General features: G+C 35.2%; 2 protein-coding genes and 1 pseudogene across 2 annotated transcripts; 2 read left to right on the forward strand and 1 right to left on the reverse strand.

Moving 5' to 3' along the window:
• Nucleotides 1-14,190: 14,190 nt before the first annotated feature.
• Nucleotides 14,191-47,840, reverse strand: LOC131035458 (bifunctional levopimaradiene synthase, chloroplastic-like; annotated as a pseudogene).
• Nucleotides 18,170-44,452, forward strand: LOC131035500 (uncharacterized). The gene is made up of 16 exons (XM_059213403.1): nucleotides 18,170-18,895; nucleotides 36,899-36,978; nucleotides 37,094-37,162; nucleotides 37,356-37,404; nucleotides 37,551-37,625; nucleotides 38,138-38,203; nucleotides 38,351-38,425; nucleotides 38,657-38,746; nucleotides 38,895-38,960; nucleotides 39,049-39,123; nucleotides 41,674-41,775; nucleotides 41,911-42,067; nucleotides 42,532-42,994; nucleotides 43,162-43,443; nucleotides 43,940-43,972; nucleotides 44,138-44,452. Exons 1-13 carry the CDS (start codon nucleotides 18,822-18,824, stop codon nucleotides 42,670-42,672), a joined length of 1,119 nt encoding a protein of 372 aa, XP_059069386.1. The 5' UTR covers nucleotides 18,170-18,821; the 3' UTR covers nucleotides 42,673-42,994; nucleotides 43,162-43,443; nucleotides 43,940-43,972; nucleotides 44,138-44,452.
• On the forward strand, nucleotides 39,685-41,224 carry LOC131035499 (uncharacterized). The gene is made up of 2 exons (XM_057967209.2): nucleotides 39,685-40,573; nucleotides 40,664-41,224. Exons 1-2 carry the CDS (start codon nucleotides 39,839-39,841, stop codon nucleotides 40,934-40,936), a joined length of 1,008 nt encoding a protein of 335 aa, XP_057823192.2. The 5' UTR covers nucleotides 39,685-39,838; the 3' UTR covers nucleotides 40,937-41,224.
• Nucleotides 47,841-72,089: the final 24,249 nt, after the last annotated feature.

Consider the following 72,089-nt stretch of genomic DNA (forward strand, 5'->3'; position numbering starts at 1 on the left):
GACTAAAACAATTTAATATTTAATAATCTAAAAGGACTAAAGAGAGATAAAAAGACTAAAGTGAGAGAAAAAGAGAGATTGTTAAAGGGAGAGAGATAATAATCACCTAAGAAAGCTAAAAGGGAGGGAGACAGAGAGAAAGAGAGAGAAAGTACTTTTTTTTTAAATTTCATTAATTTAAGTGGGTTGTTAGGACCCTGAAGGCAACTGAGAGGGGGGGGGTAAATTAGTTGTCAATTAATTTCTACCCAAATATAACTTACTTCAACTTAATACTTAATAATAGTAAACCAAATTTAATGTCGGTTAACAAATTAACAGTTAATATCAATACCAGTGAAACTTAATGCATGAAACAGAAACAAAAACAACATCCACAATACATAACACAAATATTTTGACGTGGAAACCCTATAAGGGGAAAAAACATGGTGGGAAAGCTTACCCACAATTAGATGATACTACTGCAGATAGTATGTGTATACAAATGGGGTCTGTACATGCAGAAAGGCCAACCGCCTAGAGCACACTGATTAAATGGGAGTCACAATGACTACAGTAGGATATTTAAATCCTAGAATAATGTACTTCTCAAGATAGCAACTCCAATGTTGGATTCAGTATCGGTTAATCTCTGACAAACACCTTCAAACCTTCCTTGAATCTTCTCTTATGGTCTTCTCTATGATCTTCAATATTTGCACATACCACATTGTTACATTACTATACCATAGCCTTACATATCATATCCTCTTCTATCTCATCTCAAATGAGATCTTACATATATACAAAACCTAAGACCAAATGTGTATGTCGGCTTACTAAGAATATTACAATAAGATCAATTACATATAAGACTAGATGTGATGCATCATGTCAGCTCAATACATTTCAACAATATCCAATCAAGAAATCATGTCTCCTAATATAGCATTTGCTTCCAAATATTCTGAATCATTTAAGAGTAGGAGTATTACCAAACCATAGTTCATAAGGGGTCTTACCGCTTTCACCTTTGATGTGAACTCTGTTGAAAGTGTAAACCGTTGTATTCCATTCTGCTGAGGTGTAAACTGTTGTATTCCATTCTGTTGAGGTGTATGGGGTGCTGATAGTTGTCTTTTGATTCAATTCACTTCACAGAATGTATTAAATTCCTTAGATTTAAATTCTCCTCCTTGATCAGATCTCAAAAATTTTATTTTCTTACCGGTTTCATCCTCTACCATTTCCTTGTATAACTTGAATTTTCCAAAAGCCTCTAATTTCTCCTTGAGAAAAGTATCCCTACAAATTCTAGAATAATCATCAATAATTAGCATAAAATATCTATCTCCCTGTAGACTTCTTGTTCTTGCCAGACCACACAATTCAGTATGAATTAAATCAAGAAAATTTTTGGATTTCTCATAAATACTCTTAAAAGTTGTTCTAACTTTCTTTCTCATTTGACATTCCTTACATACTGAATTATGAGGTTTCACAATCTTAGGTAAATCCCTTACTGCCTTAGTTGTACTGATGTTTACAATGCACTCAAAATTTACATGATAGAGTCTCTTATGCCATAACCAACTTTCATCAATATGTGCAATCAAACATGTCTTGTAACTAATATTCAAATGAAAGATATTACCTTTAGTCTGATTACTGGTTGCAATCTCCAATCCAGTTTTGTTTTTGATTTTGCATTTTCCATTCTTGAATTGTAACTGAAATCCCTTTTCAACTAATTGACCAACACTTAAAAGATTATGCTTCAAACCTTCAACATAATAAACATTGTCAGTATTGTGCTTACCATCCAAAGATATAGTACCTTTTCCTTTGATTAAACAAGCTTTATCGTCACTAAATCTTACTAGACCTCTATTATATTCTTAAAAAGATAAGAATTTACTTTTATCACCAGTCATATGATGTGAACATCTACTATCAATGATCCATTCATCTTTTTCCTCAATTTTAGCTGTCAGGGCCTACTCTACGGGTGGGACAATAGGTGTTCGTTGATATTATTTTATTGCAACAAATGCCCATCCATTGTCTGCCGGTTCTTCATCAGAATCATCTGTAACTCCTTCATCATAATAGTAACATGATTTATCTCTGTTCTTCTTAAATCTATATCTTTGATATTTAGGGTTAGGCTTATTTGTTCTCTTAGCTTCCTCTCTCAATCTTGCATGTCTATCATGACATCTAGATGCTATGTGACCAAATTTATTGCAATTAAAACATTTAAACGGTGCTTTACCTTCATACTTACTTCCAACTAGACCTTTAGGCATCTTCCTTGCAAATAGTGCTTCAAGTTCTTCCAGTTCTTCATTTTCCCTTCTGATATCTTCAAGTTCTTTTGCATAAAGTGCTTTCCAATTAGATGATGATGATGATGATATTGCAGATGATGATGCTTTGAAGGCTAAATTTGTCTTAATTGTAGCAAGAGGACCAAATTCCTCAAGCTCAAATGCTGAAAGTTTTCCAACCAAGGTATCTCTAGATACTGATGTATTAGGCATTGTTCTCAACTCATTAATAGCAGTTACTTTCATTTTGTAAGCCGGTGGAAAATGTCTCAAAACTTTAGAAACAATTTCATCTTCACTTAAGGATCCTCCACAACATTGTATTCCTAAAAAAATTTCATTAACTCTTTCCATAAAAGAAAAAATTCTTTCAACTTTTTCCATTTTCAAATTTTCATACCTGACCCGGAAACATTCCAATTTTGCAATTTTGACAGTGGTATCTCCTTCATTCAATCTCTCCAATTTATCCTAAATGGCTTTAGTAGTAGATCGGTCTGATAATCCCATGATTTGCTGATCTGATAATGCGCTCAAAGGTACTTCTCTTACTTTGCAATCATTCTCCTAATCCTTGCCCAATGTAGGTGGATTAGGTTGATTCTGAGTAGGACCAACATAGCCATTCTTTGTAACTTCCCATATGTCTCTTCCAATGCAATTCAAATGTGTCTCCATTCTGATCTTCCATATACCATAGTTAGTTCCATCAAGTTTCAGATTGTCCTTCCTAAAAATGTTGACTACCATAAGTTCTCCTCAAGCTGTTAGGCTTCTGCAAAAAGAGGACTTAGCTCTGATACCAATTGTTAGGACCCAGAAGGCAACTGAGAGGGGGGTGAATCAGCTGTCAATTAATTTCAACCTAGATATAACTTACTTCAACTTAATACTTAATATCGGTAAACCAAATTTAATGCCGGTTAACAGATTAACAATTAATATAAATACTAGTGAAACTTAATACATGAAACAGAAAGAGAAACAAAATCCACAACACATAACACAAATATTTTGACGTGGAAAACCTGTAAGGGGAAAAACCATGGTGGGAAACCTTACCCACAATTAGATGATAATACTGTAGATAGTATGTGTATACAAATGGGGTCTACACATGCAGAAAGGCCAACCGTCTAGAGTACACTGATTAAATGGGAGTCACAATGACTACAGTAGGATGGTTAAATCCTAGAATAATGTACTGCTCAAGATAACATCTCCAATGTTGGACTCAGTATTGGTTAAGCTCTAACAAATACCTTCAAACCTTCCTTGAACCTTCTCTTATGGTCTGCTCTATGATCTTCAATGTTTGCACATACCATGTTACATTACCATACCACAACCTTACATGTCATATCCTCTTCTATCTCATCTCAAATGAGATCTTACATATATACAAAACCTAAAACCAAATGTGTAGGTTGGCTTACTAAGAATATTACAATAAGATCAATTACATATAAGACTAGATGCAATGCATCATGTCAGCTCAATACATTTACAACAATATCCAATCAATAAATCATCTCCATAACATGTCATGTTGATCTGGAATAGATAATGCATACCGGTCCATAACCGAGACCAATCTGTTGGTAACAACAAATATGTCAACCCGATTAGACCATTAACCAAGTATCTAAACCATGTCTTTGACATAATCAAGTGATCTCTAGATGATAACAAATCATCATCAGTGTTGGTGAACAATATAACCGACCGATGGACAATATACCGGTGACTATGCATAAGTCACTGAACTTGTCGGTGAACACAATGTGCCAGTTCAACATAACCAAAGATCTCCAGAAGGATAAGTGTTGACATCAATGACAAAAGTAATGCAACACATCCATAATACCAACAGGTTGGTGAATTATAAATTGTAAAGATACATACCTCTTTTCTTCATATGATACCTTGCCAATTCTTGTTCAGGACGTTTTTGTTCCATTTTTCCGGTGAATACTTTCATGCAGCCTTATTTACCCTTGTCCTTTTATTTCCCATCTCCTTCCTTTCAAAAAATGCCTTTTAAAAATTCCATAATAAGAAAACTCACTCTAAAATGCCTTCTTTGTGAAAAATACGATGTAATCTTCGAATTTGATGTGTTAAAAATTAAAAAAAAGCATCGATATTTATATGAGATTGTTCATAACAAAAAAAAAATTAAAATTGGTCGACGGGGGTTTCTATCAAACATCGGCAGTTAAAAAAGGTCGCGTTTGATAGAAAGTGGTCGTTATAACAAAATTTGTGCCGCGGGGGGGGGGGGGGGTTAGATAGAAGGGGTGTTTGATTGAACTCTAGGGGATTAGATCGAACCCTCTTCGATAGAATATATGTTCTATCGAACGTGCTTGGTTTTGGACGCCTCCAAAGCCTCTCATGGTTTTTGCAGTTTTTTGGCCTTCAAAGATCAAATTGGGGGGTCAAATGGATGAATTTTGACAAACCCAAATACATGATAGTAGTACTCAAAGAAATATTTCTAATGAATAATATTTTAATATATAAAGAGTTTATGATGACTTTTTTTTAGATCAACTAAACATAGGTTTCATACCGAACATCAACTTCTGAGTTCAACGGTTATGGAAAAATAGTAAACAAGTGAAAAAAAATTCTGAAAAATATTTGCGCACTAGGTATTGAAGTCCTCTTTCCAACAAAAAAAAAAATTAATTTGGATACATACGCAACAAGTTATGATCAACCAAATGAACATATGTCAAAATTACCGTTAACTCGACTTCAAAACTTAATAAAATATTAAATATTAAAGATAATATTAAGAAACCAATTGGAAACATTAGATATGGATTTCAAATAAATAAATTAGAAATAATCACATTCATATTTATTTTAGAAAAAAATTTATGCCATACCAAATGAGTATCACTCTTTAAAAATGTTGTTTTTTGTAAAAAACTAGTTTTTGAGGGAGATAGAAAAATGAAAAATAAATTGATTCAAAAAAATTTCAATAAAATATATTTAGAATCTACACACAAAATATCACAAATCACTAGTTCACATCATCTGCAAATTCCTTGTGGTTTAACAGTAATAAGTGTCTGAATGTGAGGTTTTTTCGGAAAATGAAAATTGAAGTGTCAAAGTTGGCAAAAAAGTGTAACCCACTATTGTGGGTTCACCCTTTAAATATTATTTAATTAAAAAAATTATTTCTTACATATAATTCAATATTTATTAGCCTAATTATATCTCAAATGGATAATTCTATCTTATTTTTCCACTATTTCACCTTCCTTTCATTCACTAATACATTTGGCCTAAAATTCTGACAGAGAAGGTATATTGTGAACAAATTTGATTTTTTTTTGAAAAATTGCCCGCATTCGTCAGAATTCCGACGATAATTCAATATCTATTTTCGACAGAGAAGGAATTGGCAATGAAATTTGTGCTTTTTTGCAAAAATGCCCGCGTTCGTCGAAATTTTGATGACCGCGGGCATTACTTTAAAAAAAAGAAAAAAGACCAAGATATTTCAAACATCATTTTCACAACCTCTTCCCATTCTCACGTTGTCACCGCAGCAGCGTACTCCCACCCAGAGTAAGCGTACTCCAGGTTTTGGATGAGTCACGTGAACCGTTTTGATCGATTAATGCCAGCTGCAAGCAATGTCGGCTCATGAAATAGGCTTTACGAAAATGGGAGCAATGTCGGCTCATGGAATAGGGGCATTCTCTCGGGGGCTAAAGACCAATAGGCTTCATTCCCCTTCTTTCATTCATTAGTATTGGTCATGCATCTATTTTGCACCTATAGATAGTGATGTTTCTGATTCTCCATTGGTCTGGGTGCAAGTGTAAAGCTCTGTCAACATCCCCCAGCCTATGCAAAAATGGGAGCTTTGAAATGGCATGCCGACTGTTTGACAGATTGCCTCAGAGAAATTGGAAGTTTTAGAACAAGGTATGAACATCTATCATAGGATAAATAATAGAGGAATTTTGTCACATGTTGTAACTGCAATTGCTAGGGTACATGTTTTAAGGATATTTTAAATCATAGAATCAACATTCCAATGTCTATTTATTTTTTAAAAATTTGGATATCGTATTCCCAACTGATGTCTATTTTCATGAAACTATTCCTTTAGGAAAGCAAAAAAAGCCTGAAAAAACTACACAAGGCTTAAATCATTATTCATAGCCTCTAAAAAATCTCTTCATTACCAAAAAAACCTATTCATACATGAAAACATTATTCACACCTAAAACATTGTCCATGCCTAAGACATTAATCACAACATCAAATAATATTCATAGTGTAAATAAACACTATTCATAGTTCCAATGCAATAATAGTATCTATACATAGGTTGACTACCAAGAGATATGCTACTGATTTTCTGAAGACATTAGACAATCACTAACTGGAGCATATATCTCAAAATTACAATGAAAGAAGAGGTCTGAAGAACTTGATTAAGCTATGCCCAAGTCTGGCAATGTAAACACCAGCATTACTCATCCAAAATAAAGCCATGTTAGAGTTATGATCTTCAATACTTTCTCTTAGACAAGAGAGAAAATTTAAAAACCACATGATTACTACAATAAATCTATTTTCTTATTAAAAATATAAATGATTACATTAGATATATATTCCAGATAAAGAAAAGAAATGATAAAAATCATTTTTGTCTTAAATAATGAGATTAACAACTAAAAATGGGAAAACAATATCCTAATTACGACTCCCTAATTAGTATAAGGTACTATTTACAATATTATACTAAGGATAAATATTAAAAAAGTATAATAATTACACTAATACATATATCACGTTCATGCCTTCCTTAATTTGATATAAGGTCCCTCTATCCAAATATGAAGTCTCAAGGGAGTTGTATGTGTTAATTATTCAAGCTTCTTCTAAATCTATTCTAACCTCTTCTTCCAACACATGTCTTGATGATGGTTAAGGATCTTTAAACTTTGAAAATATGAATGAACGCACTCCTCTAGACATGATTTAACTACCACATTTAATTATAAACATGGATGCAATGGACATGATTTAGGATGTGTGCAATGAAGTGTGGAGGTTCATGAGAAATATACATTACATTTTTCTAAAGAAGATTTAGGTTTCTATCCTCCTCCTTTGTTGACATCCCCTCCCCCATTGTCTAATATATCTATGACTTTTCCAACAAATTTTAATCACAACAAGAGATAATTTTGTATGAGTTTCTTAAAGCCAACTTTATTACTCTCCCCTTGAAAAATTGAAGAACAAACCATAAACAAAATTAGGACAATCCTTTTTTCAAGCATCATCAACTATTCCACTAATGAATGTCATGATTTGGAGATTAAAATTCAACAACTTATTGTAGTTCTAGTAACATTTAAATAATAGGTGAAAATGAGTTAAACACTCATCATATCCCTTTTAAATGACATTTATAACCTATTAGGTTTTTATCTTGCTATATGACATCGGTAGCTTAATTACCTATTAGGGGCTCATTGTCATTCATGGTACTATGATTTCATGTGCAATCATACTTGGGAGGAAACATAATAGCCTAGTTCTTCTTGTCTCTACATTGTGGAGCAAGAATAATTGTTGTAAATTGTTCCTCTTTTTTAAGGATCCACTTTACCTTTGTTGATTTTTATCTTTTATAACTTGATATCCTTTCTTGCATAGAATTGTCCTCAATCCAAATTCTCGCCTTTCTTGGATGTGTGTGTTCTTTGATGAGGACCTCCTTCTTTCTTGAAATGGTATTTATTTTATGAACAATCTCTCCTTAGTGATAGAAAGTGTGCAATCCTTCATCAAGGATACCATTTCCTAGCAATATGGAAGGTTTGTATTCTTAATCTCTTGCCCATTTCTTAATTTAAAAGATAATATCTTTATTAAATATCTCCTCTATTTTTGGAGGTAGACATCGTTAGGAAAAGATCGCTTCCTCCCTCTTTAAAATGACCCCTTTACACTTGTTGAGAAATATCTCTTTTACAACTATCTCTTCCTTTCTTATAGCAATGAGGCATGTACAAGGATCTTTCTTCCTAACTTGGAATGCATGTATGTTTATTAAGGCTATCCTCTTGGTGTTGAAGGTGCTTATTCTTGATCACTATCTACCTTAAGATATCAACCTAGAGATATGTTGACATCTTAAGGGGAGGCATATGAGCTCTCCTTTTTTCTCGTGTTAATTCATTTATGTTATATCCTCAAACTAGAAGTGTTGTGTTACACAGCACCCCCTAGGGCATGGTTATCATTTTTTTTAGATTTGTTACTTGGAATAGCATGGATTAATGCTAGTGTGATCATTGTTATTGTTTACACCTTTGCAAGTGTTGGTTATTATTATTGTTTGTGTTTTATGTCACTACAACAACCATTTTGTAGTAGAGTTTTTGGATTGCCTTGCAAACAAATGGTTTTGTTTGTTAATCTTCTATATCATGGATTACCTAGCATAACACAACTTTATAGCCAATGAAATCCATGATGTAGCATGAATCACCCAGCATTACACAACTTGTTAGCTAGTAGTATTCACATTTCTTCTCTTTTGTCTTATCATATGACTAATAGTAAGCATCTCCTTAGTAGACCGAGAAGTCATCTCTTCTCATGTGATAGAGTGTTCAAGTAGAATTGTTTTGACTAGGAGGTGCGGATTGACCAAATCCTCCACCTGTCGGATGTAGACAGAATGAATGCTTTTTGGATTAGGATGGTACACAGAATATACTATCAAAAGGTTGTCAAAAATTCTTGGGACTAGGAGGTGTGAATTGGCCTAGTCTTCTTCTTTTCATGCCATCAAAATTTGAGTTTGATTGTCATCATTTACTTTGCCAAATTCTTCACACATAACTCCTGAATCAATTTCCTACACACAAAATGACAAAAATAGGTTTGTTGATGGGAGCTTTCCTAGGTCAAACCTCGGGTTGTGAATTAACCTTGAAGTATAATGTTTTCCTTTTGAGTGAAAGGATAGATCTGATCTAAAAATGCTTGAAATTGAACATGATACCTTGATGAATTTTTCTTGAATTCTCACACAAGGTTTTAGGATGTCATGCAGAATGTTGATCATGAATGTTGTGCTTCAACTTGAATTCTCCTTCAATGCTTGATGAATGCTTGATTGCTTGTTCACTTGGAATTGAATTGATTTTATAATTAAGAGATCACTTGAATTGTAGGTAGACCCCTTCAAATGACAGAGTGGGCTTTCTTTAATACCTAATCATACATAAAATGTTTGAATTTTTGGAGCCAACAAACATGAAGCTAATTTTTTTTCGCACACATGAGGCAAGAAATGAGGGGTCATATTTTGTGTCCCAATCATGAGTACTAGGGAACCTAAGGCATCCTAGTCTTGTCAATGAGGACTTAAAATTGAATAGAGGTTGAGGAAGGAGTTGAAAATGTAGATTTCAAGATGATGTGAGTAGAATCAAAGTGGGCATGAAAAAAAATATACCTAGGGGATATTTAGGATGGGACATGCTAAAGTGGGCATCATTGTCTCAAGATCAGAAGGACCTTAAGTGATTGTCTCCCTTGCATATGATTTTTTTGGGTGATATACTTCACCATTCTACTCACAAGAATTTTATTAAGTCTCAAATACAGGGCTCATAACTTATCAATGATGCAGTGAAAGTCCTTCATGAAGGACTTCTAGAAGTATTTTTGGATGAGTCTTTGTCAAGTGCAGAGAAAATATAATTGATGCTTAATGGATTTAAGGAACGTGCTTTCAAATTGGACGCCAAAGTTTTGAAGGATGTAGAAAATAAGGTGGAAGAGAAAAGACTAGAAATTTTGGTGATTAGATGTGCAACAACACATATCCAACTACAAGATAGCATAATTTTTTTTTTAGAAAAGTGTAAAGGATGTAGTGGCGACATACATGTTTTAAAAGAAATGGCCTAAATATACTAAGGATACTAAGGGTCAACTAGATATTATAGCGTCACAAATTGTACAACTATCCAATACTATAGACATGAAGAATGATGCAGATGGAAACATAAGGCTTCAAATAGAAAACTTGTACATGCAACTAAATCCATTGACTAATCAGAAGAAAAAAATTAAGAAATGGTTCGATCATCTGAGAGATTTTGTAGACTTGCAACTCACCAGCATGGTGAGACTGTTTGAAGACTCTTATAGAAGCTCGATTTGGTGGTGAAGGTTTCAGATAACTGTAGGGAGGTAGAGGACATTCTTTTGAATATTTAAAGTCAATACAATATTTTGGCCTCTACGTAAGAAGATTGGAAGACCTCTTGGTATCAACTCAAGTTTGTTTGCAAGGGCATCATGCTCCCTGCCATGCAAGCTACTTAATTTTTGAAGGTAAGAATTTTTTTGGGGGGGTTATGGTTGTGGTGTTTGTAGGGACACATTTACAAATTTATATCTATTTTCCCTATTTTAAGGTTTATGGGCTTTTAATGGTAATTTAATATTCTTTCATATTTTTGTATAGATACTTTATAATAGCCTATTATGGTGATTTGTTCTATTATGGATAATGTTGTGGGTCAGATGGCTTGGCCGTCAGTGCATGAAAGCATTGCATGAGTTCTAGTTTTAAAAATTACATGAAACATTTTTAATTTATTTGATTCAGTGTTATTTGAAAAAAAGATTATCAATGATGTTTCCTTTCTCCAAGAATTGGATCTAGGATCTTTCCGTCAGATAATATGTAACATCCAATGACTAAATTTTTTCTTTACAAATGCTTATTTATTTAATTATCATCTAAGCGTGAATTATAATTTATACCTGTGTGGAAGCAGAAGATACAAGCTGAAGACTCGTGTGCAAGTAAATTTCGTAAAAGAAAGCAAGCAGGCATTATCTTGAATGACATGGAAACAAGCTCATCAACTGCCTAGAAGAGAGCAATTGGAGAAAAGCAGAGGAAAGTGTTAAATGGTTATAAATACATAGAGAGTATGTAATACAAACAAACAATGTGTGGAGTGTATGATGTGACATCTCTAATTTATGTCTGGAGGGACTAACTGGTTTTGGAATTCCTGGGAAACCTATTAGGCCATGCTTGGAGGAAATCGATGTGTTCATGCAAGGGCCACCTTTTTTCTATTATGAGAATGATGCCTTTACACCGAAGGATATTTGGAAGACAATATCCAAAAATTTCTATAGTGTGGAACCAGAGTTGGTGGACTCAAAGTACTTTTCGGCTTCCAGAAGACCAAGAGGTTATGTACACAATCTCCCAATAGAAGGGCGATTTCAAGCATTACCTCTCCCCCCCCATGACTATTCAGGAAACACTTCCTCAGAAAAGGACTATTGGCCTCCATGGGATTAAAGAAAAAAATTGAATTGCATAGACTCTAGACGATGTGGTGGTATGCTTCATAAAGAACTTTGCACTATAATTGAAAATTCACGAGGCAAACTGCAAGATAGTAAATAGAAATACATTCTTGAAAAGTGCGAAGAATGGAACTTGGTTTGGGTGGGGCCAGGTTAGGTGGCTCTTGTAGAGGTTGACGAGATAGAAATTATATTAGGATTTGAAAAAGATCACACTCGTGGAACTTCGTGTGCAACTGATCAATTGTGTTGTTTGGGTAATGCATTCCAAATAGATACAGTTGCATACCATTTATTTGTCTTGAAAGCATTTTATCCTGATGGCATTAAATTAAAATACTTTCTCTATTTCCAAGATCATGTGGTGTATATTTGCTATGGGGTTATCCCACTTCTAGGCATGGAATTTTTTTTTGGCTAAATATTACACTCTCCTTGAAAAATATAAAATAGGATAAATATTAGAACTTTTTTTTAAACTGTGAGAATTGGGTAGGCCCCCTATAAACTAGATTGCGCTAGGTAAATTTTTTACCATGACTGGTGAGGATAATATTAGGGAATTGTTGATATGCAAATATATAGAGTCCTTGTAGGAAGGGTCTATTTGTAGAGTATAATGTGGTGAGATTTTAGGCATTTTCCTAAAATATTTATGCTAACTAACATATAGTGATTCCATGATAGTAAGTTGTAATATGCATATGGTTTGCCTATATTTAATTGTATTGTCATAGAAACCACAATTGATCTAGAAGGAGAGTTGGCAATTGCATATGTAAATAAATTTTGATGGAGGAATAAATAATAGTACAAAATCACTTGTTGTACAACTCTATTTCATGCAACTTAATCTAAGAGTGAGATAATATTCTAGAGAATGGAACAAGGTGCTATATGTAATTCATATTGATTCTATACTTGTATGTGCTACCACAAGTGAGGGGTTGGTAGTGGGGTGCACAATAGAAGTATGAATATATATTAATAATGTTAAGACTTAAAAATTATTTCATTGTACACAAAAATGAAAAATATATAAGGTGTCTATCCACATAGGGACATCATAACTAGTGGCAAGTGTGGTATGTTGATGCCATATGTTATAATAATATATATTCATCATTATTTTTATTTTATAAGTTAGTTAGGAAGTTAGTTGTATAATTATTTCATTATATGTATCCATATTTATCACTTCATGTGAATGCATCGATATTAGATAGTTGTGCATGCTTCGAGGATATCGCAAGATATGCTATTGTTGTTGCAGAATATTAGAGTGATTACAAAGGATGTATATTGTAGATTAAAACTTTGTTGAGAGCTTATTATATTTAATCTATTTTGATTTCAAATAATATAATTATGAATATTATTTTTCAATTGGTTCTCTTTTGATAGGGTTTCTTACATAAATCTTTAAGTTTTGTATAATATTGTGGATGCATAATGTTCCATTTACTTTAATATTGATTAATTTCATAATACATAATCTTATTTTTTCTCTTACCAATCTAATGATAATTTACAATAGAGATGAAAATTCCAAATGCAATTTCTACATATATCTTCTTAAAGATGCAATCCTACAATTCTATATTTTAAACCTCAAATATTCCAACAGTATATTAACAAACAAATTTATTAAAATTTTATAAATTTTATTAAATTTATTCATATTGAACTTTATATACATTATCTAAATAATAAAAATTCTATTATTGAAATTGTGAAGGATATGATAAGAACCCAATCAAAACCTTTGAAATTTTGCACTAGCTTAATGTTGTAAGGGCATCCAAAAAAAGTCACATCAATGTTTGGGTCTTCGCAAGCTTTATAACCTCAATTATTTTTAATGGATTATCTATTATTTTCACCTTATTAGGTCTTATTTTAAAACTTTGGTAAAAATATACAATCAATATATAACATCATCCAAGGGGTTGAGTTTAACTGGCTAAAACACTAGGTTCTCACTGTGGAGACCCAAGTTCAACTCCCAATAGGGACATCTGAAGTGAAATTCTAAGTTGTGACTCTTAGTCTTCCATAGGATGGGGAAGGTCTTGGGGTCAATCTAATGGAACTCTAAGCTGTGACTCTTGGCCTTCTATAGGATGAGAAGGTCTTGGGGTCAATCTAATCAAACATAATAATAATAATTCAAAGATATGTAATGGGGATGGGGGCCCCTACTGTGTCCCCACTGGTTCATAGCTCCAGTCAAAAGCTATTCAGACTTCGGCCAATTACCAATCAAATATATATATATATATATATATATATATATATATATATATATATATATATATATATATATATATATATCACAAAACCCACTCCTTACTTAACAACTGACATAAAATTGAAGTTTTATTAAGTTTGAACACCTTAATTATGAGCTCTTGTGCTCAGAAAACTGGAACGAACAACAAACAATACATTAGTAAGCTTTCAGGTTGGGACCATTTTAAACGACTGGTTCAACCAATTTTTTTTTAATGTTGTCTTGCATCTCATGGACAGACACTTCAAAGCCATCATTGCTCTTGAAAATGAATTGGGTTACTCTTGTAGTGTTGAAAAGAAGCTTTCTGTAGCATTTTGGTATCACCCCAGGCTTTAAAAACTCATAAGTCAATTCAATCAAACTTTCTTGGTTGAAATCAAATAGACGACTCAGAATATCTTCCTCTGTGACTTCAAGATGCTCTTGCCAGTAGCATTGTATGAAAGATACCAGTTCTCCATTATCTCTCTCAAGTTGCGTTGAATTAATTACAAAACGAAAACCCAGTTAGGCCTAACGAGAAGCCAATTTATTACTATGTACAAAACAAATAATATTGCATTGAAGTACAATACTCATCGTGAAAGTTCTAGCATCATTCATTAAACGTGTTGTCAAACATACGAGATGAAGAAAAGGTGCTCGAAAATCAAGTTGGCAAAGAAGTTCATCTGGAAGAGGCTCTCCCGTGTAAAATATACAGTTGAGGATGATTGTTGCCAACCCAATTGACACTTTTGCATTCTCCACATACTCCTTTAATGGCGGCACACACTTTGCATGTGCCCATTCGGCTTCTTCGGATGTAGATGACAACAGGTCCTCCCACTAAATGCCCCACCATAAGGATTAGGACAAGAGTGCTAAACTTTCAAGTTATCAATATACACAAAAAAAAGTAAAAAAAAAAAGATAAAATTTATTATCTAAAGTGTGACGCCTCGTGTCACTTCAGTTTGAATATTTTATCAGCAATTAATTGTTTATTTCATAAAAAATATATTCAAATAATTTTTAAAAATTTTAAAGAAATTTCAAACAATTTAAAAAGTTGAATGAACATTGACCATTTCCTTTAAGTATGAGAGAGCTTTGCACTTTTACCCATATATACCCATATATAGTAAATAGCTTCCATCAAATCTCGAAAGAACTCATAAAATTAAATGTATACTTACTACTGAGCGAAGCTAGGGAAGCACGTCACGTCTTTGAGCCTTGACTGCTTGTTGCCCCAATTAGTTTACAGTGTTATACAGACCCAGGTAGCAGATTTTCATGTCTGTCGTAAAGTGGTCTAAAAGAGATAAATCCCATCTAAAGCAAGCAGAGAAACTATATTAAACAAGGAATGAAATAATTTAACATGTATTTCGCCCATTATAGATTGGGAGATAGAGAGCCATACCCACCTTTTCACAGCTTCAGTAAATAGCTTTACTTGGTCAAAAGATACGTGGGCATCAAAGAGATCATCTAGAAATATCAGGAGAGAGGCAACTTTTGTGTAGGCAATTCTACAAGCAGAGTATTCTGGTTCAAACATCACCACTGCAGCGCTGAAGTGTATTTCCACTTGTCTATGACGACTGAATGTGAGCGCCGAGAAACCGCACTTCTTATACCATCTTTGCTACTTAAAAAGAATGCATTGTTGTTTCATTTTACAACAAATTTAACAATACCCGGTAATTTCTTCAATTTCCATTTGGTGTAAAGCCTGTGCTCTGTTGAAATCCAGTTTGGCGAGCTCTAAATATCTCTCGTCGCTCAAATTGGGCATATTCTGAAATACAAGTTATTTGGTTTAGTGCACTGAATACTCGATTCTAAAATTCTGAGAAAGTATATGAAACCCTTCTTACTGATACAGTATCTTCTCCATCCACAGCTGGTTAGATGAAAAGTGTTCGATGTGATATCTGACCATCAATCTTGGGAAATTCGTGTACCAGGGACAGTTCAGAGCATGTTCTATCTGCATAGACGAACAAATGAATAAAGTAACATTACAAGGTCTTTCCTGACAGCCAGTTGACGAGAAAAGCTGTTGCTTTGTATCCATTCGGATAGGTAAGCCTTGGCCATGAAATTCGCTTCTCTCATTAATGTTGCTAAGCCTGTACAAATTCGCTTCGGATACGGTGGGGGACCTTCCGAACATTTGTATAGGCTTAGCATATCGGAAGGTCCCCCACCGTAAAGTTCTCGCCTTTTATATTTTCCAGAACATCTGCAACATGAAAAGATTAGTAATCATTCTTTAAATAGAAAACTGGTTGTAGAGATAAATCCTTCATTCTTCTTTCTTACAATTGGCTTTTAATATCTTTCAAAACAATCATAGATTCTATATGATGTACCTGGTGAGACATTGTAGCCATGAAGTCTCAAAAGTCTGAGGCCAGTGGCGGTGCAATCAATGTCAGGAACCAGACTCACCCTTCCAAACCCAACGCCTCTTTTATCCCAATACCTGAGAATTCATGCATGCTTTTAACATAGATTTCTGTTAAAACTGTTGAGCTAGAATAACATATCTAACAGTCACCTGAAGACATAATCCAAGGCATGTTTGATCTCCGTTTGATCTCCGTTTGGAAATAACGGTCAATCCCTAAACTTTCAACATTATCAACGGCCCTCAGACGATCACAAATATCCACTGGATACACGCATGGAGCTGCAAAATCAATGTCCAAATCAGTTTACTTAAAGTTGCAGCAACCTTGTAGCAGCTCTATGCTCATATTAACTTCTACATTTCATAATTCTATAATGCTTTACCATGGTCTTTGAACTTAGAAAGAAGGGAGGTCAAGAATTCTAGGCATTTCTTGTCTCCAGTATCCAGAAAGACACAAGCTGTAGATGATGGCGAGCCAAGGAAAGACCCATCCTTGGATTGCAGGTTAAGTATGACTTTCCAATCCACTACATCTTGTACGCCCTCTAAGTAGTACAAAACGCGGGTGGGAACGAGATGGAGGCGTTCTACAGAAATCCTGCGTTAGACAAATTATTTCTTAAATAGATGTTTTGTGATATTCACAATCCATTCATTAATTGTTATTGGTTTTTTTATTAGATTGTGTTTAATTTTACTAACATTTTAAAGTAGATTTAATAAAAAGTTATTAAAGACTTAAAAAGATGATAATTCTAAATTCAAACACAATCTTATCCACAAACAACAACAGCAATTAGATACTTTCTTTCTAAATTTCTCTTTCCTGAAAGATATATGGATTGAATTCTACGTTTTCATGTTCGCCTCCCTCCTTTCACTGATTTGCTTGAAATAGTCCTGGTCCACATCGAGGCCAAGGCTTTTGGATTCGTTGAGCAATGCATGAATGACCATCTCAAACACTTTAGACGTTCCGTTGGCTGGCATCTCCTCCGTCATTCCTTTTGCATGTCTTCTGATGAACTCAAGGCCTGCAAATACAAAGCTATTTGAAACAAAACATTCTCATGGATTGTGAAAATCTAACATGCATTGCGTGTCTCGCTATTATTTAATAACACAGAACATAAGTACATATTATAGTGAACATAAAACCTCTCTGCACATGAATCTTGCCAGCGTTCCAGATATTAAGTGAGATGACACAGGCGAGAGTATTAAGGATTCTATCGCTTACAAGGAATCCGTTTTCCTGCCCCCACGAACCATCCCGTAACTGGTTATCAATTATCCAGTTAATGGTCTGGGGAAATTGGGCTTGGTGGGAGCCATCAATGGCGGGCACTCTTGCCAGCCAAGCAGTATCATATGCACTCGGACTTATCTCACCGTCCTCCATAGAATTAAACTTCTCCTTAATCTCACGGATCAAACACCTCTATGCGTTTGTCTTTGTTACCCATTGTTTCATCCACGGCTTCCTGAGATATGACAATGGTTAAAAACAATGGCAGGGCTCTTAAATCATGGGCCCATTAAAATCCAATAGGAAACCTACAAAAAACTTACGGCGTTTCTCGTTGCAACTGAACAGATAAAATCCCTTGCCCACATAGTTGAAGGATATGCCTTTGTCTTGCAGCTCTGGGTGGTCGATGGAGCTGCAATAGGATTCACTGAATATGACTTCAAATAACTCTAAGTAAACTAAAGAGTCGAAATTGCGATAGTTCCAAGGATAACATAGATACCAAATGCTTTGTGATTGATATCTCCATAGCGAATTTGTATCTTCGAAACCAGAGCTTGTAACATCTGCACCACAGAAGATATTGTTTTTTTATTTCGAGGATAGGAAGAAAACAATCGAACTCAATCATTATCCTTACGCACCTATTTTAGCCCTAATGGAGAGTAATCTTCTTTTGTTAGTTCCTGCCTCCCGCAAGGAACTATTGGCAGGGCTTCACATTAATTAGTTAATAATCGTATCTTTTGACAGCCAATAGGATGGCTTGTTTTGTTCTATGTCAAGACTATCCTAAGTCTAAATCCCAATTTCTTAAGTCTAAATCCCAATTTGGCAGAGATATGTGCTTGGGTTTTAACCATTGTTTGCAAGGTGGGAGCGTTGGCAGGCTATAGATGGTGTACGGATAGGCAATGCAAAGCCCAAGGCAAGAGAACGCCCGGATACAGAGGAAGGGGGCAAAAACTAGATCTCGGTTAGTGTCTGTTGCCCACAGTTGGCATTTACGGCTGCACCTGTGCGACGTGGATGTGCAGAGACAGATGGCTCTTAGGGTTTTCGTTTTGGGCATGCAGGGCAGAGGACCCGTTACTACACAGGTGGGAGATGACAATGAAACAATATTAATAAACGCATGATGCCTCATTTTTAATGTTTAGCTGTCCTGGAGCACGACGTGACCTTTTTACCTTCAGCTTTTCTTCAGCGAAATCTGCTCTGTTCTGGTATTTACGCAACCCCATTTAGCTAAATGTGCGTGTGGATTATTTTTCTTCTCTGTTCTAGTATTTGCAGGTTCAACAAGTTATCCCCCAATTGGATTGCAAGTATGGTTCTCATAAAATTTTAGGGGTGTGCAAGGAAAACTCCAATATGTCGGAACTTGATTCTTTATGCTTCATAAATTCTTGACATCACGTTTAGTTCTACCATTATGAACTCTTATATGAATTCTTTTATCCCTCAATGATGGAAATGGAGTTGGAATTCAGAAACTTCAGCGCTCATTATAGATTTTTTCCACTATATTTAAAGGGAAAGCATCCTAACTGCAATATTTGTGTGTGTTTTGTTAGCATGTCACTTAGGCAGTGCATTTTCCATAGACTGAGAGAAATTATAAAATCTTAGATCAATCTGTAGAAACTAGAATGGGATTTTGCAATTTTCATGGATGTATATCCAGCTAAGATTTTCAAAGTCCTAGCTATGCAACATTGATATCCTATTCCAAAGACCCCAGTTTGCATAAGCAGAAACTACAGAGGGGAGATTACCAAGTAATCACCTTAATTACCTTTTTTGAGGCATAGATATGTACCTGGGCATTGACAACTACAACATTTGACAACAATCCGCATTATGTTTTGAAGTATATCCATACCCTGTTTTGTTGGAATGATACTGAGAGGTGTAATCAACTCTGGCTTTACACCTACCTCTTGCATTTGTCTAAAAAAATTTAGGGCCTTTCAACAAATCCATACACCTTTGTTTCCTTTGGCATTTCTCTTCTCTGGTCTAAATGTCTATACACATTTGTTTCCTTTGTTTCTTTAATGCCATCCAAGTTTATTTACATATATACAAGCACTAAACAAATGTAAGAGTGTATCTTACCAAAGACTCTTGTTTAGTCTTTAAGGTTAATGATGTTCATCCCATGAATAGCTTGGCACATTTGAATCGTCTTGTATCTTAATTTGGTTGCCTCTTATTGGTTTCTATTGAAGGCTGCAGAATGTCAGAGAAAAATGTGAATTCCAACGGGAGAGAACGCACACGGTACAATGTGTCTGTCAGTGCGTTGCAGTGGTAGTTGCTCGCTTTACATTATTTTTTCTCCACGATCTTAGCACCTATTCATTGGAAAACAACACAAATTTGTCTTCGTTAATGCAAGTAACGATTTCCACTTCCCATCAAGTAATCCAAACACAATACAGAGGATTTCGTGTTTTTATTTTAAAATAAGAGAATAAAGAAAAGAGGGGAGCCTTCAGTTGTTTCCCAATACAACAATACAATACAATATAATAATCAAAATGTAAGTATTTGGCTGTATCTCTATGTCTTTTTATATGACAAATGTCCACTGCACTCTACACAAAATGCACACAAGCTGTGTTCACTAAATTCACATAAGCTGTTTTCACTTTGTTGTGGGTTTTGAGGGAAGCGGTCTTGCATGTAAATACAATGTGGCCACCAAAAATATGGACATGTGATTTCTTATAAATAAAGTGCGTACGTAGACTTCTTCAATGGCAATGGAGAAGGTTGGCCTAGAATCACTTCTTCCTGCTAAAACTGAAAACTCAAGTAGTGATACAAAACCATCCATAAACTGGTCATGGCACAAAGAACCTATTGGAATTAGTAGTGGTTAAAATTTCTCAACAGGTATACTGTCATATTCACTAATAGGCTGATAGAATGTAACTGATTTGATATTAACCAATAGTATGATCTGATTGCAAATGTCAATTGGCTACAAATTCACTTCATGGAGAATCTTTTGTTAGGAAATATTGATTGTGGTTGTCTGATTTTGTCGATTTTTTTGGAATTTGTCTTGTAAAAGATCTTTTGGTTTATGTGCTTCAATGTGTAATGTGTAAAATTCAGAGAGGCATGATTGTACAAGACAGATGGGAATAATTTTGATGCTTTGTTTTATTGTTATATTGTTTTATCAATAAAGTGTAATAAAGTGTCAATTGCCAAGACTTAACATGCAAATATACTTGATTCTTGCTCTTTAAAAAGGGTCCATCTTTTATGGACCATGATCAGAAAATGTTGTTGGACCTGCAATTATGCACCCATCAAAGACAACGCTGGATCACCCACCAAAGCAGAAACTTGCATGGATTCATGTCCTTCTAAACCAGGTAATGATTTTAATGATCTTATAGAACCTGCAGCTGAAGGGATGTGAGAGGCAGATCCAGCATAAAGAAAAACTCTCTTTAAACTTGCACTCTAATTTGATTCAAACTGTTGCAATTGATATGCCACTTGCCAACCACCTCCCAATCCCATGCTTTCAGGAAGAGAACCATTCATAGAAAATTTCATATGGCCACTGTTCTTACTAGAGTTTTTCACATTTCTAGCAGACTGCAAATTATTTAAAAATCCAGTACCCCAGTTCATTTTTCCTCTGGTTGATTTACGTTCAGCATAAGTTGAGTTATTTTGTAGGGATTTGATTGCAGAGACTCAAAACAAACAAGAAGCCCACAGTCAAGCTGATTCAGCAAAAGAAAATGCCACACTAAGCATAGTCATATGAAACTGCGAAATTTCCTCATATTCGTTCCTTTGTCAATTCTGCTTGAATTCTCCAAAAACATTAAATGTTTAAAAACTTTGAGAACCTTGTCTTCATTGTCATATTTTTGTTTCATTTTAATACAAATCTGGGTTGCACTTGGCACTTGCTCTTATTTATACTTCACTTTCTTTGCTTGATAGCTTTCAAACTTTATTCTCATTTCGATCTTTGACATTCTCTTGCAGTAATAAAATTGTGTGTGATTACCTATACTTCCTTTCTTTTATTAAGAAAAATATATCCTAAATTTGCATAAAATTGATGATTCAATGCAATTCTTTTTACTCTAGTCTCTATTATTATTTCATTTTCAATCCAAATTTCCAGAATTTTCTCCACATATAGTACAGATAGAAAATGCAAATTTCTCTTACTGTCTATTTCCACCCCCAAAAAAACTTTTCTAGATTCATAAAGGACCCTGTGTTAGTAAAATTGTTTTGTTTTACATCAGTTACGGACATTGGAGGATTGACAATTAGTGATGGAATTGAAGTTACCAGTCCATTTTAGATAGGTACATGAGCAAAAACTGGTGTAAAATATCACCTCCCAATCCCATACTTTCAGGAAGAGAGCCATTCATAGAAAATTTCATATGGCCACTGTTCTTACTAGAGTTTTTCACATTTCCAACAGACTGCAAATTATTTAAAAATCCAGTACCCCAGTTCATTTTTCCTTTGGTTGATTTACATTCAGCATAACTTGAGTTATTTTGTAGGGTTTTGATTGTAGAGACTCAAAACAAACAAGAAGCCCACAGTCAAGCTGATTCAGCAAAAGAAAATGCCACACTGAGCATAGACAAATGAAACTGCAAAATTTCCTCATATTCATTCCTTTGTCAATTCTGCTTGAATTCTCGAAAAACATTAAGTGTTTAAAAACTTTGAGAACCTTGTCTTCATTGTCACAGTTTCGTTTCATTTTAATACGAATCTGGGTTTCACTTGGTACTTGCTCTTATACATACTTCACTTTCTTTGCTTGATAGCTTTCAAACTTTATTCTTATTTTGATCTCTAACATTCTCTTGCAGTAATAAAATTGTGTGTGATTAGCTATACTTCCTTTCTTTTATGAAAAAAAAGATATCCTAAATTTGCATAAAATTGATGATTCAATGCAATTCTTTTTACTCTAGTCTGCATTATTATTTCATTTTCAATCCAAATTTCCAGAATTTTCTCCACATATAGTACAGATAGAAGATGCAAATGTCTCTTACTGTCTATTTCCACCCCCAAAAAACCTTTTCCAGATTCATAAAGGACACTGTGTTAGTAAAATTGTTTTGTTTTACATCAGTTACAGACATTGGAGGATTGACAATTAGTGATGGAATTGAAGTTACGAGTCCATTTTAGATAGGTACATGAGCAAAAAATGGTATAAAATATGTTGTGCTAATTGTGGAAGATTCTGTAGGAGCTGTTTTTGGAATTAAAATCAGATTTTATATACTTGATTTATCAAAAGGTGTTGGAGCTAAATCTCTTCCTTTCTTCATATTTTCTTTCCTAGGCATTTTGTCCTCATGGAAATTGCACACCGTGCATCGCAGCTCCCTCTGTATAGTCATGTCTACATTAGTAAAAATATAAAAAATAAATCGATTCCTGATGCCATTCGAACTGTGTAGCCGCCACAATATATGTGAATTGATAAAGTTGATCTACTATCGAATGCTTGATATATATGTTTTCTTCTTTTGGGCACCTCTTCTTTTATGACACACTACTCATTCATTGAATGTTTTCTTCCCTTGCTCTCTTTAATGTATCTGGTTTCTTTCCTATGTTGTGTGTTCAGCATATCTCATTTACAAGATTTCTGGATCGCAAAGCACATTGAGCATTGGTAGCATCTAATTACACAACACATAAAGGGTAAGATACTTTTGCGCTTCTGTTGTGCATTGTACAGTTGAAATAATACCCTCAAATCTGGTTAGTTGCCTTGGCTATTTGAATCTTTCTAGTTGTTTTAAAATTCTCTTTAATTTAGTTCACGTCCTTAGATTACTTTAAAAGAAACAACTTCAAGTTTCCATACCCACAACTATATATGCCAAACTACTTTGTTTCGCAGCAAAGATATTAATAAACTTTATGCAATATGCTTTGTTGATCATCAAACAACTTTATTCTTGCCTTTTTAAATCATGCCTCTCCTCCTGCAATGCAGACTGCACTTTTACATCTTTATGTATGCCTCATCTTAGCTAGATGCACTTTTCATTTTCCATGTCAATGATTACAAAATTGTTTTGCATGCTCCAGGATCGAGGGGCATGGCCATCGTTGAGACCTTGGAGTTCAAATAGTGGGCTAATTGGCATGAATTTTATGATTAGGATAATATTGTTGAACTTTTATTGTTACCCATTTGGCCATTGCTCGATAATGTGCAACATGGACAAAAAATTGCAGTCAACAAAATCATTAAATAATATTATAGATACGGAGAACTATAAACCTTGTAGTGTGGACTTGTCAAAACAAACAATTGACATGATATTGGAAAAAAATAAGATGTTTAGGGTGAAATCATTTGTATACAATGTAGGCGATTGTCTTTTTGACTCTTTCCAGTTCTTGTTACACATGCAATACACTTCTACAGAGCTACGCATTGGAACTATTGACCATTTTATAAATTGCCTAGAAATCAATGATCATGATGCTTTATATTCATACGACCATGAACTCGACCCCCAAGGATTGTATGAAATGCATGGAGTATGTGACATTGACACTTATCTACGACGCATGTGTCTCCCAGCAATTCCATTGCTAGGTTGTAATGAGAATGGCCTTTGGGGAGATGCATTTTGTATAGGATGGCTAGCCAAATGGCTAAAAATTGAAATATGTGTTTGGTCTTCAACAAGAAAATCAAAGTACTTGCACTTCAATAAGAACTTACAAAGCAATGCATATTCTATTCTATTCTATGACCAAAACCCTACTCGTGGACATTTTGAACCGCTAATTAACAAGAAAACGACTCTATACATGGTGCAAAATAGATTACTCCACAATTCAGAGACGACTCCTATAACGACTACTAGTTTTGTAAAAGACAAGTTTACAAATGCAGTGCCCAACTTGTGCAAAGATGCATTGTCAATGTCAGATTGTGGCGACAGCTTGTTCAATACAATAGCCACTCTAACAGACAATGAATACGATGGCCCATCTATTCGACGGTACATGGCTCAATCATTTTGCAATGCACTACTCTCCAAAGACAATGTAGCAATAGGTTGCATAGAAACATGTATCCGTTGTGACCTCACGATTAGTTGTGGCATGTCAAGTTGGCAAGCATATATTGCAAAAATTGGAGATCCATATGAGCAAAGAAAACTTGATGGTGCAGATTTCTGTTTTGAGTGGCTATCCTACATCTTGCAAGTAAGAGTTAAAGTATGGTCAAGAATGACCAACATGTGCATACAAGAATATTGCAAATCCTTGACACCTACCAAAGTATACAATATCATGAGTTACAAAGTCAATGAAATGCATACACACTATAACCCATCTAGAGTGGACAATCTAATAGCAACTCAGATTTTGAACAACCACCTATAATGACATTGGTTCAAGCAAGACCAACAACTAATTCGCACAGGCTTTCAACACAATCAAAACATGCTTTCAACACAGCTATGCATATATCAACGTCCATCGAACCCGAAAAACAATCTACAAAGTTGTTGAAAAGAATCACACATGACTCGCTTTGCAAAGTGAAACAACAAATACGTAAAGCAACTGCATAGCAGGGGATTCGAAACTCAACAAGAAGCTCACAAACAAAACTAGAACATTACATTGAAAAGATACAAGACACACCAAAACATGTCTGTACAATATGTGTCCGACTCCATTTTAAGAAGAACATGAGAAATTTAACACCAAAAATGATACAAGCATACCAACACCTACTACCAAACAAAAAACACACTTCTAGTCAAAGCATATGCAAATTTTGTAAACAACAACTAAACTAAAACATTAAACCATCATATGCAACTCCAGAACATATCAAAACATATAAGCCATTAGTACACATGTCTACACTTTTAGAACTTGAAGAAAGATTAGTATCACTCTGAATTGCATTTGCACAAATTTGGCAATTAGGACACAAAAGATCCCAACTTGGATTAACTGGAACAATTATTAATGTTCCAACAGATATTAATATTATACAAACAACATTGCCATGATCATGTGATGAAACATGGACAGTTGCTGTTGCATTGAAGAGATGTTTGCAATACAAAAATGCATATAAAAAAGGCAAAGTGCGCCCGAACACTGTTATGAACTCTTTGAACGAATTGTGTAAAACAACATTATACAAAATGCAAAATGTGAAACTAAACAAAAAATGGCATGACCATTTGTACCCTTCACAAGAAGAGGCACCTAGTAGCGACTCTTCATCAACTGACACTGACAATGAAATTGACAATTCCATGGAGGTCGAAACAGACACTGTGATACATGGGTTCATCGAGTCGCAAACTATACATTCTCTTCAAGACAAAATGATCGAAATCGCACCTACAGAAGGGAAACAACCTTTGGGAATATTCCAAGACAAGTATGCAGAAGAGATGAACTTTCTAACATTATTTTTTGGCGAACCACGTGATGAACAAATTTCAAAAAAAAATTCATATCATTGAATTGCTCAGAGGGAATTACAAAATTCAAATCAAACATTCGCATATCACACCACTAATTTTATTTTCAAAGCTATCAAAATACTGATTGCTCAAGTGTTTTCTTGCATTTGGATAAGAACTGCAAAGGAAAGTTAAAAGGAAGAACATTGAAAGCAAGAGATGTCAAGTACAAACCAAACCTCGAGAAAATTCTCCAATCCAATATTGGATATACAGATCTCAAGAAGATCAGAAATTCACCAGATTATTTACAACATCTCAAGAAGAATGTTTTTGCAATGATACGACAATTAGGCCCACCAACTTTTTTTTTGACATTCACTAGTGTAGAGCAAAATTGGGTACCATTGACACAAACATTAAGAGAACTCTACATGGCACATCACATGACCACAAGACAAATGCAACTTGATTCGTTGTTTGACATTGACATTTCATCTTTGATAAAAAAAGATCCCATCACTTGTGCTCGCTATTACAAACATAGAATTAATGCAATGAAACAATTATTTTGTTCAGATGAAACTTTTTTTGGAAATGTATTGGACTACTTCTCAGTTACAGAATTCCAAAGTCAAGGAAATGAACATGACCATTTCATGTTATGGGTTAAAGACGCGTCGATCTATGGAAAAGATAGCAATGCTACTATTGGAGGCTTTGTCGACAAATATATAACTTGCAACACAAACACTTTAGATGACCACATAGCTAGAGTGCATATGCACCATCACGCAAAGCAATGTGGGAAGTCAAGAATGAGAAAGTGCCGCTTTGGTTTCCCACAGCGTCCAATGAAGGAAACAACATTACTTGAACCATTCATTAACAAAGTCCATGACAATATGCACACTACTCCTAACGTTAGATCAATTTTAGAGACATCAAGCTATGAGCCATGCGTCTCCTTTGCAGATTTCTTAGCCAACATAAACATATCTAACCATGAATACATCATAGCCATACGGTCTACAGTGACCAGGCCAAAATTATTTCTCAAAAGAAAGCCAGCTCATATATGGAATAATTCATTTGCACCTCGCATTCCACATCTATGGCAAGCAAACACAGATGTACAATTTGTCCTCAATGCATATGCTGCAGCAATGTACTGTAGCTCTTACATGACAAAACCCAATAATTCAATGACAACTGCATTCAACAAAATATGAAGAGATCACAAGCAACATAACATTGATGCCATAAACATGGTAACAAAACTAGGAAATGCCTTGCTCAACCTGCAACAAATGTTTGCTCAACAAGCTGTACACATTGTCCTCTCTCTTCCCCTTAACTATAGTTCACGTACTTGTAAATTCATTGATACTTCCACCCCTCACAACCACACTTTTATTCTAAAGACTCGCAAGCTTCTTGACAATGAACCAAATGAGTCGCAAAATGTTGCTTGCAAAAGCTCTGTTGATCATTATATTGCACACCCAGAAGCATTAGCTAGTATTTGTCTTGCAGAATTTGTTGCAGAATATGCAATGACAAGAGGAAAATTAGCAAAGCACGGTTGACCTCAAATTATCAGATTTATCAAGTATGATAAGCATGTTGACACCGACAACTATTATAGAGAGAAACTTCTACTGTACGTTCCTTTTTCCACCAACAAAAAACACATTGAAGCAAGGCTTCGAAACTTGGCAAGATGCTTTTGCCAACAATGAAAAAATGATACACATTAATGAAGCAAAGTACACATACAATGTAAACAAATCATGGGGTGATATGGCCGATGCTATGAATGATGCAAAGCTCGAAGACGAATACTATAGAAATGTACACGATGTACGAAAGACAAATAAGGATGACAACAAAGAGTACAACTTGGAACCAGACATAGCCACACTAAGACACAATGTCTACGTCAAAAAAGTGTCAAGATCATTTGAAATAGTTGGACATCCCCACCTGAATGAAAATAAAAAATATTATGCTACTCGTAGAATGCTGAACAAAGAACAACAAGCTATAGTAAAAGACATATTAATGAAGAAACAACACAACCCAAATGAGCCATTGTACTTGTTCTTAACAGGAGGTGTTGGCACAGGGAAAACCTTCACTGCAAAGGCAATGTATCAAGGACTTCTTCGTCTATACAATAATACAATAGATAGTCACCCAGACAAAGTGAAGGGGTTGTTACTTGCATACATAGGAAAAGCAGCCTATAATATAGGAGGCATAACATTGCACTCTGCATTGTTCATACCATTTAACAAATCCACTTCTAATACTCTAAGTTCAGAAAGATTAGATGTATTGACAAAGGAATACCAGCAATTACGTCTTGTTCTCATTGATGAGATCTCTCTAGTTGGAGCTAGAATATTGCGTTGCATTGACAAAAGATTTCGTGAAATAATGCAAACCCCAACTAAACACTTCGATGGCTTGGACATTATATTCTGTGGTGACTTGTACCAGGCAGAACCTATACACGATTGTCTAGTGTTTCAACCACCAACAATAGACACTAACCTATTGCCATATGATTTTTGGCAACAATGTGTCAAATGTTTCAATCTGCAAACTACAATGAGGCAAACAGATCAGTTGTTTGTTGTTGTTCTCAACAGAATATGCACGGGCTCGCAAACCAAGGAAGACATAGCATATTTGAATAGCAAATGTTTACGCACACCACCTACAGACCCAACGTTTCCATTTCTTTTTTACAAAAGAAAAGATGTCGATACACACAACCAAAAGATATTATCTACTCTTCCTGGAGAACTACTCATAATTAATACAATTGATGAACATGACAACATTGTTCCTATAGAACAATTGTACAAACATAGTGCAAATCTCACAAATCAAATAATGTTAAAAGAAGACATATTGATCGAGATATATGGTGGTAACTATGATATACAAGATAGTCTTGTCAATGGCTCAGATGGACGATTCAAATCATATACACAAACCAACAATGTCGATGTCATTTGGCTTGAATTCAACGATCGGCGCATTGGAAGATCTCAAAATGCAAAACTACCATAGCCAAACCAAACAAATGCTAACAATGGATGGGTGCCAATTCTTCAAGTTGCAACACCACTCCCTAGACATAGTTCGACACAGAAGACTACTATTTGAAAACAATTTCCACTTCAGCTGGCATGTGCTCGAACAATACATAGAGCACAGGGACTCACCATGCATAGTCTTGCATTTGAACCTTTCGGTGTCCACCAACATGGTTTATCTTATACAGCTCTGAGTCGCACATCAATTATTGAAACATTGTTCTTGTTGAGCCCTCTAACACCATGAAACATCAAGATAAAGCCAATAGTCATAGATGAGATGGAATGACTCACCACAACTGGTAATTGGACTCTTCAAAATGACATGCACTATCAAAAAAATATAGCCCAAATAGTCATTTCTACATTAAACACTCGACATTTCCAAACGCATAGAGAAGACATCCTACGTGACACAGACCTAATGTCATCAAACATTATTTGCTTCCAGGAAACATACTTGTATTCACCAACAACGGACAATACACTTCCAGGCTACAATTGTTTTGCAGCATTCCATGTTCATGGCATAATGACTTGTATTAACAAAAACATACATGTGGTTAGCACAACAACTTTAACACTAGACAATGTTGAAGCACTATTCCTTTCATGTAGTGTTAATCAACACACACTCTCCATTTGTAATATTTATGCCAAACCAAGAACATTAGTTACCAACATCATTGCTATTATCAATGAAGCAATGGCAACTGCTCCTAGTGGCATCATTGTCTATATTGTAGGTGACTTCAACATTGACATATCAATACAGTAGAAAAACAATACAACTGTTTAAAAGACACATGCAACTACAAAACTTGCACTTGTTACATGAACAGAAAGATACTTTGCCAAGAAGCAACATTGATCACATTTGGACAAACAATAATGCACACATAGCTAGGACCAAGAGGTTGGAAGCATATTGGACTAACAATGATACTGTTCTCACACACATAGACAATATTGTCTAGCCATGCCATATGCTATGCATGTAGGTCTTGGAGACAACTAAGAGGGTGGGGGGGGGGTTGAATCAGTTGTCTGATAAATTCAAACCAAAAACTTATTAACCAACTTAATGCTTAATACTGGTAAATCAGTTAAGTATGCCGGCAGACAGTGTTAACAGTAAATTGCTATACCGGTAAGAATTGATGCATGAAACATAAGCACAAAGTCATCCACAACACATGACACCAATATTTGTACGTGGAAACCCTGTAAGGGAAAAGCCATGGTGGGAAACCTTACCCACAATCAGATGATACTACTGTAGATAGTAAGTGTACAAGAGGGGTCTGCACATGTAGAAAGGCCAACAGCCTAGAGCTCACTACTCAATCACAAATGGGAGTCACACTGACTACAATTGGATGGTTAAATCCAATAAGAATGTACTACACAAAATTGCATCTACATATGCTGAATTCAGTACCGGTGTAATGCTGATATGCTTTTACAAACACCTAACTTCACCTTCAAATGATGTCTTCGTGTATGCCTCTGCTTTATCTCGCATATACTTTCACTTGAATCTTTTTCGCATTCCACACTTGATCTTACAAATAAGATCTTACATTTATACCATACCCTAAGACCAATTTTAGTAGGTCGGCTCTACAAGATATTACAATAAAAACATTTTACAAACAATACAATATCCGATGCAATAACCGATTGAATATGTCGGCTTAATGCATTTACAACAATAATAAATCATCTCCATAGCGTACCATGCTGATCTGGAAAAGATAAACCTGCCGGTGTAACCCTAGATAACCTGGACCTATTTGCCAGTAAAAGCAAATATGTAAGTAAGAATATACCAATGATTAATTACTTCAAAATAAAGTGTCCACATGATGTCTTTGACATTACCAAGTGTCTTCCATGTCATTCTAGGTACCGGTGAACATTATATCCTGCCAGTTAATCATATATCGGTAACTGTTGCACAGTTTACTGTTTGCCGGTGAATATTGCTGGATCTCCAAAGTAGGTGTATTTAGTAGGTGTTGACATCAATGACAAAACCATACCAAAATACCAACAATCTCCCCCTTTGGCATTGATGGCAACACAAGATGGAAAAACCATCAAAGTGCCAAAACAGAAATGCCAAGTGTAAAACCAACAATCTCCTCATGGTGACAATCTCTCCCCCTGGAAGCAACATGAGTTATTTGATGTTATCCTGTACCAATTTTCACCATAGATATCTCTCCTCAATTGATAATGTGTTTTTCATATATCTCTCCCCCTTTGACATCAAATGCCAAAGCTACAAATTATAAGTCCATACAAAAATACCAACTACTCCCCCTGAGAAGTAGCTTCCTCATCAAATACCGGAATAAAAGATTTGTCCATTTAATTCTGCCAGTTGATGACAATCATCAACTGTCTAAGTCTCTACCGGTGGAGGTATGACTCCGGGCTGATCTCTAAGATACTCAAAAGTTTCCTTAGGCAAAGGTTTTGTGAAAATATCTACAAGTTGTTCTTTAGTATTCACATAAACCAGTTTTATCTCCTTTTCTTTAACTTTTTCCCTTAGAAAATTCAGTTTGATAGAAACATGTTTTGTTTTAGAATGTAATACTGGATTCTTAGATATATCAATTGTTGTAGTGTTATCACAATATATAGTAATAAGTTCCTTGCATTTTACCTTTATGTCTTTCAACATCTGCTTAAGCCAAAGTACTTGTGTACAGTTTGTTGCTGTTACAACATATTCTGATTCTGTTGTTGATAAAGATGTACAACTTTGTTTCTTACTTAACCAAGAAACTAATCTCTTTCCAAGAAAGAATGCTCCTCCAGTGGTGCTTTTTCTATCATCCACATCTCCTGCCCAATTTGCATCTGTGTATGCATATAGATCAAAATTTTCATCTTTAGGATACCATAATCCAAGATTTGTTGTGCCTTGTAAGTACCGAAAAATCCTTTTTACTGCTGATTCATGATTTTCCCTAGGATTACTCTGAAATCTAGAAACTATACATACTGCATTCATAATATCAGGTCTGGTTTGTCAAATATAGTAAACCTCCTATCATAGATTTGTATCTAGTTGGATTAACAGGTGTAGATTCATCCCTTTGAGATAATTTGTCGTTTGTAGTCATAGGTGTGCTTACTGGTTTAGAGTTCTCCATCCCAAATTTCTTAAGTAGTTCTTTCAAGTACTTAGATTGACTCAAAAATATGCCTTTATCAATTTGTAAAATCTGCAATCCTAAAAAGAATTTTATTTCTCCGATCATAGACATTTCAAATTCTTGCTGCATTTCAAGAGAAAATTCTTTGGATAATTCATCTTCTCCTCCAAATATTATATCATCAACAAATACTTCAATAATCAAGATGTCATCATTAGTTACTTTGTAATATAAATTGCTATCTCCATTTCCTTTAGTAAAACCAATCTTTAAAAGATACTTATCCAATCTTGCATACCAAGCTCTTCGAGCTTGTTTTAATCCATAGAGAGCTTTTCTTAATCTGCAAACCATATCATTATCATCTGTCAAGGAAAATCCATCAGGTTGTTCAATATAGACTTCCTTTTCAAGATCTCCATTCAAAAATGCACATTTAATATCCATTTGATAAACTTGTAATCCTTGTGAGCTACAAAAGCCAAGAATAATCTAACTACCTCAATTCTGGCTACCAGTGCAAAGGTTTCATTGTAATCAACTCCTTTCTGAGAATATCCCTTACACACTATTCTTGCTTTATTTTTGACAACCTTACCATCTTCATTGAGTTTGTTTCTAAATACCCATTTGGTTCCAATTACATTTTTATTTTTAGGCCGGGGAACTAATGTCCAAGTATTATTTTTCTCAATTTGTCCTAATTCTTCTTCCATAGCTTTAATCCAAAATTTATCTTCACATGCCTCATTGATAGATAATGGTTCAATTTGAGAAATAAGATATACCTCTTCATTTGCCAATCTTCCTCTTGTCATGACTCCTTTAAGTTTGCTTCCAATTATCTGATCTTCAGAATGATTCAGTCTTACATACCGGGGTGTCTTAGTCTGTTGTTGTTCTTCAATTACTGTGGATTCCTCTGATGATACCGGAGTAACTGGATCATCATTCTATACTGGTGGATTTATTGTAGGTCCATTTGTCATAATTTTTGTTCCCGGTTCAGAGTCTATATACCTTGAAGTTCCTCTGAATTGTTCATCAATCTTTACATTTGTACTCTCAACAATTTTCTATAATCTTTTATTAAAACATCTATATGCTTTACTCTTAGATGAATAACCAAGAAATATTCCTTCATCACTTCTAGGATCAAACTTGCCAATATACTCATCTCTTCTAATATAACATTTACTTCCAAAAATTCTGAAATACTTAAGAGTAGGAGTATTACCAAACCATAGTTCATGAGGGGTCTTACCGGTTTCACCTTTGATGTGAACTTTGTTAAATGTATAGACAGCAGTGCTTACTGTCTCTCTCCAGTACACATGTGGTAGATTTGCTTCTGATAACATACTTCTTGCTACATCCAAGATAGTTCTGTTTTTTCTTTCAACAACTCCATTCTGTTGTGGTGTCTGAGGTGCTGATAACTGTCTTTTGATTCCATTTACTTCACAGAATGTATTAAAATCTTTAGATGTGAATTCTCCTCCTTGATCTGACCTTAAACATTTAATTTTCTTACCGGTTTCATTTTCAACCATTGCTTTGAATAGTTTGAACTTCCCAAGTGCTTTTGATTTTTCTCTAAGAAAAGTAACCCAACACAATCTAGAATAATCATCAATAATTAGCATGAAATATCTATCACCTTGTAAGCTTTTAGTTTTAGCTGGACCACATAAATCAGTGTGAATTAAATCAAGGGCATTATTGGATTTTTCTGGAATACTTTTGAAACTAGCTCTAACTTGTTTTCCAAATTGACATTCCTTCAAATTGTATTATGAGGTTTCACAATTTTAGGTAGATCTCGAACTGCCTTAGAAGTACTGATTTTTACCATGCAATCAAAATTTACATGACATAGTCTTTTATGCCATAGCCAACTTTCATCTATATGTGCAGTTAAGCATGCCTTTTCACTATTATTCAAATGAAAGATATTACCTCTAGTCTGATTACCGGTTGAAATTTCCAAACCAGTTCTATTCATGATTTTGCATTTTCCATTTTTAAATTGTAACTGAAAACCTTTCTCAACTAATTGACCAACACTTAAAAGATTATGTTTTAATCCTTCAACATAGTAGACATTGTCAGTGTTATGTTTACCATCAAGAGATATTGAACCCTTACCTTTGATTGAATAGGCTTTGTCATCTCCGAATCTTACTAAACCTCCATTGTATTCTTGAAAGTTCAAGAATTTACCTTTGTCTCCAGTCATGTGATGTGAGCATCCTGAGTCAATAATCCATTCATCTTTTGATTCAACTTTAGCTGCTAGGGCTTGTTCTACCGGTTGAGCAATAGGTACTGGTTGATCTTCTGTTATAGCAACAAAGACCCATCCATTGTTTGCTGGATCCTCATCAGAATCATCAGTCACACCTTCATCAGCAATGTAACAAGATTTATCTTTGTTTTTCTCAAATCTGTATCTCTGATATTCAGGATTAGGTTTGTATATTCTTCTAGTTTCTTCTCTTAGCCTAGCAGTCTATCAAGGCATCTTGAAGCCATATGACCAATCTTATTGCAGTTAAAACATTTAAAGGGTGCTTTACCTTCATACTTACTTCCAATTGGTCCTTTTGGCATTTTTCTTGCAAATAGTGCTTCAAGTTCTTCAAGCTCTTCATTCTCCTTCCTAGTTTCTTCAAGTTCTCTTGCATAAAAGGCTCTCCAGTCTGATTTGTCAAAGGATGGAGCAGATGATGTTGATGCTTTGAAGGCCAAATCAGTTTTTATATTAGTAACAAGACCAAATTCCTCAATTTCAAAAGTTGAAAGTTTTCCAGTCAATGTATCCCTAGTTACTGATGTATTAGGCATTGTTCTCAACTCATTTTATATGCCGGTGGCAAACCTCTTAAGATTTTTGAAACAATCTCATCTTCACTCAAGGTTCCTCCACAACATTTGATACCCAAAACAATTGCATTTACTCTTTCCATAAAAGCAGAAATCCTTTCATCTTCATCCATTTTCAGATGTTCATACTTGACTCCGAAGCTTTCAATTTTTTCAATTTTGACTGTGGAATCCCCTTCATTCAGTGTTTCCAAATGATCCCAAATAGCTTTTGTAGTGGACCTATCTGATAATCCCATGATTTGTTGATCTAATAATGCGCTCAAGAGTGCTTCTCTTGCTTTGCAATCATTTTCTTCATCTTTAGCTAAAGTAGTGGGAGCAGTCTGACCAGCTACAGCAGCAGTATAACCATTCTTAGTAACTTCCCAGATGTCTTTACCAATGCAATTTAGATGTGTCTCCATTCTGATTTTCCATATCCCATAGTTGGTTCCATCAAGTTTAGGACTATCCTTTCTGAAATAATTAGTAGACATTGGATCTCCTCAAGTTGTTAAACTTCTACAAAAAGAGGACTAGGCTCTGATATAATTGTAGGTCCCGGAGACAACAGAGGGGGGGGGGGGGGGTGAATCAGTTGTCTGATAAAAACCATGGTGGGAAACCTTACCCACAATCAGATGATACTACTGCAGATAGTAAGTGTACAAGAGGGGTCTGCACATGTAGAAAGGCCAACAGCCTAGAGCTCATTGCTCAATCACAAATGGGAGTCACACTGACTACAGTTGGAAGGTTAAATCCAATAAGAATGTACTGCACAAAATTGCATCTACATATGTTGAATTCAGTACCGGTGTAATGCTGATATGCTTTTACAAACACCTAAATTCACCTTCAAATGATGTCTTCGTGTATGCCTCTACTTTATCTCGCATATACTTTCACTTGAATCTTTTTTGCATTCCACACTTGATCTTACAAATAAGATCTTACATTTATACCATACCCTAAGACCAATTTTAGTAGGTCGGCTCTACAAGATATTACAATAAAAACATTTTACAAACAATACAATATCCGATGCAATAACCGATTGAATATGTCGGCTTATGCATTTACAACAATAATAAATCATCTCCATAGCGTGCCATGCTGATCTGGAAAAGATAAACCTGTCGGTGTAACCCTAGATAACCTGGACCTATTTGTCGGTAAAAGCAAATATGTAAGTAAGAATATACCAATGATTTATTACTTCAAAATAAAGTGTCCACATGATGTCTTCGACATTACCAAGTGTCTTCCATGTCATTCCAGGTACCGGTGAACATTATATCCTACCGGTTAATCATATACCAGTAACTGTTGCACAGTTTACTGTTTGCCGGTGAATGTTGTTGGATCTCCAAAGTAGGTGTATTTAGTAGGTGTTGACATCAATGACAAAACCATACCAAAATACCAACAATGCAATGAGCAAACATTAATAGAAGATACCCCTTAGCCAACATGTAACTATCTACCTATAGCATTCCTTGTGCTAATACTATTGCAGAACATGCTTTATTCTTACATGCATAGCATAAGTTCCCCTCACAAAGTCTAATGTCACCACTCTTTTGCAGGTCACTTAACACATGGACCCCAGCCGAGCAATGTCATTTGGATCAATATCTTCCAAGGAACATCATTTGCCCCAAAAACAGTACAGTATTTAGACAATTTCAACAAATTGCTTACCTACATAGAATTAGCACAAACATTTTCACTGGACAAGCATTTTTATTGTCTCTTTAGCACTCACTGCTTTGCTTTTGCAGATCTTCCATACATGTCCATTGCAGCCAGCCAGATGCTCATAGCTTACAAGAGCACCTTGGAAAACAGTGGTAACTTTAAATAATATTGCAACAATTGCTTGATTAATAATTTTGCATTTTCTACACATGCCCTGACATTGGATGGTGATAACTTTAAAGAATATTGCAATAATTGCTTGATTAATAATTTTGTATTTTCTACAAATACCCTGACATTGGATGGTTCTAAATATTGTATTTTGTAAATATGTGCACAACAAAGAGACTTTGAAACAACTAGCACCTACTGCACAAATACCAACAACAAAGTGGTAAAACATGCCTACTGTACTAAATAAATGTAAACTTGTGTGTCAATAAAATTAGCATCACAATTTGCAACATTTGTTTGCTTTGCTATTTAACAATAAAATTAGCATCAAATCTTATGATGTTTGTTTGCTTTGCTGTGTTATAGCCATGTCGATCAGCTCAAAGGAAAAGACAACCCTTGCAGCACCCTCGCTACACAAGCAAGTCATACCAAACAAAGGTACCCCTCTCAATTCCTTCATTCCCACCCAAATTATTTGCTTTCACAAATTGCATTACTTCTCTCTTTCTAGTGCCCGTTGCACCTTGAATTTATTATTTGTTATAGTCCAGGCCTATATGTCGATTATGTATACAACATAGCACAATATGTCAATCAGTTATTGTCATGTAAATTAAAAAAGAAATTCATATCTAATTGACTTTGCACTCTGATTGCCTTCCTATGCTATGATTTCTTCCCTTTGCAGGAGCTCTACCAAGGTCGAATATAATAAGAAAAATAGCACTCCTTCACATGAGCACATATGGAAACGACAACCTATGTGCACTCTGCTAATGAACTTCACACCTCTTCCATATTGCATTGATTTCCTAGTGTTGTCAAACACTAATGACATTGAAGCTAAATATGCCTCTTTACTCCCCACTTTGTTAATGAATAACCTTATTTTCAACAACATTCCATAAATCTGCCACCATTGCATTGATCTCAATCTGTTGACTTTGTAGATGCCTCACCAACATGGAAGCCAGTGCACCGGATGCCACCTCTCCACAACAACACACAATAAAATGGTAAAGATGGTGTTCCTCCATAGATACATTTATCCTCATAGCACGTTTTCATTCATTCACTCTATAAGTTTCTCTTGTATACATTGATCCTTATACAATGTCTTCATTCACTCTCTAAGTTGCACTTTTTGCTTTGCTTTCTTGTAGGCAAATTAACAACATTGAACAACAAAACTTCGCCCCTATCAAAATGCAACCGCACAAAAGTGAACATAAAAAAGGGTATCGAAACCATCTATCTCATTTCTACTAACACTATTTATCTTTCAGCTTATTTCCTCCTTCAATTTCACTTCCACTCTATTTCTTGTCCATCAATAGATTACATTTCTGCTTGGTCACTAGTCTACTCAGTATTCATTTCCCTTTTGTGAGATGAGACATTTTTGACACAACCAGCCATGTACAGAAAGCACACTAATATTTTGTCTTCCCTTCCTGCTTTATCTATAGTCAACATATGGATTCTTTCAAGCAGCACAATCCCAATTCACATTCCACCAAACAACAAAACCCCAATCCACAGCCACATACAAGCAAGAGGTAATGTATGTCAATACTGATAACAAAAGTTCTACCTTCTGAAACTCACATTTACATTGGAGTTTGACTTGAATTATCTGACTTTGATTCCTTCATACCCTGTCAAACCCTTCAAGTCACTAAAACACTTTTTGCACTTTTCCTGCAGATCCATTGGCCACATGGAATGTGATCAGCAAGAGAGTGGTGCTGAAGCCATGCATATAAGCAAATGGTAAAAATGCCCAACGTAGTAAGAAGACTTACACTTACACAATGTTTCCTGAAGTCCTTTACTGATGTTTTCCTCTCATGTCTTGTAGCCAACTCCAACCTCTGAGACAACAAACAACACCATCTTCTAGACATGCTCCACAAACTAGCCATTCAAGCCATAGGTATCCCTCTCAAATTCTGCCATCTATTTCAATTTTTCTTTTCAATTGACTCTTATTTATACTTCACTTTCTTTGCTTGATAGCTTTCAAACTTTATTCTCATTTCAATCTCCGACATTCTCTTGCAGTAATAAAATTGTGTGATTACCTATACTTCCTTTCTTTTATTAAGAAAAAGATATCCTAAATTTGCATAAAATTGATGATTGAATGCAATTCTTTTTACTCTAGTCTCTATTATTATTTCATTTTCAATCCAAATTTCCACAATTTTCTCCACATATAGTACAGATAGAAGATGCAAATGTCTCTTACTGTCTATTTCCACCCCCAAGAAAACTTTTCCAGATTCATAAAGGACACTGTGTTAGTAAAATTGTTTTGTTTTACATCAGTTACAGACATTGGAGGATTGACAATTAGTGATGGAATTGAAGTTACGAGCCCATTTTAGATAGGTACACGAGCAAAAAATTGTGTAAAATATGTTGTGCTAATTGTGGAAGATTCTATAGGAGTTGTTTTTGGAATTAAAATCAGATTTTATATACTTGATTTATCAAAAGGTACTGGAGCTAAATCTCTTCCTTTCTTCATATTTTCTTTCCTAATTCTCTTTCATTAATTCCCTATTGACCCTTCCTTGTGCATCCTTTCTTCAACACCGCCAAAACCTAGCACAATACTGGACCTGTGTACACAACGAGTTGGTTGTATGTTTGAAGGTGACATTCTTGCTGTATATGGACCTACCAAGTACACCAACACACAAAACAAAACTGAGATATTGCATGTGGACCTGATAGATTCTAAAGGCCAGATGACAGTCACAATGAATATTAGCAACACATTGGTGGACACCTTTTTGCCACGCTTGACCATTGGATCAAGAATCCGCATTTCCAACTTTACAATTAAAAATAAATCACAGTACGAAAGAGGTGATGCCGATTGTTGCATTGCTCTCACTGCAAAAAGCACCTTTGAAACTATCCCATGCATTTGTACCAAACACAAACTAGCACCCGACTTTACAATCTCACAACTAAGCGAAGCTAAGTGCCACTATTCCGTTGGTTCATTCAGAGCAATTGGAACTAGTTACCATTTGACCAAAACACACCTTGAAGTACATATAAAGGATGGTGATCTGCAGGAAGATATGGCCACTATACATCTTGAACACTTTGAATTGCACCTTCTTTTTTTGTTCCTCCTGTCATGTCCGCTTTTGCCCTTGCTCATCTCCACCACATACACAGAATTGTGTGCAACTTTGCAACAATTCTTCTCAATAGTAGATATGCCTTTTATACTGTTCAAAAATATCGTGCGTAATGGTCCCCAAGGAACTCAGTCATTCCACCCATCGCAGTCTACTCTCATTGAAGAGCTTAATGACCAGTGCACAAAAGCACATTTGGAGACACTTGCCAAATGTAATATCCAGGTGATCACACGTACCTTTACAACTCTGCCCTAAGCTTTCTACTACATAGTATTTATAATTCTTTTCTTACCATACACAGTGCAATTGCAGGTTGTCGGTGTCCTCAAAGCAAAGAATGCCTACTTTCCACCCTATGAAATATCTTGCTCAACGTGCCACCACTCCCTACCATTTGATGCTGCAATTGACATGGACTTTGTCCCTTGCACGTATTGCAATGTCGACACACAAACCTCTTGCCACCATAACATACTTTGCACATTGAATACACAAGAAGGCAACATCGACTACTCCTTGCAAGGAGACATACTTCAACAAAATTACCCAGATATCACAGATATAACATACGAACAATACCAATAGGACATCTCGCCAATGGTCTTTATGTTGCGGAGGCTCCACGTCTATGGCACTTTCACATTAGCTGTGAACAACACGATTATTGATATTGTCAAGCAATAGGAATTTTGATGTAATTGGGTTTTAACACTGTCCATGTTAATGAATATTGCAAACTTGAAACAAACTTCGGCCTTTAAAGCTTGTAAATCTTATTACTTTTTTGGGTGGCAATGGCCCTACAAACTCTGATACTGTCTGACTATCACAAACTTTGCTACTGTGTTAATATAATGTGAATATAATGTGGCTTATGCTGTGAAAAAAATATGAATATAATGTTATCATCATGTTACCATCTGTACTTTTGTGACTGGGCATGACATATATACAACTTCGTGGGAATTTACTCTGAGCAGGTTGACATTTTAGATTCTATTAGGAATTGACATGAGCTTAATTGATATGAATGCACTGTCATGTTTTTTACTATGTATAAATAATAATAATTTGTGGACTGCTTATCAAACAGTTCATTTACCTTTCTTTCCTTCAGACTTCGCAAATAATCACTCCAACACAATTTAAAAATCTTGATTTCACTTCTTTTAATGCGTTGGGTGGTTATCCTACAACTGTCCAAAAGAAAACACACAATCAGGTGGTAATGGTGGATGCCAATTTATTTAATAGATCATGTAAAAGCAAGAGCCTTTACCAATGCCATGTTGTGCTATAACTGACATTTGTTGGTTCTGCAGCTTGTGGGTCGACTTCCATGGGAGGAACTTATGGCTCAGATACCTTCATTTTTGCCTGCATTATTTGATGCTTTTGGGAACCACAGTGCAGATGTTCGGAAGGTAGGCTTTTGTTTTTGGCTTCCAAATATATTTATTTGCTGCTAATAAATGCAGGTCACTGTAGATTTTCTGCCTTGTTAATATTTTCTTTGCTTAAGTTGTTTTATGTTCAAGCCTGAAAAATATGTTATTCAGAATGAAGAAAAAAGGAATATATCTGCTTGTACAGATGGTCGTTTCTTTTCCAGTAGACATATATATTGTCCTTGGAAAAGCACTTTTACCTTATCTTGGAAGCCTGAGCAGTACCCAACTGCGACTTGTAACAATTCATGCAAATAGAATTTCACAGGTGCACTATATAATCAGAAAATTTGTGCTGATAAATATATTCCCTATAAACGTTTTCCAACTATTTTTTGTACCTCTGAATCTGATTAACTCCTTTTGCAGGCAAGGTCAGGGTTCTCATCCTAACTGATCTGTAAAAATAACAGTATTTACAAATTTGTGTTTTTTTATAATAACCTTTTTAACAAATTTGTCTATTTTTTGGCTATATTACAATAGAATTTGGCATTTATTTCAGATCTTTAGGATTTGGAAACCAATTTTGACTCGCTATTTAAATAATAGATTATATGTAGGATATGCAGGATATGCGAACAAATTTTGTTTATACGTCTAAAATTTATAAGATCATTTCCAGATGTTTACTACTTTTTCATGACTTATTTAACTGTGGATATCACATATTTTACTTCAAGCCTTGGGAAATTTTATTTTAGTTTTTAATTTAAAACTTGTATTGTTTAGGCTATGAGGATGGCCATCTGCATCATGCTTGTTTTATGGTGGGAACAATTGAAACCTAATGTAAGCCTTCTTTTACAGATCAAGGCCACAAATGGTGATACTTTTTTGGGTGGTGAGGATTTTGACAATGCCTTTTTGTAGTATTTAGTTAACGAGTTCAAGGTGTTGTCATCTTTGGCTTTACACCTGCCATTTGCATTTGTTTAAAAATTTCCAGGGCCTTTCAACTAATCCATTTTCTGCATCCACATTTATGGTTTCATAAAGTGGCATTCTGCAATACACTTCACGTGCCTAGTCTTTGCTTCCACATTTTGCGTACATACCTAATAGCTTGCTTGGCCTGGATTTGTCATCTGGTCTTGCTGTGATGATTGAAATACTCTCAATTGGATATGTTTTCTGGAGCACATCTCAACCCCTCCCTCACCTTTTACTGCATTTCTCTCCTCGCCATTTTAAGGTAAACTAGCTCTAATTTGAGTCATATATGCGGTAAAAATGAATTATTTACGCGTTCCTTCATTCATGGCACAAAGTGATGGTTGTAATAATCTTTACTTCCTTTAGCTCCGTAGAAGTGTTAATAACCTCTTCCTGCACCAAAATGTCATGTGGTAATAATAACAGGAGTTGCAGAGTATGGCGGTGTGGCTGCTTAATCTTCAGGGTGTGCAACTTCTGTGGCAACACTATCTCCCTGTTTGGGTTATATCACTAGTAATATGTCCATCTCAACTCTATCATAGGGATATTGCACTTCCTTATATTCTGTAGCACAGAGCAGAAGAATGTGCATGTGCCAATTGTTCACTACCACCAATCTATTGGGCATTCCCATTAATCAAACAAGGGCTCCGGTTCTACCAGGAGCTTGCAAAATCACCACTTGAGCTCTTAGTTAATGCAATGGTAAATACACTTTAATGTTTTTTAAATTATTTATTCTTACTATTTCTGGATTCAATGTGTACTTGCATCAACGTTTCAGATCTCTCTCGATTTATCATTAGGATGTTAGAGAGTTCAAAGGGTGTTTCTGCATTCTCTAACATCCTAATGATGGATGAGTTTGATCCAAAACATTGATTCAAAAACATATACACAATTAAATCCAGAAACAATAAAGAGAAGTAATTATTCTATTCAATTTTAAAAAACTAGTAGTAATCAATAATTAATCTACTCTTTTTTTAAAAACTAGTTATAATTGGCTAACATCCTAATAATGGATGAGTGTGATCCAAAACATTTATTCAAAAACATATACACAATTAAATCAAGAAACATTATAAAGAAGTAATTATTCTATTCAGTTTTTAAAAACTAGTAGTAATCAGTAATTATTCTAATCAATTTAAAAAAACTAGTTGTAATTGATATGCTTCTTGTTTTTGTTTACCAATAGTTGTAGGAGCTCCAGCTGCTTTTCCATCTACAGGTATGTTTATATTTTCTTTCGGCTTGGCTTAAATGTCATATACATCTGTAGTTAAAGGGAAATTTTATGTAAAGAGAGTTGTGTTATTTCCTTTTTTCAACTAATATGAATAGAAATTTAATAACAAAAAGAGTATGTAACATATTTTAATGGTTGCACATCCAGACTCTAGTGCACCACCAGCAACATAGACTTCTCCTGCAACTCGAAATGCAGTGTCTCCCTCATCCAACTCACCATCTTTACTTCCTCCCACAACTTTTGTAGGAGATATTTCACCAACACCCAGCGAAAAGCCAACAGCTAAGCATGGAGCCCTTTACACACCATCGACCATTGTCAGTGCTTTAGCAGTAGCAATGGTAGCTATCACTATTTGGTGAACATCTTCCTTCTATATCGGTGTTGGATATTCTAACATGGACCTGAGTGTATTGTGGAGTGCATAGAGTCTTTCAGCAACTTCCTCTCATTTGGGTAGTTATGTATTCTTTCTGGGGTATATGTGTTGTGTGCACAATGTTAGTGATGTTTTATAGCTATTCATTTGTCCTTAACATAAATAAGGATGTATGCATTCACTGTAAATGTCCAGACTGTCGGACCTACCTGATGATATTTTTGTATGATGTAATGTATTTTATATTAATACACATTTAAGTATTATTTTTAAAATGTGTGTAAATGATCAGAGATGCATGGAACCAAATGTCCATTATCACTTTCACATTTATATGACCACCACTTTGTTCACTGCCTTAATATATTTTCATAATATTTGTTGGAGGTCTGTTTTTATTATTAAGAGAATGCCCTGCTTTGGGCACTGCCATTTTTCTGACTCATAGCTTCCTATTTGTTAATAGATAATTATTTGTATCAAGTTTAATAATTAATTAATTAATCAATTGATGCAGAAATTTATTGGTGTCTTCTATTTTGCTATGTTTATCAACCAATTTTTGTACTAATCCTAATAGTAACATTAGTTATGTTTGATTATTTATTGGCAGGCAGAATAATAGGTCAATATTAAAAATTATGTTCTAGATACAATACTCCAGACTCAGCTAGTAGTGTTTTGACTAACAAGGATGTGTTTTTGACTAGCAAGGATGTCTAATTTTATGTATACATAAACACATCATGCAACATCAATAACACAACACCAATACCAATAACACAACACTAATACCAGAACTCTATAGAGACTCGAAATATCAAAACCTCCAAAAATAAAGTCAGGTGCAAACTGAATAGAACTAATTCAAGATAATCCTAGGATTGTAGCCTTTTGAGGTGACACAAATGATTGATCTTGAGGTCTACAAAGAAGAGTGGAGTAACAGTTTGGTAGGGTGTTAGCTAGATCTGGGAAGAAAATGGTTACTAGAGCCCTAAAAACTGAAATGATTGGCCAACATCTTCCTTCAAAATTACTTCAAAGAGGATTTCAATACAATGATTAAGAGACTGAAACAGTCTACCAAGATCTTTCTTCAGAATGACTACAAAGAGGAGCTTAGCATACTTGTTGTTATAATCTCATCTTATAACTATGATGCGCATTTTCAAGCCAAAACTAGCAAAACTAGTACAATGATAATAAATTGTGTAATTTTATTTTCTTTTTTGCTTTTTTGAATCAGTAGGCTTCCTGCTATTTTGAGCTTTTCTCTGGACTTCCTGGCTGTTCCGAGTTGTTGCATTCAAAGATCTGCAAAATTAACAACATGAAGATTAGCTAAAATAGAATAAAATAGGAATCAGTTAACTTCCACAACATGGATATATCAAAGATGGACATGGCTGGTTTATTCCCAAAGCCAATACAGATTTCAAGATTTCTTTATTAGTTATATATCTGTATAAAAATCTTATCGGTTGTAACATAGCAACGACATTGAAAAAGGTAATCAAAATCATGACAAATTACAAGTTATTAGAAAAAACATATATAATGTGCAATTTTTTTCAGAAAAACGACGCTTATATTTTTTAATCTATCTTGAGAAAAGTTCAAAAAGTTGATTGGTACCATGACCATCTAAGTTTGATTCTCTAAACAACAGAAACTTTAATCAAGAATTTGACAAAAGGGTTGATACGATAAAACAAATCTACAGACAAATCTTGGAAAACTTCAATAACCAGACAATGAGGGGCCTGAAGAACCAGAGTCTATTGAAGAATGAAACACAAACTAATAACAAAGTAAGGAAATAGAAAGGCATTTACTGCCTCTCTGCAAAATAAGGAAATGATATAACTCGATGTTTTGAGTTGCTTCAGCATTGTGATGAGATTGTTAAAGTATATTGCTTATGAAGAAGGATCATAGAAGATCTAGCAAGGATTGATTAAAGGAGAAGAAATAGGAAAATATTGGTATTAGATCATGTTAATTCAATGAAGTTACTGAAGAAGAAAAAGGAACTTCTTAATATTCTTGAAAATATAGATTTTGCTAAAGGAAAAGGCAATAAAAAATACCTCTATCAATACCCTTGCTATGAGGAAAAACTGAAAATTATGGCCGTAGAATAGAACTTATGTTTACACTATTATAAAAGTCAACCATGAACAAACTGAAAATTATGGCCGTAGAATAGAATTTATGTTTACACTATTATAAAAGTCAACCATGAACAATGGAGCTGGTAAGAATACTCACATTTTTATAGGAACAAATGGGAAGGAAATCAATATAGATGAACTCAAAGCACTACTTGCATTGATAAGCCTGTATCTGTGAAAGTGAAGAATCCTTGGTTATTGCACAAGCTATCAGACTTTGAATCGTCTTGAAATTAAATTACATGGCCTCATTTTCACCTTCAGAGATTCTGCAAGAAAAAATGTTCTGTTCTGCTAGAGGCTTGTTTTCCTGTGTTTATGTCGGAACCCGTTGAGCATAATGTGTGTGGATCTTTTTTTATCTTTGCAAAGTGTCAGAAAATAGGGTTTTTTATCAACGCAAATTTCTCTCTGTATTGTCTATCATATTTTGTGTATACTTGCGAAACAAAGCACCATTATCATGTATACATTAACAAAACCGCATAAATTTTTTTATATTTTTGTATCAGATGGTGTATCAGCCCTGCAGAATACGCTCAATGCTATTTAGACTGAAACTGCACTTCAACTGTAAATTTAAACTACTTTCATTTGCAATATGACTAAAACATTCAAATCCAAAACTACTTTTAATTAGCATACAATTACAAATTTAGCTTGTCTGGTTTCTGATTACAACTGTTTGAAGCGTTTTGAACTTCTTGTCTAATAGTTTTAATTTATTCATTATAAACATTACCTTGTTTGATTTTTTATTACAGGTATTTGAAGCGTCTTGTCCAATAGTTTTAATTCATTCATTATAGACATTTGAATTTGTATATGTTTCAAGCCTCTTGACTAGTTCTGTAATAGTTCTTTTTCGTATGCTTTCAGATGTTATAGTAACATGAGTACCAAAAACTCAACCTTGTAAAATATTAGTTTTTTCATAAATATTCAAATTGAACAAAATCAATCCACACCCACCTTCGCAACACCCACCTTCGCAGAACTGGGCAGGAACTAAGCTGCCTTGCAGCCCTTGTTGGAATGAACGAGGCGTGTTTTAGTATTATATGATGTTCGCCATTGGAAATACTGAGTGGTATGGGATAGTCCCAAGGAAGAAGATACAATCAGGGCCATTTTAACAGCTTAGGGAGAATTTTGAAGATACCAACAGCTTTGCTAATTTGCGTATCCTCGGCAGCAAATAAGAAGAAGAAGAAAGTGCGCATTTTTAACGTTTTCGAAGTTATGACTTCACCAACCTCGTCGTGGTAGAAATCTAAGTTCATTTACTCATTTCGGTGTTTAGGATCAACAACTTCCAAGAAGGGGCTGAAATAAGCAATAAATATAATGGGGCAATAAATCCCTTCCCGTCGTTGTAGAAATCTAAGTTCATTTACATATATATGTATGTATATATATACATGTATATATATATATATATATATCTATACATATATATATCTATACATATATATCTACTTATATATATGTATATTATATATATCTACTTATATATATGTATATGTAGATATACATATGTATGTATATATATATACATACATATATATGTGTATGTATGTATCTATATATATATATAGATACATATGTACATACATATCTATGTATGTATGTATGTATGTATGTATATGTGTGTATATATATACATACATATGTATATCTACATATACATATATATGTATATGTATGCATATATATATGTATATGTATTTATATATATATATGTATATGTAGATATATGTATATGTATGCATATATATATGTATATGTATTTATATATATGTGTGTGTATGATATATATATATATATATATATATTTATATATTTATGTATGTATGTATGTATGCATGTATGTGTGCATATATGTGTGTGTATTTATATATATGTATGTGTGTGTATGTATATGTATGTATATATATATATATATATATATATATATATATATATATATATATATATATATATAAACACACACACACATATACACATATGCATAAATCTGTACCAAATCCACCAATTCCAACAAGACCGGGGTTTCCCTGAGAAGACCCATCCCTACTGATTTTCATAATGCCCTACGGAGGAGCACTCCACCTCCCCAACCTATTTATCTTCCAAAGAGGGTGTCGACATCTATTTCTCATGAGCTGGCCTTAAGAAGGAGGAAGATGGAGATAGTTGTAGCAAAGAACATCGCTAGGATCCACAACCTCCGTCAAGTCACATTTTTCCAAAATAGTTTCTCCCAAAGAGTGAAGAATTATTCACCACAAGTGGTGGGCCCCTATCAACACATCATGAAAGATCCGACAATTTCTCTCCAACAAGAGATGTCAAATAATAAAATAAGGGCCTTGAAGAGTCCAAACAACTTGAATAAAAGAGGTTTTGACAGGGGCCTTGCCGTATCCAACAAAAAACTCGACCAGAGAAGAGACATGCCAACAAGCTTGATTCCACACATCCCACCAAAAATGTCAAATATGTCTAGTGAAGGAACATTGGAAAAAGAGATGGGAGACACTCTCTTCACTATTGCAATACAACACACACATCGAGGGGCCTTGAAAACCACACTTGCATTAATTATCCCATGTAAGACACTGATTTTGGACCACCAACCACATGAAAAAATTGCACTTGGGCAATGAGAACTTGTACCAAACCTGCTTCCACCAAGGAACTTGAATGTCCCCAAAATTTTGCCGTCCCAGCTCAAGGTAACCTATAGAAGTAGAAAACTTGCTAGAATGTGCACTCGCGAGAATCCAAAATTTGTGTCATCTCTTTCCTATCTTCCTCAGATCATCCTGGAGGGCACTTAGAAGGATGTTTCCAATGAAAATGAACTACCAACCCACAATTATGAGTAGTCTTATATGATCAATAGTGTCCCAACAACAAAGGTAAAAATAACACAAAGGGGTTGAAGATGAGGATGAGTAGAAAGGATATAAGGATGACCATCCCAAGAATCCATCCAAAAGAGAGCTTGTGATCTCGAATGAAAAATTAAAAAAAGACCATTCTTAACCATCTGAGCCCCTAGTTTCAAAGTATTCCAAATCATAGGGCCTCTTCCCACCAAAGGAAGATAGGGAACATCAAACACATTAACATCATTAAGATACTTATGGGTAAGAATATGGGCCTGTAGATGATTCTAGTTGATACACCAATGGAAATTTAAATTACCAACAAGAACTTGCCCATTCAAAATAGTAGATCATAAGCCAAGGCCACCCTCATTCTTAGGTCTGCAAATAGTTTTCCACTTAACAAGGCTCCATTTAGCAGTCGATAAATTACCACTCCAAAGAAATTATTGAGAGAGAGCATCAAATTCCCTAAAAAAATACATGGGAGCAACTTGAACAAAACACCTATAGATAGGAAGAGCTTGAATAATAGACTTTAAAAGAGTCAACGAAGCAGCAATAGATAACCAACAGTGAGTCCAATGATTAACCTTTTGATGCAACTTGTCAAGCAAAATCTGCCATGAGGACTGGGGATGTCTACCAACAGAAAGATTAATCACCAAATAAACAAAGGGAATGGACTTAATTTAAAATTGCAGACTATAAACAATACACCTATAAATGGCCTAAGGAGTACAAAAGAAGAAAATAGAGGATTTATGCTCATTGACTTTCTGAACCGAAGAAACAAGGTAAATGTCCAAAGATTGCCTAAAAGAGTCAACTTCCTAAAGACGAGCCAATCCGATAAGAGTAGTGCCATCCATGAATTGGAATGGGAGAACTATGGAAACCATTGCCCCATCGCCACCCATGAATCATGCCCCAAGAGAAACTTGAAATTTTAGAAAATAACCTAGACCTACAACTGTAATAATAAACAGGTACGGAGAAAGAGGATCCCCTTGATGATGGCCACAAGAAGACCCAGAAGGATCTGAAGGTTCTCTATTCACAATAGCCAAGAAAGATGAAGAAGTGACACAACTCATAGTCCAACTCACCCATTCTGGACTAAAACCAAAGGCTAAGAGAACTTTTTGAAGAAAACTCCATTTAACTCTATCGTAAGCCTTGGCCATGTCCAATTTGATGAACATAGATATCTCCTTAGAAGTTTCCATAGAGTGAATAACTTCAGAAGCCACCACCACCCCATTTAGATTTTGTTTACTAGCGACAAAACCCCCTTGTTCCTCGAAGATTGCAATAGGAAGACAAGTTTTGAGCCTTTTTGCAATCAATTTAGTAATAATCTTATACACCACATTACAATGAGAAATAGGTTGAAAGAATTCACGCTTATCAACACCTTCCTTTTTAGGAATGAGAACCAAAAAGGTAGAATTCAAGGCTTGTAGTGTCTGCTTACTATGAAGAGACTCTCCAACAACCTCCAACAGATATAGATTACTGATATCCCAAAACTCTTGAAAAAATTCAATAGGGAAATCATGAGGGCCTGGAGAACCATATTAATGATATCCCAAGAATAATCTCTTCTAACTTAGGGAGTGAAATCAGATGAAGGAGAAAATCATTCATCGCATTGGTGACCAGAGAGGGAATGCAAGAAAGTATCAAATTCCCCACCTCAATACCAGGAGGGGAATCTTCAAAAAAAAGAGATAAATAAAACTAGCGAGCCACACAAGACATAGCCGATAGAGATAAAATCTATAGCCCTTCAAAGGTAACCAGAGAGGAAATGTACCCCTTATTATGATGATCCTGAACAAAATGGTGAAAGAAAGTCATATTCCTATCCCCTTCCTGAAGCCAATCAATTAGAGCCTTTTGTTTCCAATACATCTCCTCATGAAGCTCCCACTCCTCCACATTTTGCACAACATGGGATTCCTCTTTTCCTAGAGCATCCTAGAATCCAGTATCTCAAATTTGGTGAGTAATCACATCAAGCCATTTCAGAGCATTTCGTTTCATGTACTTATGGTTACTGAAACAAAATGTATTCTATCTCTTAAGATGATATAAATTGACATATTGAAGTTTCTTAACAAAGAAATACATGGTTGTGCCATAAGTAGGGCCTCCCTCTCTCCACCACTTAGCCACTAAATCATGCAATGAAGAGTCCTGAAGCCACATAAGATGGAATTTAAAAGGAGGACTCTTTGGGATAGCAAAAGAAGAAGCAAAAAAATGAATAGACCAGTGATCAGAACCTCACCAGTTAATAATTTTAGAACTAATAACCAAGTTGCCACCTACCAAAAAACATGAGACAATAAACCTATCCAACCATTCAAAGATAGCTTCCTCTCCCCTCCATCTATTATTCCAAATTAAAGTTCCATTAGAGGGTTTAACATCCACTAAAGCAATACAATCTACCTGAGCTTGAAAAATATCAGAAGTTGGGCCTAACCATGACAAACCCCCTATTTTTTCCTCTAGACTCCACATTGTTGGCAATAGATACTCATCTGGTAAGGTTCATGTCAACCAGAACCAGAAATCACTGGTAAGATAGCCCAATGCTCACAAAGTCAATGGCACATGATTTATTTGCAATAAATGTGGTCATATGGCTAGTCAGTGCAGAAATAGGAATAATCAGAACAATGCATTATTCACAGGTCTTGGAAATGTAAGATGTCATGCATGTAGTAGATTTGGACATATGGCTAACTAATGCAGATCAAAAGAAAATCAAGTAAATCAAGGATTTAACAAGGCAATAGAGAAAAATAATATTATTTGTTATGCATGCAACTAGATTGGGCACATTGCTAAATATTACAGAAGTAAGAAACCACCGACAACTAATGAAAATGCAAATGAGAAGGGAAAATAAAAAGTGGAAGACATCAGGAAACAACATGAGATGTGATGGGTGAGAAGATCTGATACACCACCGACAGAACAACCAACAGAGTCATCAGGTCTTACACCAGTAGCAAATTCAACCGGTAACTAAGGCACTCAGCCTTAGGGGTAGGTAAATCATTAAAAATCATGTAGATACCCTGGATTAGGTCTGTAGTCAAAAGATTCTGATTGCAGATGGATATTGAGGAGATTTCAATGGTTTATCAGAATCCACTTGCAGATCATGTGAACTGGTCAAGCCTAACCAATAGCATTTATTACAATGAAAATCAGGGTTAACAGTGATATAAGGGGAAATTTAAGTTATTTTCTTCACACAACGATTGAGTATTCAAGCAAGTAAATCTCCAGAGCATTTCAGAGTTCTAGAGAAAATTGAATAAGCACTTTATTTCGAGCAATTTGATCTCCTGACAACATTTTCAAGAGGAAGGGTTTCATGCAGTTTACGGATTTCCTGACTTTTGATGAGGTGGAATGGGTATGCTATGTTTTGAGCCATATTCATAGAGAATTCATTTGGTTGGACCGGTCATACAAGATTACTAAGGAAGTTATCAATAATGTCACATGTCTTCACAAAATCGGAGGCATTCTTGGTTTTAGATGTAAGTTATCTCACATTGAAATGAATAAGCTTACTGGCACAACTTTTGATGGAAGGTCTATGAGACTAGATGATGTCAAGGGCATAGATGTTAAATTTGCAGCAATGGTTATTGGTTATAAAGTTTATCAGTCAAATAAGTTAAACTTTGTAGCTGGCAACAACATTTTGGTTGCTTATCAGATGGTAAAGGAGGATGTCCATTATGATCTGTGTTGTGTAATGCTAAAGTAACTCATGACTAACCTGCAGAAGATCAAGCAAGACAAAAAGAATACTTTCTAGTATGATTTCTTCATCATTTATCTAGTATTTTACTTTTTGAGCATTGTTCCCACTTTTGGAAAGACTCAATGGGCTTTTGACCGCCCTGTAGCAACCCAGGTTGCTCAAATTTTGGATAGACAAGGTGATAAGGATAAGAAAGCCAATCTATGGGCATTTTTTAAAACACTTCAAGAGGAAATGAAGAATAGGTCTTGGATTCCTAAATCTATAGTTGAGAAATATAAGAACACAATCTGCTTTATGGTAGATAAAGATGAATGTATGATGGAAGTTGTACAACCCAAGACTATATGAATAATGCCTATGGGTTATGAGGTTGAGGAAGCTACTCTAGTTGCCTATCCACAACACCTCTTGCAGGCACCAGTAGATGAAAAGGAAGAGAAATTTGGAATTGCTAAGGAGAAAGGACTCAAAGTTAATCAGGAACAAGTAGCTCTGGCAATCTAAAAGAAGATGACCCAGCTAGCAGTAGAGTCACTGGTAAGTGAAGGTGCTGACAGATCTAAGGTTGAGTATCATGTTAAAATTTTAGAAGAGCAGAGGAAGAAATAATTAAAATAGAAGAGGAAAGAGGAAAGGGAAGCTTAGAAAGCAACTCAGGCCACACCCAATATGGTCCTGATTACATCAAAAACATCCAAACAACTGGAAGCTAAGCTTTCCAGTCAGACACTGGTAGAGCCACCTATGAAAAAACCTAAGGCGACCTGACAATATATGACTGTTTCTTCTTAAACAGAACCAGATACTGAGATCAAGAGGTTCCCAAGGGGAAAGGTGTTTTTGCTAGAGTGGTAAGGGAGAAGAAAGAACCAAAGGCTGAACCTATCAAGGAGACTCCTCGGAGGCCAAAGATCACAATTGTACATAAGAGAAAATCCAAATCAGATGAGCAAGCTAAACTAGAATCTAAATGGAGAACCGGTAAGAAAAAGATGAATGCACAAGATTTGATTGAACAAATTGTAAATGATGGTAATTTAGATAACATTTTTTCATTATTTGACAATTTTGGTGAGGAGGACAAGAAGCAAATAGAAGAGGCTATTCTTTTATATCTTGATTCGTTTAGTAGGGCATTGATAGAATTAGAGAAGGTTTTGCCTTAGGAGTTATTTGATAGATTAGAGGTCAAAAAGCTACACGCACAATCTTTGGATAGATGGATTAAGGAGACCAAATCAGTCAACCTTTGCGCTTCTATAAATCCTCAGGAAATGGATGATTTAATCAATAAAACCATATCATTAGAAGTCAATCCCAAGTTCAAAGTTAACAGTCTCATGTTAGAAAGACTTGAAGAAATCAAAAAGGAGACAATTGATATATGGGTGAGAGTTCTTTTAGGTCTTGGCTATGAGTTAAGTTCTAATTTTGTACAATTACAGAACATTCAGTTACCTAAGGATATGAAACCAACAGATAAACCAACTGTAAATACTGAGAAACCGGCAAGCACTCATCCAGATACCACTGTACTGGTTACTAAGTCCCATTTTGAAACAAAGGATATCCCAACATATAATGTACAGATAACAAAGGATGTAGAGGTAGATGTAAATAAGGACAAGTGCAGAGGATACTCAGGTTTTGGGTGAGGCACCAAGTGGCAAAGCCACCAGTGCACAAGAGCTAAAGGATACAAAGGTTATCTCTCCGATTGATAAGGGTAAGGAGACTGTGGTGGATCTCTCTTTCGGCTTGGAAATTAATACCTTTTCCATAGCTAAAGGGAATTCCCCACAACTTTCCATCAATTTTGACAAACCATATCATATGATGTCATCGGTAGAGAAGATTTTGGCAGCGGGAGCTCTTGAAGCAGGCACCGATGAGGAGGGACCTCAAGTAGATCAGTCTAGACCGGTCAACAAGAGTAAACACAATGGAAACACACAAATATGATGGAGGCAATGAAAATTAGATAGTTTTATTGTGTAAAATTTTATTACATTCAACCAGTAACAATCGAGTTACAACATATCGGCACACAGGCCTAGTAGAATAGGTCACAATCCGGACCTTGAATCGAAAGATCTATCTTCTAGGCATAGTCTATCTATCTGATACTCCGATTGATTCTCCTTGATTACATTTTAAAGCATGATTACAAATATATATATATATATATATATATATATATATATATATATATATATATATATATATATATATATATATATATATATATATATATATATATATATATATATATATATATATATATATATATATATATATATATATATATATATATTGATCCAAAGGATCCAGTCGACCCAAAAGGGATTAAAACCCAAAAAATAAGACCTAACATGCAAAATAAACAAGGTCGGCCTCCGCCAAGAGATTCCTCCAGAAAATCCAAAGGATGAAATGTAGAAGGTCGGCCATATGCCAAGAAACATCGAGATCAATGCTCAAGGCTCTGCAAGCTTCATAATTGGTTCTGGTAGATCACCATAATAGGTCTTAGGAAACCGGTAACAAAGGAACAACCGATAACAAGAAACTGTCATGGAAACTAGTAGCAATATCTTGTCAGAAAGTGATCCAAATGAGATACGGTTTGAAAGGAAGAAAGATGATCAAGTCTTCAAGTAGAACCCAACTCCATAGGATCCAATGATCCAAAACTGGGACACATAGAAAGAAAAAATAGCAAATAAAATAGAAAGGAAAATGTTTTTGGTTGATGTAAGATTGCTATGAACTAGGGATTCTCTTGCATCAAACATCTGGGGTTAATGAAAAAGTGAGTCTCTCACTTGGTTGGGGTTAGAGGGAAACCAAGGTAGTCTACCTTTTCCTGAGAAATCCAAGATGAATCTTCTACTGGTCTGCTCTTCCACTTCACAAGATATTGTTTGTACTGACTGTTCTGGGTACTACACCCAATCCTACTGTCCAAAATATCTTCAATCTGATTTGGTTCCTTCTGGGGAAATTGTTTCTCAAGGTATGCAACACTGTCCTCACTAAATTTTGGTTCATGGTACTCATGAAGATCTGCAATGTTTAATATAGGTCAAACACTTAGACTACCTGATAGCTCCACTTCATATGCATTTCCAGAACTGAACTTTCTCAAAATCTTACAGGGTCCAAACTTCTTCATCTACAACTTATTATAAGTTCCAACTGGGAATCCCTCTTTTCCCAAATATACCATCACTTCATCGACAACTTCAAATTACTTATGTCTCCTCTTCTCATCTGCCTTCTCTTTATATTTGTTGTTCATGTCTTCCAAATGTTGTTTAACTTGAATATGCAATGTTGTCATGTGATCTGCAAAATCTTCTTCTTTTGAACGTTTTCGCTCTTCACAGCTAATGTCTCTCAATTTTTCTATTCCTCTAGGATGCACTCCAGTAACAATCTCAAAAGGTGTTTTTCCGACACTTTTATTCACTCAATTGTTGTAGGAAAACTCTACTTGTGCAAGGATAAAATCCCAACTTTCGGTTTAGCCTCCCACTAAACATCTCAACAAGTTTCCCAAGCTCCAGTTAACAACTTTTTTCTATCCATCAATCTATGGATAAAAAGTAGAACTGAACTTCAAATTTGTCTTCATCTTCTTCCAAAGTATTCTCCAAAAATAACCAACAAACTTAGTGTCTCTGTTTGAAACCATGCTCTTAGGTAATCCATGCAATCTCACCACTTCCTTGAAAAATAGGTCTTCTACATGTAATGCATCTAATGTCTTCTTACAAGGTATGAAATGAGCCATCTTTCAAAATATATCCACTACCACAAATATAGAATCATTCCCTCTCAGTGTCTTAGGAAATCCAAGTACAAAATCCATGCTTATATCCTCCCAAGTTCTTACCGGTACTGTCAAAGGTTTATACAAACCCACATTATAACTACTACCTTTTGCAACTTGACAAACTCTACAACTCTGCACATGTCTCTTAACATCCTTATGAATCTGGGGCCAAAAGTACTGCTCACTCACCAAAGCAATTGTTTTATCAATGCCAAAATGTCCAACTATACCTCCACTATTTTTCTCTTTTATTAGGTTCTCTCTAATGGAACTCTTAGGTATGCACAAATGAACTCCCTTGGATAACATCCCATCTTGAATGAAATAATCCAACCATTTTCTCCTATCAACCATAATTGGTTCTCTACATGCTTTCCAAGGTTTTGTAAAATCTGGGTATTCATCATACAAGGTCTTCAAATATTCAAAACCTAATACTGTCACTCTCATTTCTGTCAGAAAATTCCTTCTCCTACTCAATACATCAACAACTTTGTTAGATTTTCTACTTCTATGCTTCAACACAAAGGTGTAACTCTGCAAGAATTCTACCCATCTCATATGTCTCTGATTCAACTTACTCTAATTGTTCAAATACTACAAAGCTTGATGATCTGTATACAACACAAACTCCTTAGGCAACAAGTAGTGTCTCCATTTCTTCAAGGCTTGAACTATTAAATAAAATTCCTGATCATACACTGAATATCTCTTCCAGGCATCATTCAATTTCTCACTAAAGTAGGCTACCAATCTCATTGTTGTTCCACTTGCATCACAATCCACTTGAAATACCTTATTGAAATCTGGTAAAGACAACACAGGTTGTTCAGTCACTTTCTGCTTTAATAATTCCAAAATTTTGTTTTCTCTGGTGGTCCACTTGAATTCCTTCTGATCTCCTCTCATGGTCTTAGCCATAGGGTTACAAATTGAACTGAAATTTCTGATAAACTTTCGGTAAAAACTAGCCAATCCATGAAATGATCTTACCTCTCCAATGCTTTCCAGTGTAGGCCACTCAACAATGGCTTTCACTTTCTTAGGGTCCATCTTCAAACCATCCTCAGATATCACAAATCCTAAATAGACTAACTCATCCTTCATGAAAGTACACTTCTTGATATTGATCAACAACTTCTCTTCTCTCAATCTCTATAAAAATTGTCTTAACTATAACAAATGCTCCTCTTTTGTTCTACTAAAAAATGATAATGTCATCCAAATACACAATAACAAAATTACCAAGAATTTCTTCAATACCTCATTCATCGACCTCATGAAATTACTCGATGCATTATTCAATCTAAAAGGAATCACCAACCATTCATATAGTCCTTCATTTGTCTTTAATATTGTCTTCCACTCATCACCTTCTCTGATCCTGATCTGATGATACCCACTCTTCAAATATATATTTGTAAAGTATTTTACTCCACTCAAACAATCCATTATGTCATCCATCCTAGGCAAATGAAACTGGTATTTCACTATGATCTTGTTTATTGCTCTTGAGTTGCTACACATCCTCCATTATCAATTCTTCTTAGGTGCTAATACTATTGGTATTGCACAAGGGCTCAGACTCTCCCTAATCAAACCTTTCTTCAATGACTCTTGCACTTGTCTATTCAGTTCTTCATTCTCTGTCGGTTTCCACTTGTGTGCAGCTTTCTTAGGCAAACTAGCTCTGGGAACCAAGTCCATGCAATGACTAATACTTCTAACAGGTGGCAATCCATTAGGTACATTATCTGAAATATATTGGCCATTTGGAGTAATTGATTATGTGTTGTATTGATGTTGTGTCATTGATGTCAACACTAGCTATTTTGGATTATTTATCGACACCCTTCTAGTCCCGGTAGGATGAGTGGTTTCTGGCTGGTTTGGATCTGGCATAATCTGGTATACTCCAGTACAGTTTGGTTATATAATTGGCTTGTTCATGATACTCATGATCATATTTAGTAAGTTGGTTTTGGTCTCATGATCAGATGCTATCTTGTTTGCTTGCAAACTTGGCTTGTGGTACCACCGAGGGTTTCACTGGTAGAGCTTTGATGAAGATATTTGATGATATGCATAAGTGGTGTTGGTGAAGCTTCTAGTATGGGTTCAAGATGCTGTTGGTGATCATGTTTGAGACTTGGTGGATGGAGATCATTACTTTAGTATGTGGACCTATATTAGGTCTTGGTTGATCTAGGTTATGGACTAGCTTAATGTAACATGTGGATTGGACCTCTCAAAGTGTTTTTGAGATGTCTTATGGGTTGAATAATGTTTGTTTGGTCTAAGGCCAACATGTTTTGTAATTATGTAATTGGTTTGTTGTCTGGTGGCCGACCTAATTGTTTATGGTCGAGGGTCTGTATATATATGATGTAAGATCTCATTCTAGATCATCATAGGTATATGGTCAAGGGAATGAGAAATGGATATGTAATGTTCAAATAATGCAATATCATTCAGGCAGAGGATTTGGTCGATCATTGAAGATCAAGTTGGGTTTATGTAAGAGGATTTAGTCCTCTGGTATTGAACTTAACCGGAACTATACTCAGGTATAGGAGATGTTATCTTTGTAGTTCATTCCTTCTTTTGGATTGTAGTTTGGATTTCTATGTAGTCGGTGAGACTTCTTTTGTGATGACAAGTGCGCTCTAGGCTATTGGCCTTCCTGCAAGTGCAGGCCCCTCAATTTTAATTCACATACCTACTGCAAAAGTATTATTTGACTATGGGTAGGCTTCCTACCATGTTTTTCCCTTTACCGTGTTTTCCATGTATAAATCTTGGTGTCATGTGGATGGTATTTATTCTCTGATTATTATTTATGCTTAATTCTTTAACTGTTATTCTGATATTTGTTTTAAGCATTCTGATATTAATGTTTTGGGTTCTGGTATTAAAGATTTAATTTCTAAATGCTCTGGTAATCCGTGACAACTGATTCACCCCCCCTCTCAGTTGTCTTCTAGTTATTTGAACTGTCTAACAATTGGTATCAGAGCTTTGGTCCTCTCTGTAGAAAGCATAACCACTTGAGGAAGATCCTCTGGCGATTAACAATTTAAGTTTATCCAATTCATCTGAAGCTATCTTTCGGAGAGATATTCCTAGGCTTGATGGAACAAATTACACAGTATGGAAGATTCAGATGGAGACTCATCTGAGATGTCTTGGCAAGGAGATTTGGGAGATCACACAGAATGGTGTTACACCTCATAATCTGACATCTGGCAAACTTGGATAAGGAGCTTGAGAATGATTGTAGATCAAGAGAAGCCCTCTTGTGTGCACTTTTTGATTAGCAAATAATGGGATTAACAGGCAAATCATCTGGAAAGGCTATATGGGATAAGTTGGAGACTCTTAATGAAGGTAACCCTACTATGAAGATTTCTAAACTTGATGGTTACTGGGTGAGATATGAAAACCTAAAGATGGAAGAAGATGAAAGGATTACTGCGTTCATGGAAAGGGTAAATGCGATTGTTATGGGAGTTTAATGTTGTGGTGGAACTCTGAGTGAAGATAAAATTGTTTCTAAAGTCCCGAGATCCCTACCATCAGCTTACAAGATGAAGGCTACTGCTATTAATGAGTTGAGAACAATGGCTAATACTTCTATCAACAAAGATACCTTGGTTGGGAAATTATTTACTTTTGAGCTTGAAGAATTTGGACTTTCTGGAGCTGTGAAATTTGAACCTTCTTTTCATGCATTTGCATCAGCAACTGGTAAGAAAGATTGGAAAGCCTTATATGCAAAGGAATTGGATGATATGAAGAGAGAAGATGACGAAATTGAGCAACTTGAAGCACTATTTTCTAGAAGATTACTTAAAGGATCGGTAGGAAGTAAGTATGAAGGAAAAACACCTTTTAAATGTTTTGCATGTATTAAGATTGGTCATTTTGCATCTAGATGTCCTGAAAGGAGTTCAAGATTTGAAGAAAGAGTTAGAATATCTTTTAAGCCTAACCCTAGATATCAAAATAAGTACAAGTACAGGAAAAACAAAGACAAATCATGCTAGATAGAAGATGAGGAAGGTATTGCTAGCTCTGATGATGAACCGACAGAAGATTCTGCTAGTGGTTCTGGCAATGGAAAGGAATGGGTGTTCTTAGCTATCAAGGAAGATGTTCCGGTACTGGAAGAGAATGTACCTAAAGAGAAGGCACTTGCTGCTAAAATTGAAGACAAGGATGAATGGGTAATTGACAGTTGATGTTCACATCATATGACTAGAGATAAAGGAAAGTTTTTATCTTTGCAAGAATTTGATGGCGGTCTGGTTAGATTTGGAGATGATAAAGCATATATGACAAAAGGAAAAGGAACTATATCATTAGATGGTAAGAACAATACTGAAAATGTTTATTTTGTTGAAGGTTTGAAGCATAATCTTTTGAGTGTAGGACAATTGGTGGATAATGGATTTCAATTACAGTTCAAGGATGGAAAATGCAAAATCAATAACAGATCTGGTTTGGAGATTGCAACCAGTACACAGACAAAAGGTAATATATTTCATTTGAATTCTGGTGAGAAGACATGTTTTATTGCACAAATTGATGAGATTTGGCTATGGAATAAGAGGTTGTGTCATGTGAATTTGATTGCATTGTAAAGACAAGTTCAACTAAGGCAGTTAGAGATATACCTAAGATTGTGAAGCCCTATAATCTAGTATGTAAATAATGTCAAATGGGTAAACAGGTTAGAACCTCTTTTAGGAGTATACAAGATAAATCTAATGTTCTTGATCTTATTCATACTGATTTGTGTGGCCCTACTAGAGTTAAAAAATTTCAAGGTGATATATATTTCATGCTAATCATTGATGATTATTCTAGAATGATGTGGGTTACTTTTCTAAGGGATAAATATGAGGCTTTTGAGAAGTTTAAAATATTTAAGGCTAAAGTGGAAACTGAGACAGGATTGAAGATTAAATGTTTGAAGTCGGATCATGGTGGAGAATTCACATCCGGTGAGTTTAATAACTTTTTTGAGAAGCATGGTATAAGGAGACAATTTTCTACTCCCCGGACACCTCAATAGAATGGAGTTGTGGAAAGGAAGAACAAAACTATCTTGGATGTTGCTAGAACGATGATGATGGAAGATAGTCTACCTCATATCCACTGGAGAGAAGCAGTGAGCACAATGGTTTATACATTCAACAGAGTACATATCAAAGGAGAAACTGGTAAGACACCTTATGAATTATGGTTTGGTAATAGACCTACAGTTAAGTATTTTAGAATCTTTGGAAGTAAATGTTATCAAGAGAGATGATATCATTGGAAAATTTGATCCTAGATGTGATGAAGGCATATTCCTTGGTTATTCAAATGAAAGTAAAGCATATAGATGTTATAACAAGAGATTGCAGAGAATTGTGGAGAGTGTTAATGTCAAGGTAGATGAGCTGAATAGAGGTCAAATCAGAGTTTATGAGAAGGAGCCGATAATGGAAATGATTATATATGAGCCGGTAGCACCTTTATCAAAATATTCAACAGTAACTGAAGAACCAGGAAGAGGAACAAAGAGTTAGAGGAATCCTAGGTATGTGAGATTGAATTATTCAGAAGATCAGATCATTGGGGATAAGAACAATGGAGCGATGACAAGAAGAAGACTGGATGTTGGCATATGCACACTCCAATGAGACATTGTATGTGATTTAAGGTTTTGTCATTGATGGCAACCTTGCAATCCTATGGTACCGGCAAAGGCATTATACCGGCATCAGTAGATCACACTCTACACTGGCACTCAGGACACCGACACCGGCACAGAAGAAAGGAAGTATACCGACACAGAGGTCGACAAGATTTTGTTATATTATATTTTGTTTATTATTGTAGAAATGTGTAAGGCGACTTGGAAAATTGTAAAATGACTCTTATATATAAAAGAGATCATTGTAGACATTTGAGATGTGTGATGGAGAAGCATATAGGAAAATATTAGGTAGACCTATTGTGCAAAATATAGGTCAAGAGGTATATGTAAAGAACAGAGTAGGAACTGGTACTGAATCTGGTATTGAAGATACTATTGTAAAGAAGTAGAAGATATTGGATTTGTATAATCCTTATTGTAAGTCAGTAAGACTTCCCATTGAGCAGTGAGCTCTAGGCAATTGGCCTTCTTGCATGTGTAGGCCCCTATTGTAAGTAATATTCTCTTATTGGTCAGTGAGTGAATATTGTGGGTCACAAATCCCACCGAGGTTTTTCCCACATCGGGTTTCCTCGTTAACATCTTGTGTTATGGTGTGCTTTTCATGTGGATGTTCTTGATTATGTTTATTGCATTATTTCTTGCATACCGGTACACTGTTATATTATGTTCTGCATGTTTTAAGTTAAGAAATTGTAATTACCGGTCAGATACTGATTCCCCCCCCCCCCCCCCTCTTAGTATTTGTGTGATCCCTAACAATTGGTATCAGAGCTTGGTCCTCTATTTTCAAAAGCCTAACAGCTTGAGGAAGATCTTGACACCGGTAAAGATGGAAAATTTGATGAAGCAATTGGAAGGAGCTCTTACAGACTATGATGTAGAAAAGTTGAAAAATATCAAATTAGAAGATGATTTAAGAGCAGCTCAAGATATCATTTAGGCACTTCAAGAAAATTTTACTACTACAAGAAATAAGAGGAGAACTTTGTGAAAAATTGCAAAATGAGAATGATGAAAAGGACTCACTTAATGATATGATAAACAAGTTGAAACAAGAGATCATGACAACAAAAAATGAAATGTAGGATATGACTATGAGATTTTGCAAAGAGATTGAGGATAGGAAGAAGAATGAAGAAGAATTGACCAGAAGACTAAGTGATGCAGAAAATGAGAACACAAGACTTAGCTATGAAAATGACATGTTGAAGACAGATCTGATGCATACTCAAAATGACTCAAATGAATTGATGAGACAAAAAGAAGTCTTAGAAAGAGAACTAGAAACTGCAAATCAACACAAAGAAAAATTCAAGAAAAGCTTAGAGGAACTTGGCACCTTGCTGAAAAATCAAAAACCTAAAGGTGACACTTCTGGAATTGGCTTTGAAGTTGGTGAAAGCTCCGGTACTGCAAACACTCTGGATCAGAGCAAATCGGTAAGACAACCTAATTCTTATAAATTCAATGGTAAATGCTTTAACTGTAATAAGTATGGTCATAGAGCAAATGAATGTAGATCTAGAAATTATTATAATATCAACACACCCACCGGTCAATGTTCTAAATGCAACAAAGTTGGTCACAATTCTAAAAACTGCAGAATGAATGTGAGATGTTATGTTTGTGGAAGATTTGGACATTTATCTAATCATTGCAGAACACAAACCGGCATAGGTTATGGGAAAGCTATTCAGAAGAATAATGTAACTTGTTATGCATGTAACAAAATTGGGCATATTGCTAAATTCTATAGAAGTAAAGGAACACCAGTAGACAATAAAAGTTCTAGCTTGAAAGGTAAAGAAAAAGTTGAAGAGGTTAAGCAAGAATTCTCAAAACAATTGATTAGAAAAACTGATCTAAATATTGGGAATACTCCTTCACCGGTACAACAAACCAATGCTTCACCGACAGAACAGAGTGATGCTTCACCGGAAGGACAGAGCAGTGCTCCACCGGCAAGAAGTTCTTCATCTAATTGAAGAAAATTTCCTTGAGGGTTTGGCAATCTATTGATACATATGCTATTATTCCCTCGGTTAGAGATAAGAAGTTGGAAATTACTTATTACTAGCAAACAAAGTTAAGTGAATACTTAACCGACATGCAATTAATGTGGTAGATGGCGAAAAGACATTATAAAATTAAGGTTTTGGCTCCATTTCATTTCACCGAGATTTCAAATTTTTGAAGAGCGCGAAGATTCCGAGCTAAGGCATTTCAAGCAAGAAGCAAGAACACTCCAAGCAATCATCCATCCAAGGCAGTAAAAGGTATTTAATCATGGCATCCACCTCTGCAATTAAATATATAGCAAACCCTACTATTGTTGAAGTAATAAAAAGACCTAGGCCCGTATTTCAGTTAGTTCCCGAGATAGCAAAGAAGGATGATACCTTAGGTGCTTTTTCTCAAATTCCTAAGGGAGTTGTATATGCTGAAGACCCCAGAATATACATCCACTACAACATTGAGGAATTAGGAGATGAGGAAATTAAAACCATGTATAAAACTGTGATATGTGATAATACCGACAATATAAAGGATGAACACAAGATCATTGAGACCCTAGGATTTACATAGATCCTTAGCATTCCTGAATTTCTAAAGGATGTGATTAGGATAGTCTTAAGCAGGGTACATGGAGAATTTTTCTGGTTAGATGCAATCCATAAGATCACCAAGGAAGCTGTGAAAGCTGTCACAGGGTTACCGACCACTGGTAAAAGACCAGATATAACAAAGAAATTTTCAAATGACCTAGTTATAAACTTAACTGGTGCAACATTCGACAAGAGGTCTCTAAGAGTAAATGATGTAGCAGATATCAATGTGAGATTCATCAGTATGATATTAGGGTATAAAGCTACTCATGCTAATAGACTCAATTCAGTTTCAAGTTTATGCATTAAGAGTGCTTATGATATGGTCACAAATAATGCAAAAATTGACATATGTGAGTGGTTAAAGGATGAATTAATTGACAACCTTGGAAAGATCAAGAAGGACAAGAAAGGAACTTTCAGATTTGGAAATTTGTTAGTATGCCTAATACTACATATAACAAAACAAGTTCCCGGTATAGGTTACAAAGAACTTGGATATGACATACCGGTAGGCAAACAATTAACAAAACTATTCAATAACATGGGTGAGAACAAGGAAAACAATATTAATGACTTCTTTCAAGCATTAAAGACCAAAATGAAGAAAAGAGTAAGGTTATCACAGAATATTGTAGACAAATACAAAGATGAAATATGTTTTGTCATCAAGAAAGATGAAATCTGGATGGAAGCGGTCATCCCAAGGACAGTTTGGGTAACCAAGATGGGCTATGAAACAGATAATCACATAGTTGAAACATATGCTAAAGCACTTCTGGAAGCCCCCAGAGAACCTAAGGAAGAAATATTTGGCAGTGCAGAAAATATTGAAAGACAAATTCAATCAAAGAAAAGGGTGAAAAAGGTTGAGGCAGTTGTAAGGAAAGGGTCCAGACAAGCAAAAGCCATCAAAGAAGATGTATTGAAGAAAACTGGCATAACAGAGGATGAGTTAGTAGCTCCACAGCTTGAAACTCACCTATCACCGGTAGGTACTTCTTCAGGAAGTGACATGCCTGCAACTTTCAAAAGAGTTGTAAGAAAAAGAGATCCCTCACCGGCAACCACACCCTCACCCAGGAGGACAAGGAAAAAGCAACAAGCAGTGAGATCTCCGGTAAGAAAGGCCACACCAAAGAAGAAACTGACACCCAAGAAGAAGAAAAGGACAAACAAAGACTTGGCCCCTCTTGATATACTGCTGAATGAAATCACAAAGGAAGGTAAACTGAAAAATATAGAGAAAATTTGTGACACTGTAACAGCTGATGAAAAAGAGCAAGTTGAAAACAGTGTTATATTGCATATGGATATGTACAAGAAATTTTTGATGGAAGAAGTCAATGAGATACCAGATGAATTATTCAAAAGACTAGAGGCAAGAAGACAAGCAGTGATAGAATTGGATAAGAAAATAAAAATTGAAAGGCTACTTGATGTATATCCGGTAAATTCTCCACAAGAAATTGATGATTTGATTTCAAAGGTCAACCGGTCAGTATTCTCTACTGCACATCGACATATTGCACTAATGGCAGGAAGAGTAAATGAGGTAACAAAAGAAATAGAAATGGATGGGATATATTCCTGGTTGAGAAAGAAAAACAAGAAGAATACAGGAACCCCAAGCCTATAAAAGTCTATCAAAAAGACAAAGATAAGGGTAAAGGAACGGTTGGTGGACCTCCTAGTATCAAAATAAAAGATAACTTATCCCCACCACCTCTAACTAATCCACCAATAACAACTACTAAAGATCAACCAGCAACCGAGAGTATGGATGTAGAGGATAATAATCCTAATCCTGAAGTCCTATATACTGTGAATGTTGATACTCAGAAGATCAACATAGTAGTAGACAAAGATACAACAGAAAAGACGGATATGGCTAGTGAGCCTTCGGTGACTGAGGAAACTGATAAATCGACAGAAGATAAAGAGCTAAAGGTAGAGACTGAGAAATAGACTGAGGAAATGGAACATATAGAGAAACAAACAGAGCTAAAGGCTCTAGAACAACAATAACCGGAATAGGTACATAAGGAAACAGTGCCACCGACAACTAGTGAAGTAGGAAAACCATTACTTAAAGAAATGCAGACACAAACTGACCTACTAGAGGTCAATACAAGCTTGGTTAATTCCACCGATACTCAGATTGTTGACTCATCATCAAGCTTCAAATCAACCAATGTGACTGAGGTACCACTTGATTTTATCAAGAAAATAACTGACTGCAGCTCACAAGCTTACAAAGCAATTGATGATACCATACCAAATTTGAAGGTAATTGCTTCTAACTGTAATATAGATAACAAAGATTCTTTAGGATAATTGGATACACTGTGTAAATATATCTCAGAAAACATTGAGAAAATAAAATATGAGTCAGTAAAGGATAAAGTAGAAGTTGAAAAACATAAATTCTTTGATGAGCAAATAAAGAAATGTAATAGAGATTTTGACACACTTCTACCGGAATTATGTAATTTGTTGAAAGAGTACAAAAATTTGTACAAAGATACCTGTAAAACAAACTTTTTGACTGTAGATATTGACAAGAAAATGAGCAAGGTACAGGATGAGATCAATAAACTTGTAGATAGTTTTGTCAACTCACCTAATACACTATCAGTTTTTTAGGAAAAGATAACAAATTTTGAGGAAGAAATACTCAAATTGAAAAGAGAGAAAGAAAGAATAATAAGTAAGGAAAAACATTTGAGATCTAAACTAAGTCCAAGATTGGACTATCTAGCATCTCTGCAGAAGGAAATTTCTGAGGCACTAATACAGGGCAGCAAAACACCAGCAGAGCATTTGCAGCATCTCACTGGTACAGTGAAGAGAACATAAACAACAATAAAGGACAACAAGAAGTTTATGGATAGTATAAACTTGATTTTGGGAGATCTTTTTCAAATTATAACTACCCAGCTACAAGGTTGAAACCACAAACTCTACTGACATCTTGACAACCTTTGTCGTTGATGCCAAAGGGGGAGTAGTGGGATCAAAAAATTCAAATCACAAGACAAGAATCATATGCTCAAGGGGAGCTCTCACACTTTTGGTAACTCACATTTTTGGTAACATTTTTGGATACTTTTTGAAATTTATCATGAGTGTTGCCATCAATGCCAAAGGGGGAGATTGTTGGCATATGCACACTCCAATGAGACATTGTATGTGATTGAAGGTTTTGTCATTGATGGCAACCTTGCAATCCTATGGCACCGGTAAAGGCATTATACCGGCATCAGTAGATCACACTCTACACCGGCACTCAGGACACCAACATTGGCATAGAAGAAAGGAAGTATATCGGCACAGAGGCTGACAAGATTTTGTTATATTATATTTTGTTTATTATTGTAAAAATGTGTAAGCCGACTTGGAAAATTGTAAAATGACTCTTATATATAAAAGAGATCATTGTAGACATTTGAGATGTGTGATGGAGAAGCAGATAGGAAAATATTAGGCAGACCTATTGTGCGAAATATAGGTCAAGAGGTATATGTAAAGAACAGAGCAGGAACCGGTACTGAATCTGGCATTGAAGATGCTATTGTAAAGCAGTACAAGATATTGGATTTGTATAATCCTTATTGTAAGTCAATGAGACTTCCCATTGAGCAGTGAGCTCTAGGCAATTGGCCTTCCTGCATGTGCAGACCCCTATTGTAAGTAATATTCTCTTATTGGCCAGTGAGTGAATATTGTGGTTCACAAATCCCACCAATGTTTTTCCCACACTAGGTTTCCTCATTAACATCTTGTGTTATGGTGTGCTTTTCATGTGGATGTTCTTGATTATGTTTATTGCATTATTTCTTGCACACTGGTACACTGTTATATTATGTTCTGCATGTTTTAAGTAAAGAAATTCTAATTACCGGTTAGATACTGATTCACCCCCCCCCTCTCAGTATCTGTGGGATCCCTAACACTGGAAACTAATGAGGTATGTTTAATTTTTCAAGCTGAACTAGTATTAGTAATTGAAGCATGTAAAGATAAATATTGGTTGAAAGCTATGGAAGAAGAATTAGATCAGATTGAGAAGAATAACACATGGACTTTAGTTCCCCGACCTAAAAATAAAAATGTTATTGGAACTAAATGGGTTTTTAGGAATAAATTGAATGAAGATGGTCAAGTTATAAGGAATAAGGCTAGATTAGTTTCTAAAGGATATTCTTATAAGGAAGGAATTCATTATGGAGAGACTCTTGCACCCGTAGCTAGGATTGAAGATGTAAGATTATTTCTTGCCTATGTTGCCCATAAAAACATCAAATGGAAGTTAATTGTGCATTTTTTAATGGGGATCTTGATGAGGAAGTTTATATTGAGAAACCTAGTGGTTTTTCACTTTCAGATGATACAAACATGGTTTGCAGGTTAAGGAAATCTTTATATGGATTGAAACAGGCACCTAGAGCTTGGTATGCAAGGTTGGATAAATATATTTTGAAGCTTAGTTTTACTAAGGGCAATGCTAACAGTAATTTATATTATAATATCACTAATGATGATATACTGATTATTGAAGTATTTGTTGATGACATTATTTTTGGAGGTGAAGATAAGTTGTGCATGGAATTTTCTAAGAATATGGAGAAAGAATTTGAAATGTCTATGATTGGGGAAATGAAATTTTTCTTAGGTTTGTAGATTACTCAGGCTGACAAAGGTATTTTCATCTGTCAAACTAAGTATACTAGGGAATTGTTGAAGAAATTTGGTATGGGAGATTCTAAACCAGTAAGTACTTCTATGGTTACAAGTGAGAAATTGACAAGGAGAGATGTTTCTGCATCGGTAAATCCTACAAGATACAAATCTATGATTGGAGGTTTACTTTATTTGGCTTAGACTAGGCCTGACATAATGAATGTTGTTTGTATTGCATCTAGATTTTAGAGTGATCCTAGAGAAAATCATGAGAGTGCGGTGAAATGGATTTTTAGATACTTGCAATGTACATCAGAATATGATTTGTGGTACCCTAAGGATGATGAATTTACTTTATGTGCATATATAGATGTTGATTGGGATGGAGATGTTGATGACCAGAAAAGTACTTCTGGTGGAGCTTTCTTTCTTGGAAAGAAGTTGGTTTCATGGATAAGCAAGAAACAATCATGTACTTCTTTATCTATTGTTGAAGTTGAGTATGTTGCTTCTGCTTCTAATTGTACACGGGTTCTATGGATGAAGCAAATGTTGAAGGATATAAAAGTGCATTGCACTGGACCAGTAGTTATTCACTGTGATAAATTTGTGGCTATTGACATATCAAAGAATCTAGTATTTAATTCTAAGACAAAGCACATATCTATCAAGTATAACTTTTTGAATGAAAAGGTGGAAGAAAATGAAGTCAGATTGGTTTATGTGAACACTAAAGAAAGATTGTAGATATTTCACTAAACCTTTTTTTAAAGAACCATTTCAGTACCTGAGAGAGAGGTTAGGGGTTTGTGCCCCTTTGGCAGAAAATTGATTGATGCTTTTTGGCATCAGTCTGGTATGCATTATCAGAGATATTATTCATTCTGACACTGATGTGGGGATGCTACTACTTAGGGGGAGTAGTTAGCTTTGTGTTTCAGTGGTTTATGTTTTTGCTTTGATATTTATGTCAGATTTATGGCATTGATGTCAAAGGGGGAGAGATATTGATTTAAAAAATAAAAAAGGGAGTTGTATACATTAGGGAGAGGGATATATGTGTAACTCAAAGCTGTACATAGATATCATTTACAGGGGGACTTTGGTCTTTGTTTCAAAATTTTATTTCTCTATCTTTATGTGGGAGATTGTTGGTTGTCTTCCATTAGGGGAGACTTATTTGGCATTTCTTGGTACTTAGATGTTCTTCACGTCTAGTTTTTCTGTTAATGCCAAAGGGGGAGATTGTTGGCCATTTGGACGAATTGATTATGTGTTGCATTGATGTTTTGTCATTGATGTCAACACTAGCTATTTTGGATGCTTTACCAGCACCCTTCTAGTCCCAGTAGGATGAGTGGTTTCTGGTTGGTTTGGATCCGATATGCTCCGGTATAGTTTGGTTATGGAATTGTCTTGTTCATGAAACTCATGATCATATTCAGTAAGTTGGTTTTGGTCTGGTGATTGGATGCTATATTGTTTGCTTCGAAGCTTGGCTTGTGGTACGGGTGAGGGTTTCACCGGCAAATCTTTGATGGACATCTTTGATGATATACATAAGTGGTGTTTGTGTAGCTTGTGGTATGGATTCAGGATGTTGTTGGTGATTATGCTCGAGACTTAGCAGATGGAGATCATTTCTTTAGCGTGTGGACCTATATTAGGTCCCGGTTGATCTAGGTTATGGACTGACTTAATGTTTCTAGGATGTCTTATGGGTTGAATATTATTTTTTTTGTCTAAGGCCGACATGTTTTGTAATTATGTAATTGGTTTGTTATCTAGTGGCTGACCTAATTGTTTATGGTTGAGGCTTTGTATATATATGATGTAAGATCTCATTATAGATTTGTTGGAATACAATGAACCCAAGAACATTGAGAGGGGGCGAGGGGGTGAATCAATGTTCTGATGGTAACACAATATTTTAACCTTTTATAACGTACACATATAAACCGGTAAATGAAGAAACATATAACATGAAGTAAATAAAACAACCACATGAAT

This window comes from Cryptomeria japonica, chromosome 10 (assembly GCF_030272615.1).
Source record: "Cryptomeria japonica chromosome 10, Sugi_1.0, whole genome shotgun sequence".
Lineage (NCBI taxonomy): Eukaryota > Viridiplantae > Streptophyta > Pinopsida > Cupressales > Cupressaceae > Cryptomeria > Cryptomeria japonica.

Bases quoted from the DNA above. Each gene is read 5' to 3' on its own strand.
- LOC131035500 (XM_059213403.1), top strand. From the start codon at position 18,822: ATGTTTAGCTGTCCTGGAGCACGACGTGACCTTTTTACCTTCAGCTTT. The intron at 37,405-37,550 runs GTAAAACATGCC...GCTGTGTTATAG, and splicing joins CAAATACCAACAACAAAGTG to CCATGTCGATCAGCTCAAAG. The intron at 41,776-41,910 runs GTAGGCTTTTGT...TATGTTATTCAG, and splicing joins ACAGTGCAGATGTTCGGAAG to AATGAAGAAAAAAGGAATAT.
- LOC131035499 (XM_057967209.2), top strand. From the start codon at position 39,839: ATGTTTGAAGGTGACATTCTTGCTGTATATGGACCTACCAAGTACACC. The intron at 40,574-40,663 runs GTGATCACACGT...GTGCAATTGCAG, and splicing joins TTGCCAAATGTAATATCCAG to GTTGTCGGTGTCCTCAAAGC.